The following is a 72,089-nucleotide window of genomic DNA, read 5'->3' on the forward strand; positions in this document are numbered from 1 at the left end:
CACGAGAGTTATCCTTAATATTTATCCCTTAAAAATAAAAAATGAAAGAGCTGGCCACTTTAACTTTGGTATCTCAGGTAGTTTGCGATAGAGAAATATGGTAATATGGTTCCCATATTACAGCAATGATGACTCCTCAAAGCTGTTAAGTGCCTCAATACATCCTCAAGATATCCTCAGGTTATCATTTTCAAGGTGTCTTCAAGATGTCCTGAGGTTATCATCTTCAAGGTGTCCTCAAAATGTTCTCAAGACATCCTGAGGTTATTATCTTCAAGGTGTCCTCAAGGTGTTCTGAGGTTAGGTGTCCTCAAGATGTTCTCAAGACGTCCTGAGGTTATTATCTTCAAAGTATCCTAAAGGAGTCTGAAGTTATCATCTTCAAGGAATCCGCAAGATGTCCTGAGGTTATCATCTTCAAGGTGTCCTCAAGGTGTCCTGAGGTTATCATATTCAAAATGTCCTGAGGTTATTATCCCCAAGATGTCCTCAAGACATCCTGAGGTTATCATCTTCAAGGTGTCCTCAAAATGTTCTCAAGACATCCTGAGGTTATTATCTTCAAGGTGTCCTCAAGGTGTTCTGAGGTTAGGTGTCCTCAAGATGTTCTCAAGACGTCCTGAGGTTATTATCTTCAAAGTATCCTAAAGGAGTCTGAAGTTATCATCTTCAAGGAATCCGCAAGATGTCCTGAGGTTATCATCTTCAAGGTGTCCTCAAGGTGTCCTGAGGTTATCATATTCAAGATGTCCTGAGGTTATTATCCCCAAGATGTCCTCAAGACATCCTGAGGTTATCATCTTCAAGGTGTCCTCAAAATGTTCTCAAGACATCCTGAGGTTATTATCTTCAAGGTGTCCTCAAGGTGTTCTGAGGTTAGGTGTCCTCAAGATGTTCTCAAGACGTCCTGAGGTTATTATCTTCAAGGTGTCCTAAAGGAGTTCTGAAGTTATCATCTTCAAGGAGTCCGCAAGATGTCCTGAGGTTATCATCTTCAAGGTGTCCTCAAGGTGTCCTGAGGTTATCATATTCAAGATGTCCTCAAGACATCCTGAGGTTATCATCTTCAAGGTGTCCTCAAAATGTTCTCAAGACATCCTGAGGTTATTATCTTCAAGATGTCCTCAAGGTGTTCTGAGGTTAGGTGTCCTCAAGACGTCCCGAGGTTATTATCTTCAAGGTGTCCTAAAGGAGTTCTGAAGTTATCATCTTCAAGGAGTCCGCAAGATGTCCTGAGGTTATCATCTTCAAGGTGTCCTCGAGGTGTCCTGAGGTTATCATATTCAAGATGTCCTGAGGTTATTATCCCCAAGATGTCCTCAAGACATCCTGAGGTTATCATCTTCAAGGTGTCCTCAAAATGTTCTCAAGACATCCTTTGGTTATTATCTTCAAGGTGTCCTCAAGGTGTTCTGAGGTTAGGTGTCCTCAAGATGTTCTCAAGACGTCCTGAGGTTATTATCTTCAAGATGTCCTAAAGGAGTTCTGAAGTTATCATCTTCAAGGAGTCCGCAAGATGTCCTGAGGTTATCATCTTCAAGGTGTCCTCAAGGTGTCCTGAGGTTATCATATTCAAGATGCCCTGAGGTTATCATTTTCAAGGTGTCCTCAAGATGTTCTCAAGACATTCTGAGGTTATCATCTTCAAGATGTCCTGAGGTTATCATCTTCAAGATGTCCTGAGGTTGTCATAGACATGCAATTTTTTAAAAAGCCTTTTTTTTTTGTAATGCCTCTTATGATCTAATTTTGCAGAGAATATATTGAGAAATAATATGGGATCAAACTGATTTGAAGACACCGTTGATTGAACTTGGCTCCAAAAGTTGAAGATGCGTGCTTGACAAGTTTACCAGAAATGCGTCTCTAATTTTAAATGCAGTGACAAAAATATAGCCTTAGTCAACGATAATTCTCCTCCCATTTTAGACCAGCTTCAGACTTTTGCAGACTAAATAAACCTGAGGTTTTGGGAGGAGCAAATGTAAACGAAGTTTGTACCAGAGCAAGGAATTTGGACCTCTTCTAAATCAGTGGTCAGGGCTCAGCTAGAACATTGCCACTAATTCTGGGTTTCTTCATTTTCCACAAGGGCCTTGCTAAGGTGTTGGAGGTTGTCCAAGCAATCTCAGGGCATTCAGCTCAGCAAAGAGACCGTCGAGGCTCCTTGCAGCCGAGGCCATCTTACAAAGACCCTCAAAATGATAACCTCCAAGGGGTTTGATTGGAGATTGGTTCCAACCACAGGAGGTATCCAGAGAAAACAATTTTAAAGTGATTGGCAGTGCCAGGGTTCAAATCCTGTGCTGTCTGTAAGGAGTTTGCATGGAATTTCCCCAAGCGTTCCAGCTTTCTCCCACCATTCAAAACATACCAGGGGCATAGGTTAATGGGGTGTAAATTTGGCAGTATGGACTCAAGGGCCAAATTGGCCTGTTACCATGCTGTATGTTTGTCTAAATTCAAATTTTTAAATTAAAATAAACACCATCATTTTGTGATCTGGAGAAATAAAAGCAAATTCAGTGGTTAGTTTGAAGAGGAAACTAGATAAACGGTAGAGAGGAGGGATACTTGATAGTTCTTCTGGATTAAAGGTATTGCCAGAGTGGGAACGATAAAAGAAATGGCAACCAAGATCGAATGAATGGAGTTGTTTCCTCTAGGCTTGAGATTTTAAAGCATTTAGAAAAGCAAACTTCATATTAGCACAAGGAGTCTGGAATAAGCAAGTTTTACAGGATTGTTGAAGATTACATCTGAGTTGTCACATGAGACTGACTGCTCAATACTCAATGGTCAGGAAGAAGGAACCATCTCCTGGAGATCTACCCAGCTCTGAAGGGAATTGCTTTGGGGAGGCCATGTCCTACGATTGAACACTAATGGTCAGAATCTCATCTTGTGGAATGTCTTTCCTCAAAGAATAGTGTTTGCAATTCTCCACCCCAGACACCGTCGACGAATAATAAATATTTTATTCAAAATTGGGCTTTGAAAGATATTTGGACATTTGGTAATCAAAGGATATGTGTATAAGGCAGGAAAATGGACAAGGAATAGGGTATGCCAGTAAATGGGATTGATGTTGGTTCAGTGGGTAGTAATGACACGGCGGGCTGAAGAACCTGTTTCGTTGTTGTATGACTGTACAATAGCAGCGATTATTTTGTTTTGCTTATCAGCCTGGTGTTCATCATCTACTCGAGCCACCTATTGCCTTTCCTTGTCCAAAGCTATTGCCGTAATACTCTTTTGTCTTTGCTTGAACAGGTTCGAAGCTGAGCTGACAGGGAATCAGAGGATCTGGAGCAGGAAAGTGAAGGTGAGGCTATAGTGGTATCCATGATCACAGGGCGTAGCGGTTCGCGCAACACTGTTACAGCGCCAGTGATCGGGACCGGGGTTCGAATCCTGTACTCTCTGTAAGGAGTTTGTACATTCTCCCCGTGTCCGCATGGGTTTCCCCTGGGGGCTCCGGTTTCCACCCACCGTTCAAACCATGCGGGGGTTTGTAGATTAATTGGCGACACGGGCTCAAGGCCTGAAAAGGCCGGTAACTGCACTGGGTGTCTTAATTAAAAATGAAATGATGATTCTACATATTCAAGTAAGGTCAGACAAATGGGACTCTGCAAAATAATAGCTTGTTCATCTTTACACATTTATTTTTTTTGAAAGCACAGTTACAACATAATAAACCTAGTAACAAGAAAAACAAGCTATTGTACTCACAACGTAAATATTCTATAATACAATTTCAGACCTGCACAACAGGGTATAAATACTCCAGTTTACATCATTATCTCAAGGAAGGATTTGGACTGGCCATTGTTCTCCCAGGAGTGGTGTCCTGTGACACACCACGGTCTTGGTGAGGGCATGCCCTTCCCTCAGCCTAACAAGGCTGGGGTTCATAAATAACACCTCCCAGCACTTCACCATCCCATCCAGATAACGCACCGCTGGGAAAACCAAAGGATGGTGTCTGTTTCCAGTTATTCCAGGAATACGGAAAACGAGAACTCCCCCACCCCCCCCCAAGGGAAACCTGCAAACATTTGCACACCTTTCCGTGAAGTGAACTGAGTGGGGGGGGGGGGGGGGGGTTGGGTTGGGGGAGGGAGCTTGGAGTTATCCCCTAAATGATTCAGGCCGCGCACACCATTATTAACAAATCTCCCTCTGGCCTGTGGAGTGGGGGGGGGGGGGGGGTCCTTCACCAACTCCCCTGGGCCTGACACCATGGTTGCAGAAACAATAAATAATGTTAGAAATCCCGTGACATTGTGGTCCTCCTTCCCCTCACCCCACCCCCCCACCCCTTCAAGGATCCGCTTGCAGATCCCCCACCCCTCCCATGGCCAGAATCCCAGACAGGAGAAAAGCTCCCCTTTCAATCAGTATCTTTGGAAAAGCAAATGGGGCAAAAGACAGAACAAATTCCTTTTCTTCCCCAAAAATCAAATTAGGGTCTGAGAAATAAAAGTTAACACACATGCAGACACCAACACAAGATCTCGCCATCTACTTGCTTGAATAAAGATTTCAGTTTGCCTGCATCAAAGTTCCACACATTGGATAAAGCAATATGTACACCGATCCCAAAATCTTCCCTGCTCTTTCTTTTTTTTTCCTGAAGTCTTTCTTGGTAAGCCATAGAAATTGCTCTTCTTTCCACACCAGCTGAGGTCATGGGCACCAGCAAATCATTTGTTCTGGAGCAACTGCCAAACCCAGTTCTGCAGGTGAGAGGATCCAGGTTTTCCCAGCCCCTCTGTGCAATGGCAGGCTTTGGTTAGAAGAGGAGCCTGGAAAAGGGTGGGGTTATTCACCGCAGAGCAGAAGAGCAGGAGGAAATTTGAGATAAGCGCTCAGATTTGTGGGTCTTTTTCCAGGGGCAGGAATGAGCTGGGAGCAAAAGAACACACTCATGATGACAGGTCGAAGCGCTGGAGAAAAGCAGGAGATCGTTGTCTTGAGCCCACTCCCAAACTGGGACGCACCGTCTGCAGAGGCAACTGAACCAGTTTCAACCGGACCTTTCAAAAGGGTAATTGCAAAAGGACTCACTTCCATGACTGTGAAAAAGGTGGGTCCGATTGAAGAGCTTTAGACACTAAATAGGCTTCTCCTGTACTACAAGGACCTCCATCCTTCCATATATCAGCCCGAGGGGCTTGGACGTGTCCATTTGAGTTCATATCACGGGGTGGTTTTCAACCTTTTTCTTTCCACTCACATTCGACCTAAGTAATCCCTATGCCATGTGCTCTGTGATTAGTAAGGGATTACTTAAGGTGGGATGTAGGTGGAAAGAAAAAGGTTGAAAGCCACTGTTTTAATCGTCCCTCATTGACTCGTTATGTGCGCGGTTTCATAACTCCAAAGGAAATGGGCCAATGACAATTTTTCACAAGCAAAATATTTCAGTAACAATCAGGTCTAGAGCAGTGATTCTCAACCTTCTCTTCCCACTCACATCCCCCCATAAGCAATCCCTTACTAATCACAGAGCACCGATGGTGTAGGGATTACATAAGGTGGAATGTAAATTGGGGGGAGGGGCCGTTTGAAAACTACTGATCGAACTGAATATCAGACAAAAGGCTGGAACTTGGAAGTGCTCGAGGCTGACTCAACATGGGTGAGGCATCAAAGCGGTAAAGCTTCACTATCTGTCTCTGCCGCAGGGTTCAAAAGGCTGCCAAAGATCCAGGATTCGGGCAAGGAGAATCCTGCCGTTAAAATTAGGATTATTAAATAAAATATATTCAAAACAAGCGACGGTGTTCCTTAAATGCTACAAAAATATATAAATATATATCATACCCTTACCACAACTGCCAAGTGTTCCAAAGATTGGGCTGTAGGACAACCAATGCACCCTCCATAGCAAATGGTGATCTGGTCTCACCCTTGGGAGACACGGAGTCTGATTTGGCCCATCTCTTGGAAAAGAGGCCATTCATTTTGAAGGTGGAAGTTTCTCCTCAAGACTTATCGCCGAGTGATACAGAGCCTATCTAATTATCCCCAAGAGGATTTAGGGCAGGAGGCCAACCAATAATTCTCATTCCTTTTCGAATTCCAAAAGTGGCTTTTCTGGGAGAATGAGCAATAACATTATGGGGGCATCATCTGAGTCTAATGTCAGCAACCTTCCTGAGCAGCGCACCAGTGATCGAGATTCGAATCCGGCACTGTCCGTAAGGCGTTTGTGCTGCATCTGCGTGGGGTTTCCCTGGGGGCTCTGGTTTCCTCCCACCATTCGTACTGGGTGGGGGGAGGGGGTCGTGGGTCAATTGGCTGCAATTGGGCCAGAAGGGCCTGTTACCGTGCTATACGCCTACATTTGAAATGAAATAAAAAATCTAAAATTCTGTTCATTTCGTGGGACGCACATACCTCTGCCAAGTTCACCCCAATGAAGGCTACAACTTCAGGGCTGGAATCACCAATTATCCAAATCAGGGAAACAGAGCAGAATGCCTGACCTAATGGACAGAGAGCGATTTAAAAAAAAAATGACCATTTGGTTATTTCACAAGCTCTATCCTTGAGACAAACTTTGACGAAACTGCCAGTGGTAGGGTTTGAATTCTCAGTCTTTGGACCATGAATCCCCCAAAAAATAAATTAAGCAGTACTTTGTTCAACTTTTAAACATCCTATAAAGCTCCCTCCACCTATATGCTCAAGGAGATCTGTGATGTGGCATTTGTACCTGGATTAAGCCCTTCTCAGGCCGAACCCAAAAGGCGTGACCCAAGCCCGCCAGAAAATCCCCTCGGCCCAGAATCGGTGACTCCTGTATGCTCGGAGGAGGCTTCTTCCCCTTCCATTCTGCGCCCCATCGCGTGACCGTCAAGGCAAGAAATAAACCCAAGAGAAATATCTGCGTTGCTGTCAAAAGATCCCCTGCATCGTTTCTCGCAGATCTGTCGAGAGCTCCTGGGAGATTCATCTTTCGTCCCTGGGTAGTTTCTATTTAAACCAGGAAGGGCTGCCAAATGGACGATTACGCCTCCTGAAAAGTCTTGAGACCATTGTTTGGTCCTGCAGAAGGGGAAACTAAACCACCTGCTCATCCTCCATTAAAAATGGACCAAATTAAAGCACGCCTCCCCAACAAACTGTCCAGATCAGAAGTAAAAATACAATGCTGGAGAAACTCAGCAGGTCAAACAGGGTCCTTTATAGAGCAAAGATAAAGATACATCACCAACGTTTCAGGCTTGAGCCCTTTAAGGCTTTTGACCTGTTGAGGTTACTCCAGCATAGTGTTTTAACAGAGAGGAGGAATCTTGCCTCTGTACATTTTACACTGAAACCTTCCCTATTCTTTCTGTCCCCAAGTGTGTACAAGGTTGTCCACCCCACCAGGCCACCGTGGCAGTCACACACACACACACACACACACACACACACACACACACACACACACACACACACACACACACACACACACACACACACACACACACACACACACACACACACACACACAATGTTAGCAATGGTGAGGAGTGGGCCCTGGTTCACACAGATTTGAAAGCAGCTTCAAACAAAACTAACAAGGGCACTACTTGCTGGTTGAAGCAAAACAGGCCATTCTGAAGGTGGGAAGCCCTCACTTGGGCAGTGTGACATCTTGGGTAAGTGATGGGTGTCACCTCACCCTGCGGGTAGTGAGCAGGGAGGGGGTGGGGAGGTCCTATCTTCAACGCTTTGAGGGCTTTTTTTTCATCTTATTGAGGGGGTTTTCTGGAAGATTGCTTTATGTTTCATTTTCCAAGAGGGTGGGGAAGAGCCCTCGGGCGGGAGTAGCAAGGCAGCGGGAGGCAAACGGCGCTCGCTGGGGCTTTGCCCTGCTTGCTGAGGCTTTGCCCCCCGCTTTCCTTCAGTTGCACTGCGGGAGGTCCTGGCAAGGCAGCCCATCCACAGGCTCCATCTCCTGAACCACACATATGGAGTTTTATCGCATCATCTGTCATTATTTTTTTCATTTAAGTTGTGTCTTGTGGTGATTTCAGTTCCCCCTCTTGTGCAGAAGGTGGACGGCCCGTGGTTGGCGGCATGGAGGGGGTAGGGGGGAAGTTACGGGCGGGTGAGCGTCGTGTAGACAGGCTGCTCCCAATGTGTGGGGCTGCGGGACTGTGGCACTGACTGCGGCTCACCGATGGATGTGTAGAGCGGGCGCTGTGAGGCGCCCATGTAGGAGAAGGCGGTGTAGAGTCCCGAGGCCTGGGAGGATGGGCTGTAGTAAGGACCGGCGGCCTGGTGCTCGGGGTAGTCGAACTGCGAGCGGCTGATGCCGGGGAAGGCCGCGCCGTAGTGAGGGAGGCTGAGGGAGGTGTAGGCGATGGGCGCCGAGGAGGAGTGCTGCGGCTGCTGCTGCTCTGTGTAATGAGCCGGGTGGGGCTGCTCCGTCTTGATCTGGGCCTTGGCCGACTCGGCCGGGCCTGAGGTCGCCGAGCCACCGGTGTGCTGCTTGGAAATCCAGGCCGAGTGGCCAGCCGCCAGCGCCCCGCTGAGCCCGTAGCTGCCGCCGTAGGCCGTGGCCCCTAAGCCTTGACCGTGGCCCGGGTGCCCGTTAGGTGGCAGGTACTGGTCGAACTCGTGCACATCGAAGGACTCCATGTTTGACATCACATCGTGGCTCAGGTCACCGATGTCCATGCTGCCGAAATCCAGGTGTGGCTTTCCCCCCTCCACTAGTGGCCGGCCCTCGCGCTTCCCCTCTGCCTTGCCTGGCTGCATCTCAGTCTTTGGGGTGGTGGGGGGAGTTGGGGGGCCATGGTTCTGACCTGTGGGTTAAACAACACCAAATCAACAAAAGTAAAATCCTTCAGGAATAGAGAGGACAGAAATCAAGGAGTGAAACACCAAAGTCCGCAGACACTGGGATTGAAGTAAAAATACGACGTTGGAGAAACTCAGCAGGTCAAAGTGTCCTTTATGTACCCAAGGTAAAGATACAGAACCAATATTTTGGGCTTGAGCCCTGTATCCAGGTACGAGTAAAATGAAAGCAGGCACCGATACATAATCAACGTTCAAAACGTACTGGGAATTATAGGTCATTTTGGTGAATTAGGTGGCACGGGCTTGTGGGGCCTATCGTACTGTATGTCTAAATTTAAAAATGAAAAATTGGGCATGAGCCCTTTATGTCAAGATATCAGCAAAATGTTGACAGTCAGCCGAACTCCAGCAAAGATGTAAAACTCGTGTTTCGGGCTTGAGCCCTTCGTCAAAGTATCAGCAAAATGGAAGGAAACCAAGTAGGTTTGGGAGAATTCATGCCACGTCTGTGCAAAATCCCAATTGCATATGGAGACTGTTGTTGGGAAGAATGGGGGGCAATGGTAAAAGTTTCTTGGATCCCTGAAGTAACACAGGACAGCGAAGATTTTGCTTCCTGAACACTTTTGGGTATATTTTATGGATTTAGGGTTTCTGATCATGAACACCACATTAAAATTTTCCTTTCATGTACTGTTTTTTTAGATCTAACCTCTTTCCATTCAAATTTCTAACATGCAAAACCATGAAGTTCAACATGTCATTGAAAATTCATTTTCTGCATTCGCACTTGGGCTTCTTCCCTGCTGATCTTGGTGCCATTAGTGACGAACACAGTAAAAGGACACTGCAACCATGGAAAAACAGTATCAGGACAACTGGAATCCATCAATGTAGGCCGACTATTGTCGGACACTGACATGAGTTCTGTTTTTACAAGAGAGGATACAAATAACCTCCCAAGGATGTTGGGAAACATAGAGACTAATGCAAGGGAGGAACTGAAAGAAATCAGTATCTCTAAGGACATGGTCTTGGGGAAATTGATGGGATTGAAGGCAGATAAATCCCAAGGGCCTGATAATCTACATCCTAGGGTACTCAAGGAAGTGGCCATTCAGATTGCAGATGCTTTAAGAATTATTTTCCAGAACTCGATAGACTCAGGATCAGTACCCATGGATTGGAGGGTAGCTAATGTTACCCTACTATTTAAAAAGGGGGGTAGAGAAAAAGTGGGGAATTATCAGCCTGTGAGCCTTACATCAGTAGTGGGCAAAATGATGGAATCCATTATTAAGGATGTAATAGCGGAGCATATGACTAGCAGAGAAGGGATCGGACGGAGTCAACATGGATTTACAAAAGGTAAATCGTGCTTGACAAATCTATTGGAATTCTTTGAGATGGTGACAGGTAAAATAGATGGGGGAGAGCCAGTGGATGCGGTGTACCTGGACTTCCAAAAGGCCTTCGATAAGGTCCCGCATACACGACTGGCTTCCAAAATCAAGGCTCATGGGATTGGGGGCAAAGTATTGATGTGGATTGAGAACTGGCTGGCAGGTAGAAGACAGAGAGTTAGGATAAATGGCTCGTTTTCTGAGTGGCAGGCGGTGACCAGTAGGGTACCACAGGGATCTGTACTGGGACCCCAGCTGTTCACAATTTACATTAATGATCTGGATGAGGGGATTGGATGTAATATCTCCAAATTTGCAGATGACACCAAGCTAGGAGGGGTTGTGTGCACGGAAGAGGGGGGTCAGGAAGCTCCAGTGTGATTTGGATAAATTGAGGGACTGGGCAGATACATGGCAAATGCACTACAATGTGGATAAATGTGAGGTTATCCATTTTGGTAATACAAACCGGAGGGCAGATTACTATTTGAATGGCAATAGATTAAGAGATGGGGAAGTGCAGAGAGACCTAAGGGTACTTGTACATCAGTCTCTGAAGGCGAGCATGCAGGTACAGCAGGTGGTTAAAAAGGCAAATGGTATGTTGGCCTTCATATCAAGAGGGTTTGAGTCTAGGAACAAGGATACCTTACTGCAGCTGTACAGGGCCTTGGTGAGACCCCACCTGGAGTATTGTGTGCAGTTTTGGTCACCTTATCTAAGGAAGGATGTTCTTGCAATGGAGGGAGTGCAGAGGCGATTCACCAGGCTGATACCTGGAATGGCAGGAATGACTTATGAGGAAAGATTGCGCAAATTGGGATTGTACTCACTGGAGTTTAGAAGATTGAGAGGGGATCTCATAGAGACATATAAAATTCTGGCAGGACTGGACAGAATGGATGCAGATGGGATGTTTCCAAAGGTGGGAAAATCCAGAACCCGGGGCCATGGTTTGAGGATAATAGGCAAACCATTTAGGACCGAGATGAGGAGGAATTTCTTTACCCAGAGGGTGGTGAATCTGTGGAATTCATTACCACAGAGGGCAGTAGAGGCAGGTTCATTAAATATATTTAAGAGGGAATTAGATCTATTTCTTCAGTATAAGGGTATTAAAGGTTACGGAGAGAAGGCGGGGACGGGGTACTGAACTTTATGATCAGCCATGATCTCGTTGAATGGCGGAGCAGGCTCGAAGGGTCAAATGACCTACTCCTGCTCCTATCTTCTATGTTTCTATGAGAGGCATCAGATGCGGAGTACAAACGAAAATCAGCGGCAAACCATTAGTCAGTTGAACTAACGCTATGCGTCAGCATCATTATGCGATTAAACGTGCTCAATTCAATAAAAGTTAATATTTCTCCAAATTCCTACATGATGCAGCAAATCTGAAATGAACTTTGTGTACAGCTTGAAGTTGTCTCTCATGATCCCCAATTTTTTTCCAGGAAGCAAACCTTTTGGGGGAAAAAAAAATTGTTGTCCAGTGTTATAAAGCGAGATTAGGAAACATAGAATTTGTCACCCGTGGAATTTTGAAGGTCAATGGATGGTTTGATTGAAGAGCTGATTGGAGACCCTGCTAGCTGTGGAATCTGAACATTGGAGCCTGACTTTATAGGAGTGAAGTTTAAAAACAACTTTTTCAATCACAATGGACTTTTGAACCTCTTCCTTAAATGACAATTTTTGTTTGATTCATTGTAAATTTTAATTCTGAGATAGATAGCTTCATACTAATGGAACAAGGAAAATGTGTTTCAAGAAACTCAGCCACATATCAGCCATGATCTTATTGAATGACACGACAAGTGACATGTGACAAATGGAAAAGTGCACGATAAACGCAGTTCAACACCACCTACACAAGTTACCTTATTTCTCATAAGACAGCAATAAGAGGCCATGAATGTTCCTTCCAAGCAAAGAAGTGGTGCTTCATAACTGGGGGCAAGAAAGACTCTAGTCCTTGCTTTGGCACATACGTGCATCCAAACCATAAGATTGAAGGGTGTCCGCTTCGAACTGAAACGTGGAGGAATTTCTTCAGAGTGGCGAACCTGTGGAATTTGTTGCCATAATTGGAGGCCGGATCACTGGGTGTATTTAAGGCAGAGATTGATAGGTTCTTGATTAGCCAGGGCATGTTCGGTTATGGGGAGAAGGCTGGGCAGTGGGGCTAAAAATGGATCAGCGCACGATTAAATGGTTCGGCTGAGTTGATGGGCTGAATGGCCTATATGGTCATCCCATATGGGAACAATATTAAAGCAATGAGGGATTACGCCATGGATCGAAAGATCCCTTTTGGAACAGCGACATTTTGGGGCCGTATTACAGGTCACCAATATGTTTTTCTGTAATAAGCAACCATTCCTATCTTCTCAAATTCTTTTTATAGTCAAGAGCGGTGTGGAATACTCTCCACATGCTTCAACAGTGCACAAGCTTAATGCTATTCAAACTAGTCCTTTGACTGGTATCTTACCCATACCCTAAACATTATTTCCCTCCAGTGCCAGCACACAGAGGGTGTAGTGTGCTTTTACCTGCCATTACTCACCAAGGCAACACCAACAATGGCCCCCAAAACCAGTAACCTGGACGGCCAAGCAGCGGGCACAGAAGGTCTCCCATCTAGGCCACGCTGTCTTGGAACTTCCTTCCATGTTTTGTGTCTGAAGGAGCGCCCAATCCTACAGCACTGGGGAGCACCTTCATAACGTGCCCTGCTGCCATACAGTGTTGCTACACTTTTTCCAAATGTCCTACCCAGGAATGCTACATTCTATAATAACAAAAATTGGCAGCAAAAGGAATTCCAACCATAAAAACATACGAAGCAGAAATAAATTAATGTTTAGATACAAAGTGTTAGTTGCAAGTGGGTTTTATCAGCATGTACAGGGCTTCTGCAGGGTCATAGTCAAAGAGGGAATTTAATAAATGGCAGTGGGTACAGGATAAAGATTTTTTATTGTGGGGTGGAAGAGAAGTTTAAGAGCTCCAACGTGGATAATTTGCCTCCTGCTCGCTTCATATAAATGACTAATTTCATAAAGGAACTCATTTGACTAATTGGTAGTTCTTAATGTGTCACCTATCTTCAAGACCTGAGTGCTAAATGGTCAGATTAAAAAAACATACCGAAATGCTGGGTGAACTCAGCTGGTCTTTTCAGCGTCCTTAGGAGACAAAGATATATTGCCGACGTTTTGGGCACGATCCCTTCCTCAAGGAATGAGCAGATAAACTTTCATGGTTGGGAAGGCAATGGGAGGAAATTAGATGTCAGATGAGCATTTTTTGGGGGAGGAACCGAACAAGGGTTTGATGGGAAGTTTATTTATTAATGTTGTACAGGTTGACTTGCCTGGATAGCGTGCAAAATAAAATTTAAATTTGCATCTCAGTATGCAGGACAATTCAATGCTCCTATCCTCAAGACTTCCTGCTGGTAATCGCTCTGGGAGAGTTCAAGGCCACTGCACACATTGAAAGTCAGGTGCGGGAATTTGCCTAGAGCCACGGCAATGCCAAAAGACGATGCATCACCTGTGTGCTCACCATGGCCCTCTGCAAGCGGAGAGCTCCCAGCTGTGCGTCCACGGTCCTGAGGCACAGCCTTGTAGTGGGGTTGGACAGAGGAGATGTGGCTGTCCTCCGGGTGGGCGTCAGCATCGCCCTGGCCGGGTTTCATGTTCTTCCGTCGGCGAGGTTGGTACTTGTAGTCTGGGTGGTCTTTCTTGTGTTGGGACCGCAATCGCTCTGCCTCTTCCACAAAGGGCTTTTTATCATTCTCATTTAGTAACCTGCAGAATATGGGGGAGAAAAATAGTTCTGAAACCCTTCAATTTTCATCCATACAATTGAAGAATAATGAAACCCTTGGTGCACGTTGCAAAATTATCCTATCGATCCCAGTTCTTCTCTTTCCCATCATCACAGAGCTTGAATCGCCTTCATAACTTTTTTTAATTAGAAATTTAATACAATTAAGAAATGTAAATTTTATAAATTTAACACGGTTATGGCCCTTTTGGCCCACGAGCCTGTGCCACCCAATTATACCTAAGTGACCTGAAGGGTGGGAGGAAACCTGGATGAAACCCACACTGACACGGGGAGAAGGTACTAAATAGCGCGGGATTCAAACCCCGGTCTCAATCGCTGGCGCTGTAACACCGCTGTGCTTACTGTGCTGCCCAGGGGTATGAGGAACATGGATTGGACTTCTACAAGACAGAAGATTGTGGGCTTGAGTCCCACTCCCATGTCTTAAGCACTTCCACCCAGGCCAATACTTCTAGCCTAATGTTGAGGCTACTCTTTGCAGATGATGCCGCTTTAGTTGCCCATTCAGAGCCAGCTCTTCAGCGCTTGACGTCCTGCTTTGCGGAAACTGCCAAAATGTTTGGCCTGGAAGTCAGCCTGAAGAAAACTGAGGTCCTCCATCAGCCAGCTCCCCACCATGACTACCAGCCCCCCCACATCTCCATCGGGCACACAAAACTCAAAACGGTCAACCAGTTTACCTATCTCGGCTGCACCATTTCATCAGATGCAAGGTTCGACAATGAGATAGACAACAGACTCGCCAAGGCAAATAGCGCCTTTGGAAGACTACACAAAAGAGTCTGGAAAAACAACCAACTGAAAAACCTCACAAAGATAAGCGTATACAGAGCCGTTGTCATACCCACACTCCTGTTCGGCTCCGAATCATGGGTCCTCTACCGGCACCACCTACGGCTCCTAGAACGCTTCCACCAGCGTTGTCTCCGCTCCATCCTCAACATCCATTGGAGCGCTCACACCCCTAACGTCAAGGTACTCGAGATGGCAGAGGTCGACAGCATCGAGTCCACGCTGCTGAAGATCCAGCTGCGCTGGATGGGTCACGTCTCCAGAATGGAGGACCATCGCCTTCCCAAGATCGTATTATATGGCGAGCTCTCCACTGGCCACCGTGACAGAGGTGCACCAAAGAAAAGGTACAAGGACTGCCTAAAGAAATCTCTTGGTGCCTGCCACATTGACCACCGCCAGTGGGCTGATAACGCCTCAAACCGTGCATCTTGGCGCCTCACAGTTTGGCGGGCAGCAGCCTCCTTTGAAGAAGACCGCAGAGCCCACCTCACTGACAAAAGGCAAAGGAGGAAAAACCCAACACCCAACCCCAACCAACCAATTTTCCCTTGCAACCGCTGCAATCGTGTCTGCCTGTCCCGCATCGGACTGGTCAGCCACAAACGAGCCTGCAGCTGACGTGGACTTTTTTACCCCCTCCATAAATCTTCGTCCGCGAAGCCAAGCCAAAGAAGAAGAATGTTGAGGCATTCCTGCTTTTTTGGAGGGGTGGAATCACTGCCTCCTCTTTCAGATGGAGGTTAAGAATTCTATTGCTGATCCTTCAACAGTTTGTTTCCAACCTGAATCTGAACCAATATTCATCCTGCAGCCTTTGATCACTATATTCAAAGTGCCTCGTTGACTACAAAGTGATTTGGGATGCATTGAAAGAGACAGGTCTCTTGTACCATTTTCTTTTCCTAGCTCTCAGGTAGTAGACTTTAGTGATATCTTCCACCACCCCCACCCCCACCCCCACCCCCCGCCAAATTCTCAAACATCCATCTCAGTGGCAACAGAACAGATTAAAGACAGGGCTCCCTAGTTTTTAAGCAAAGTGCAAATTTTAGGACACTTTTCCACACAGCAGAGTAGGTCGTGAAAGATTATGATGTTCCCAGTGGGCAGGATGACCCACCCGTGTGGGGATTTGGGGCAGAACCAGAAAATGAATACGAGAAGAAATGTTTCCATGCCCAAATTGTCCTGATTTGCAATCCATTGGCTGAAGGAACCAGCTTGAATTGTGGGCCTAAGTTCTGCATCGACACCTGAAGGAAATGGTTGGTGTTTTAAGTGCATTCAATAAATGAGAGGCGGCAGGACACTCATTTCATACAACAGTCGTCGGAATTCAGCAACCAACTTTTCTGGTTCTCATTGGTATCAAAGAATTTGTTTGCAACCAGTCTACAAGGTAGGGGCAGCTTTAATCTGAGTGGTGGCACAGTGGGTACTGATTTCTTTCAAGCCAGAAGGTTGAGTGTTTAATTGTCACATCAGAGACTTCTGCACATGAGACCAGCTGACATTCTGGCACAGCCTGAGGAATGGTTGCATGCATGACCTACCCTGCAGGAGATACTAAACAAAGGCTATGTTCGGTTGGATGTTCTCAAACATCAAGGCAGTTCTCCCCGTTCTGGCCCATTTTTATCGCTTAGCTAACATCTCTGAAAAAAGTTATCCAGTCGTTATCTTATTGAGCATCAACCAACAGCAATGTTTCCAACTGTAAAACAGTGACGACATTTCAGGAAATACTTCTGAGAATAAGCAATGCAAGCTATTCAAACTATGACCTTCAACCTCCCCTCTGATCAAGCTTAGGACCCCCTCATTCAGACCGGAAACACACCCATTGAGTTGCTCACATTGATCTCATGCATATTGGAATCCAGTGTTACAAAAGTTATGACATATCTAAACTTCCTGAACCAGGGTGGATCAGGTCAACCCAGTGTTGCCTGGTAGATGGTATAAACTGTGAGCTACACAGGTACACAGCCACTCAGGTAATTTCACTGAATATATATAAAGTAAACACCGCCACGCTCAATGGAACCTCTCAGATCCTCCCCCCGAGGGACAGTCCTGTATATCTAGAATAGCTCAGTCCTCATCTCCTCAGACATTCACTGGTGCCTCCACTTCTTTGAGGAGCCGCATTCGTTTATAGACTGGTGTCTCTCTCTAACTGTATATTAATTGGTGTCACCTCCTCTTCCTCCCCTTCTGGGAGGTACCTGGATGCTGGTATATCTCCCTTTGCCTTCTCCCTCAAACAAACCTGTACTTACTGGATTCTTAAGGCAATATCAGAACGCTAATGGCCATTTCTCAGATTCTTCTTTCCCAGAAGCTACTTCCACTTTGCTCGCGTAGAAGAGGAATATTGTCTGGGTCACTTTACGCCAATTTATCAGCGAGATAAAGATCCAGAGGTTATTCACAAGGAGCAGGGACAATGTTAAATGGGTGTGACCATAACAGAGGCAAGGTTGTTGTGCAAATGTTTTTAAGTGTTCAAGGAGCGTGGATTTGAAGAGGTGCAGAGTTCACGGGACTGAAGCATCTGAATATTCAGAGTAGAGAGGATATTCGGGAGAGCAAGAATGGCACAGCATGGTAAACAGACCGACTCTTGTAAACGTACTCAGAATGTAGTTGAAAGAAAAGTTTCCAAGAGTATCTTTCAGAATCTGTCTCAAGTCACTTTACAAAGTATATCAGGGTGGGGGGGGATATTCAGACGCACAACACGATCCCATAAACAACATAGGGGATCATCTGTGGCAATTATTGTGTCCAAATGATAACTATTGGCCAAAGAGGGGAAACTACTCTAAGAAATATTCTGCTGAGAGAGTAGACAGGGTCTTGGTTTAATATTGCACGTGACCGTGCAGAATTGACTGTACAGGATGAGCTGGAAACACAAACAAAAATATTCGGAGGATCCCAGCGATGCCCCTGGGAGGAGGGGGGTTGGGTGGGATAACGACTGGGCAGGTGTCTTACTCAGTGCTCAAGATCCCAAACAAGATCCCACAGTTGGCCTGCTTTGGAGACACACGTGACCGGTTTATCCTCCTGTTAACTCTTCAATCGGCTGTACCTTTGCGGCTAGATTCAGTAAAGGGACCAACATATCACATTCGATCATCTGTCCCCCTTCTCGGAATTTAGTTCTCCTCTCCCACACCAACTGCTCTTTGAAGTGGCTCCATCAGGAATATCCTTCAACCTGGGAGCCCTGCATCAAAACATAATACCTTGTTTACAACTGTCCAACACAGTAAACCATCTCAAAGGGAAGTTCCAGCTAAGCTTTCAGGGTGGAATCATAAAGCGACCAATCACCTATTTGCAGTGCTACAGTGCTAATTTTTTTTAAAGTGCCGGAGCTCACCAAAAATAGTAACAAGGAGGTGCTGGAGTGGCGCCCTGAGGTGCTGGGGCGGTGTCCCCGTGAGCCCTGGCAGCAGTGCACCCCCGCCTATTTGAGAGACAGCTTTTAAGGCCGTCTTGGGGAGGAGAGAGAGCAGGACAGGATGAGATCTCAGTACAATAAAAAAAACTCCAGCGGGTTCTTAACTCGGCCTGTGACATCACAGGCACTGGACTTCACTCCATTGAGGACGTCTGCACAAGTCAGTGTCTTAAAAAAGCAACCTCTATCCTCAAAGATCCCCCTACCACTAGGCCATGCCCTCTTCACTCTGCTATCATCAGGGAAAAAGGCACAGGAGCCTAAAGACGAGCACTCAGTAGCACAAGAACAGCTTCTTTCCAGCTGCCATCAGGTTCCTGAATAATCAATGAATCAAAGACACTGCGTTTCTTTTCGTCCACTATTATTGTTTATATCTATCGTTGAAAGATGGTTATAATACGAATGTTTTGCACTGTGACACCAAATTTCATGACTTGTTCGTGACAATAAATCCTGATTCTGAGATGGAGAATTCCAGAGATCAGACCCAGTCCGCTGTCGCCAGTGGTTTTCAATCAAGGCTTGCTAAGAGACCAGAATCAAAGGGACCAGTGTAAGCCATGAGGGCGCTGGCAAATTGGGCAATAAAAAAAATGTTGAATGTCGAACATTTTTATTCTCCTAAGCACCATTCTATTTGGTGCTGTAAATGCTAACCTCAACCCATAATGCTAAATTTAATTTAAATGAAATTTTTTAAATTCAGGCATACAGCCCCCATCCGGCCCATGAGCCTGTGCCACCCAGTTACACCCAATTGACCTAGAATCTCCAGTACATTTTGAATGGTGGGAGGAAACCGGAGCACCCTTACAGACAGCGCGGGATTTGAACCTCAGTCCTGGCCGCTGGCGCCGTGACAGCGTTGCTCTAACCACTATGCCAACCATGTCGCCCTAAAGAAAATTCTTTCAAGGGAGTAGCAGTCCATCAGGTCAGAGTTAATGGAAGTACTGCAATTGGGGTATGTGAGAGAGCACGCGTGCAGGAGTGTGCCCAGGGGTGAACAAGCTAGACCATATCCATGGGTGCGCATGGGTGTAATTTTATCACAAGTGATGCTTCACTGTGACTGGGTGATTCCACTGATGATGTCTGAGGGAGAAAAAGAGAAAGTTTTTATTTGAATGATGTACACACAGAGATCTGTGACCCTGAACGGACGCCAGCTGAGAATTCTTGTCCCATACTCCTCCACTCTTCTGCCAATTAATCTTAGCAAAAGTAGCCAGTTTCTGACATATCCAAAATTTACAACCACACATCAACCTTTAACCCTTACCTCTCACCTGGAAGTCGAAGCCAGACTGTCCCAATATCCCACTCAGATTCTAGCCTCAAATGAAATGACCTTCGGTTACATGGCCTTTACAGCGCCAGCGATCGTGACCTGGATGTCTATAAGGAGTTTGGACGTTCTCCCTGTGTCTGCGTGGGTTTCATCCGGGGGCTCCAGTTTTAACCCACCACTTGAAAGGCAAGTTAATTGGGTATAAATTAGGCCACACGGACCTGTCGGCCAAAATCGCCTGTTATCGTGCTGTATAAAAATTTAACTTTTTTACTGCAACAGCACACAATGTCGTGATGGGTTGGTGGAAGCATAGGACCGAACAGCACTGTGGACCATAACAGTTCAAGGCCGCTCATCGTAACCTCCTACGAGCGGGTAGCAAATGCTGGCCTTGCCAGAGAAGTTCACATCCTCAACAATAAAGAAAAAAATACACATGTCATTTCTGTGGGCTACAAACACTCCTGTGACGTCCTCACAAGGCAGGGTGTTCTGAAAGCCCTTTCCCACATCATGCCAACACCACAACTTTCTCACGTCAAACTTCTCCTCCGATGCCTTATCCACCGGTCCTCCCACCACTACCCCTTGCCCTTTCCTGTCGCCCACACCTTTCATTGCTCATCCCCTATTTGCTCCTTTGAGCGCCCGCTTTCTTCCCAGCCCCCAGCTCCACCTCTCCTTTCTGATGTCCCCAGCCGTCTCAACCCCCCGCCCAAATTCAGTTGCCCCCTCTGATCTCCTCAGCCCTCTCCACACTCCTCTCTGACCTCCCTAATTCTCCCACTCCCCAACCACTCAGCTCCCCAGCCCTCCCACTCCCCATGCTGAATTTTCCAACCCTCCCACACCCACTCTGAGCTCTGCAACCCTCCACCTTCCCTCTCAGATCTCCCCACCCACCCTCCCTCCAGGAACCCCTAGCCTTCCACATCTTGATCCACCCCATCCTGCCCCCTGCTGACACTATCCAACCCACTGGCTCCCATTCGAACGCTGGCCTGGTCTTAACCATCCCCTCAGACTCTCCACTTTCAGAAAGTTCTGCCCTCCTTAGAGGTATCCCCTTCACCCACACCTCAACAAGTTTCTCACATGCCAAGATGGCGAACTATTCTTCGGACCCCTCCATGCCCACTGCTTCCACCAGGGTTCTCCACAACCCTCCTCCCTACACACCCCTTCTCCTTAAAACCTTCTCCTCTCATCCCGGCCTTCTGCCTGCTCTTGATCTTCATATTTCCAACTGCCATCAACTGACTTGAATTCACTCCCCTCGCGCTCCACCCTGCCCCTCGCGCTCCACCCTGCCCCTCGCGCTCCACCCTGCCCCTCGCGCTCCACCCTGCCCCTCGCGCTCCACCCTGCCCCTCGCGCTCCACCCTGCCCCTCGCGCTCCACCCTGCCCCTCGCGCTCCACCCTGCCCCTCGCGCTCCACCCTGCCCCTCGCGCTCCACCCTGCCCCTCGCGCTCCACCCTGCCCCTCGCGCTCCACCCTGCCCCTCGCGCTCCACCCTGCCCCTCGCGCTCCACCCTGCCCCTCGCGCTCCACCCTGCCCCTCGCGCTCCACCCTGCCCCTCGCGCTCCACCCTGCCCCTCGCGCTCCACCCTGCCCCTCGCGCTCCACCCTGCCCCTCGCGCTCCACCCTGCCCCTCGCGCTCCACCCTGCCCCTCGCGCTCCACCCTGCCCCTCGCGCTCCACCCTGCCCCTCGCGCTCCACCCTGCCCCTCGCGCTCCACCCTGCCCCTCGCGCTCCACCCTGCCCCTCGCGCTCCACCCTGCCCCTCGCGCTCCACCCTGCCCCTCGCGCTCCACCCTGCCCCTCGCGCTCCACCCTGCCCCTCGCGCTCCACCCTGCCCCTCGCGCTCCACCCTGCCCCTCGCGCTCCACCCTGCCCCTCGCGCTCCACCCTGCCCCTCGCGCTCCACCCTGCCCCTCGCGCTCCACCCTGCCCCTCGCGCTCCACCCTGCCCCTCGCGCTCCACCCTGCCCCTCGCGCTCCACCCTGCCCCTCGCGCTCCACCCTGCCCCTCGCGCTCCACCCTGCCCCTCGCGCTCCACCCTGCCCCTCGCGCTCCACCCTGCCCCTCGCGCTCCACCCTGCCCCTCGCGCTCCACCCTGCCCCTCGCGCTCCACCCTGCCCCTCGCGCTCCACCCTGCCCCTCGCGCTCCACCCTGCCCCTCGCGCTCCACCCTGCCCCTCGCGCTCCACCCTGCCCCTCGCGCTCCACCCTGCCCCTCGCGCTCCACCCTGCCCCTCGCGCTCCACCCTGCCCCTCGCGCTCCACCCTGCCCCTCGCGCTCCACCCTGCCCCTCGCGCTCCACCCTGCCCCTCGCGCTCCACCCTGCCCCTCGCGCTCCACCCTGCCCCTCGCGCTCCACCCTGCCCCTCGCGCTCCACCCTGCCCCTCGCGCTCCACCCTGCCCCTCGCGCTCCACCCTGCCCCTCGCGCTCCACCCTGCCCCTCGCGCTCCACCCTGCCCCTCGCGCTCCACCCTGCCCCTCGCGCTCCACCCTGCCCCTCGCGCTCCACCCTGCCCCTCGCGCTCCACCCTGCCCCTCGCGCTCCACCCTGCCCCTCGCGCTCCACCCTGCCCCTCGCGCTCCACCCTGCCCCTCGCGCTCCACCCTGCCCCTCGCGCTCCACCCTGCCCCTCCACGGAACACCCTGCCCCTCCACGGAACACCCTGCCCCTCCACGGAACACCCTGCCCCTCCACGGAACACCCTGCCCCTCCACGGAACACCCTGCCCCTCCACGGAACACCCTGCCCCTCCACGGAACACCCTGCCCCTCCACGGAACACCCTGCCCCTCCACGGAACACCCTGCCCCTCCACGGAACACCCTGCCCCTCCACGGAACACCCTGCCCCTCCACGGAACACCCTGCCCCTCCACGGAACACCCTGCCCCTCCACGGAACACCCTGCCCCTCCACGGAACACCCTGCCCCTCCACGGAACACCCTGCCCCTCCACGGAACACCCTGCCCCTCCACGGAACACCCTGCCCCTCCACGGAACACCCTGCCCCTCCACGGAACACCCTGCCCCTCCACGGAACACCCTGCCCCTCCACGGAACACCCTGCCCCTCCACGGAACACCCTGCCCCTCCACGGAACACCCTGCCCCTCCACGGAACACCCTGCCCCTCCACGGAACACCCTGCCCCTCCACGGAACACCCTGCCCCTCCACGGAACACCCTGCCCCTCCACGGAACACCCTGCCCCTCCACGGAACACCCTGCCCCTCCACGGAACACCCTGCCCCTCCACGGAACACCCTGCCCCTCCACGGAACACCCTGCCCCTCCACGGAACACCCTGCCCCTCCACGGAACACCCTGCCCCTCCACGGAACACCCTGCCCCTCCACGGAACACCCTGCCCCTCCACGGAACACCCTGCCCCTCCACTCCACGGAACACCCTGCCCCTCCACGGAACACCCTGCCCCTCCACGGAACACCCTGCCCCTCCACGGAACACCCTGCCCCTCCACGGAACACCCTGCCCCTCCACGGAACACCCTGCCCCTCCACGGAACACCCTGCCCCTCCACGGAACACCCTGCCCCTCCACGGAACACCCTGCCCCTCCACGGAACACCCTGCCCCTCCACGGAACACCCTGCCCCTCCACGGAACACCCTGCCCCTCCACGGAACACCCTGCCCCTCCACGGAACACCCTGCCCCTCCACGGAACACCCTGCCCCTCCACGGAACACCCTGCCCCTCCACGGAACACCCTGCCCCTCCACGGAACACCCTGCCCCTCCACGGAACACCCTGCCCTCCACGGAACACCCTGCCCTCCACGGAACACCCTGCCCTCCACGGAACACCCTGCCCTCCACGGAACACCCTGCCCTCCACGGAACACCCTGCCCTCCACGGAACACCCTGCCCTCCACACCAAACCCAACCTATATCACATCCGCAGATCAGGGAGGCACTCTAGAGGTCTGGCGCACTGAGCCGCACTTTGCCGAAGCCAGCACTCAGACACCTCCTCTTATTTACCTCTTGAAGAAGACCCAACCCAAAAAAGATCAAGCCACCATCCCACGCACTCTGAACTCATCACATCTAGTCATATCCCTTCCACGGCCTGTCTGTTAACCCAAGACTGCCCACTTTCACCTCCCTTCCCAAGATCCAACTATCCTGGTTGACCCATCGTTCTCCTGCCCCACCTGCCATCTGCTTACCTCGACTCCATTTCCCCCCCCAATCCCTCCTCACCTGCATCTGCGTTACTTACATGCCCTCCATCACCTCAACTTCCAGTTCCCTGAGCTCAACCATATCATCTTCACCATGGACATCCCATTGCCATGCACCTCCACTGAAGGTTGCAAAGCCCTTCAACTCTCAACAACACAATCAATACCCCTCCTCCCCACTGCTGGCAGAACTTTTTCTCACCCTCATAGTTTTCTCTTTTGACTCATCCCACTTTCTCTGTCAAAAGGTAACCCCGTGGGTCCCAGCTATGCCTGCCTTTTTTTGTTGGCAATGTTACGTGCCTACACAGGCAAGGCCCCTCAACTCTTCCTCTGCTATGTTGATGAGCTGCCTCATGTGCCCATGATGAGCTCATCGACTTTATCCACTTTGCTGCCAACTTCCACCCCGGCCTCAAATTCATTTGGTCCATCTCTCGTAACACTCCCTCCCCTTTCTTGATCCCTCTTTCTCCAACTCAGGTGACAAGCCCTTGAAAGATATTTTCTACAAATCCACTAACTCTCACAGTTACCTCAACTACACCTATTCACAGTTTGGCCACCTATAAAGATCCTATTCCTTTCTCACAATTCCTTCGTCTCCTCCCAGAACAAAGTCTTTCATGCAAGATCATCCAAGATGTCCTCCTGCTTTAAAAATCTTGGCTTCCCCGCTACGGCCATTACCTCGGCTCTCACCTGCATCTTCTCTATTTCTCGCACATCTGGCCTGCTTCCCTTTGCCCCCACTCATGGACAGGATATCCTTCCCCCTTAGTTACCAGCCTCCGCATCCAACGTAGCCTCCACAGTTTCCACCACCTACAACGCGATCCCACCACCGGAGACACCTCTTCCCCTCTCCTTCCCACTCTGCCTTCTGTCGGGGCAGCTCCTACTGTGACTCTCTTGACCACTCCACTTTCGCATCAATTGCTCCCTTGGGACCCACCCTGTGACTGCAGGAATTGCTACACTTTACAGTGACACCTCCACCCCCCTCCCTCCCCCCTGTTACTCAGGGCCCCAAATTGTCCTTCTGTGAACCTGCAGGAGTCATCGACTACATCTGGTACTCTTACTGTGGGCTCCTCAACATTGGAAAGACTGGACGGAGATCGCTTTGTGGAGTGCCCTCGCTTTGTCTGGCCCAGTGGCCGCCCATTTCAATTCCCTGCCCCATTCCCTTGATGGCATGTCTGTCCATGGTCTCATGCACTGCTGGACTGAGATCAACTACAGATTGGAGGCACAACGTCTCATGGCATTAACATCGATTTATTTCCTCGATCAATTCTCAGCCTTTTCTCACTAACCACGTCCAATTACAGCCATTTCTGTTGGCTTGTGCTCCTCCCTCAGTCCTTTCTTCCCTCTTCTCCTTTATTCAGGTCCCTGCCTACTTTTTGCTCATACTTTGATTAAACGTTGAAGACCTACCTATGGTCGCTGCAGGACCTGTTGAGTTTCTGCACCATTGTTGCATGTACCTGTATCTACAATCACAGTACCTGCAGACTTTTCTTGTTTTGAACAGTTAAACTGACCTGGTTGCCTGATCTAACCAGTACTAGGTGAGAGTTCCCCTGTTCTTCGGAAACAGTAGCAACCTCAACATTGATGCAAGGGGGGTCACCAACCACAGCTAGCGGAGAGTCCATGTTCATGCGTACATCTGGGCAGTGCGTTTGCAACACTTCAACAACAACATTCACCTACAGATTCAGGAACCTTCTCAAATAAGCACGGACACCCAGCCACTTAACATTGGCGTATAAATAACGAGTTAGGTTTTAAGGAGACAAAGTTGGAAATGGAGGGTCTCAGAAGCCACCATGGCCGGTGGAAGGATCAACAATTCAGTGTTCGAATCTCTCAGGAGCTGGAGTTTGGAATGCGGGATGGTAGCCAGGGGAGTTCTGCGATAGTCACAGCTGGAAGCCTTTTCCCTAACTCACGATGGACTGTGAGGGAATTTAAGGAGGTGATTAAAGGTACTCCTTGACTTGCCACTTATGTGACTTACATCCATCTGCACTTACAACCGAAAATTTGTTAAAAATAAAGAAAAAATATAACATTTACATGGATTATGTTGTATTTGACAAACTATAACAGAGATACAAGGCATGCAAGAGCCAAAATATACATACTTACTTTGTCAGTCAGCATCCTGGGTCCGTAAGCTGGGCACGGCCATCTTGATTCCCATGCGCATGGGGAATCAAGATGGCCATATCCAACCTACAGACGCCAACTAACAAGGTAAGCATGGACCAGAATGTGGAAAGATTTGCCAAGGATGATCGACAAACAAGTTGTTATAGTCATATCCACGATGAAAAAAAATGTATCTAAAAAGTCTTCCATACTCCATGCGCGTGGGCAAAATTCATTCATTTCGAGATATGACCGATTCTTTGGTCCTAATTATGGTCGAAAGTCAGGGAGTACCTGTGTATTTTAAAAAAAAAATTTGGATAGAATCCCATTGCCTATAGATGAAGTAAAGACCCCTTGTCAAAATTGACATGGGTGAGATCGTATCAGCCTTTTGCACATTCACATTTCCCTATTCAATTATGTTCTGCTTCGATCATCCCCGTCGTCTTCAATCCAGAATAAAATTCCAAGATAGAAAAGGACAGGGAAGATATGCGACAGCTGGATTCGTGCAACTGGACTCTTTATCCTAACATCCTCCCTTTTCCTGTATACCTTTCCTGGCCACGCCTATCTCACCATATGTACTTGGCCCATCCCCAGCCAGGACGCACAAGGCAGCAATTGAATCCCTGACGACATCACCAACCGCGAGAGGTTTCAGGAATTGTCAGCACGAGCCAGAGATTGGATTTCTGTCTCCAACTCAGTGCCAGACGCCAGTTACATTTTCCCGATTATAAATAGCTTCAGGTTTATTTATTTTTTTTTGGTGAGCAGTTCAGATCCCACCCCAAAATCTCCCCCTCTTACAACCCCCATGGTTTTTTCTTGCTAATCAGGAAGCTTGGGTGGTCATCCTGCTCTTAGCTCCAGAGTGTGGGCCAACTCTGTGCCTGAGCCCAGGTGGATAATTGGAGAGAGGAGGATAGAAAAGAAGGTGACCAGAGAAAATGAACACACTGGCACTCTTTTTCCTTTTACAGGGAGGAATTACTTTCCCTCTCTCTCCATCCCACCCATATCAGGAGTAAACATCTGCAGACACCGTGGTTGAAGACACCGTGGAGAAACTCAACGGGCCAAACAGCATCCTTTATATAGCAAAGATACATCACCAATGTTTTGGGCTTGAACCCTTCATCAAGTGGTGAGTTCCACCACACAGCACCTAATAGCCCAAATATGCCTGAGACTTGTCTGATCTGGGAAGCTAAGCCGACGCAGGACTGGTCAGTACTTGGAGGGGAGGCCAGCTTGGAACACCAGATGCTGTAGGTTTCGGTGAGGGGCGCTGGGCAAAGTGGCGATTCTCTGCCTGCCTTGTCGGCCAAAGTCAAAGAATCTCATGCACGTTACATTCTAAATGTAGAATTACAGGACAATAATGGAACCTTTATCAGCACTGTTTTCTATCCTCACCTGACTACCTCACTAGAACCATACGATGTGATAATACTGGCAGTTCGGCGACAGCAAGCAGTGCAGATGAGAAGAAACGACAGATGCTGGAATGTTGAGTGAACAGAGAAGCTGGAGGGGCTCAGCAGGTCAGGCAGTATTCACGGGCAGTCAACAACTCAGGATAAGACCACTTATTTTGGGTCGCGGCCCAAAGGATTGACCGACTATTATCCTCCATGGACATTGCTTGGGTCACCAAGACCCTTCTACTTCTCTCTGTTGAGTACAGAGGTGAGCACTCACCACGCATCAAGGGTGTCCTTAGGCAGCGCTGGGGAATGTGCGTGCCAAGTGAAACAAGTCTGCATTTATACACCTTCTTTACTGTTGCGAGGTGTTCCCAGGTACTTCAACAGTGTATTCAAAGCAAAATCCAAGGTCAACAGAAATTAGAAGACGCTTAGGCAGAAAATATAAAGTTTAATGTTAAGTGGTGTCTTAAAGGGAGAGACGGGGTTTTTGGGAATTCTGGGGCACGGCCATTAGGCATCGAGGGGAGCAAATACATCTTAAAGCGCTCAATTGAAGCGGAGATCTCAGAAGGGTGGAGGTTGTAGAGACAGGGAGGGGCAAGATAGTGATAAATGTGAAAAGAGGGATGATTTTTTTAAATCATTGCATTCATTAGCTTGGCATGGTGCACAGATGAGCAGCACTTGGTGTACGCCAGGACATGGGAAGCAATTTTGGACAAGGTCGACCTTGTGTGCAAAACAGGCGTTGGAACGGGTGGAGTGGGGGAGAGAGGGGGTGGGGGGGGTTGGAGACTACAGATCCATCAGGATCAGAAAGAACAAAACTTCAGATTTCACGTGGAGAATTGTGCCTTTATTTCTGAATTTTGTGATACAAGCTTTCACTCCACCCAAGTTGCATGGCCAACATAATCACGCGGAATGTAGGAAGCTCAGCAGACAATTTGTACACAGAAACTAGCAATATGCTTGCTTTTCAGAAAGGTTTCCTGCTGGTTAGACATTCACTTGAACAGCACTAATTCCTTTGCTTTGGTGAACAATGCAGTGAGGGATTTTTTTTTGAGTCTACAAAGGCGACCGATGGCACTTCTAAACCAAGATGAAGCATCACCAACAGCGCAGCCCTGCCTCAGCACTACACCGGGAAGGCCAACCTCACTGGGTTATGTGGTGAAGTGGAATCCAAATCGAACAAGGAAGAGAGCTGAACCCACCCCCCCCAAAAATCTACTGTTGTCATCCCGCAGCAGGTGTAATGAGGAGGGTATAAAGACCACGAACTATTTGAAGCAATCGCTTGGCTCTTCACCATCAGAATGGACAAAAGCGCCATGCAGCGAGCACCAGGAACTCAGCTGGAGTGGTGGGGTCCAGGAAGAAGACCCTTTCGCCAGCGCCTCCAAGGGTCGAGGCAGCAAGTCGCCGAGTTAGTGGCTTACACATGCACAGTTCCCCAGGAGACCAGCCCCACCACAACCTCCCACTGTCCAAACAACCTTTATCCACCCCCCAACCCGGAGCATCTCTTGCTGGATGACCATTCTCAAATCACTTGGCACCAGGATTACTTGCAAAAATCCAAGAGTAATGGCCACAAGGTGAAGGACACTCCTCCTCCCCCCCCCCCCCCCAAGGGATGATTTCCAGGTCTTGCAAAATTCTCTGCGACATCACCAAGACCATGTCATGGTCATGGGAGGCCCGTTTCTCTGACCACCCCCCCCCCCCATCTCTCCATCATCCACCTTGGGCATCTCGGACGAACGCCCTCCGCCCCTTTCACTTGTTCTCTGCTCCCCTCCTCCCGTGGTCTTCTGCTTCTCACTCTCTTGCCACCCCTCCCTTCCTGCTCTCTTCATCTCTTGACCCCCCCACCCCAAATCACCCTCCAAATCTTCCCGCCCCCATTCTAAATCCAGGCATCCGAACCTCATCACATCCCCCCGCCCCCCCCCCCACCCCATCATCAGAGGGGGATTTTCACAGAGGTGGATTCAACAGACAATCCTGTCCCAAATGCATCACCTCCCGATGATACAAATCAACTTTTTTGGACAAAAAAGTGAACAGCAAGAAACTTCTGGACCAGTTTATCAAAACTTTTCGCGCAGCAGCGCTCGGTTTAAATCAACGAGTAGGCAACATAAGGACACATTTCTTGGGCGTTCAGGTATCAGTTTTGCTGCTTTTATTATCTGGAGAATCGACAGGCAAAATGGTATTTTCGGCCACATACTTAACATCTGAAAATTTGACATTAAATCCAGGATTTAAAGCCCATCATGAAACAGGGTGACAAGTGCGCTCTGAGCTCCATTTCAGGGTTTGTTAGACAGGATGGTAAATTGAGGTTCTCGGGGGAGGAGGAGGGGGGGGGGTTGTTGGGAGGTGGTGGGGGGAGTTGTTGGGAGGGAAGGGGGTGTTGGGAGGGGGGGGGTTGTTGGGAGGGAGGACTGAGGGTTCTTTTAATTTAATTTGCTCCCAAGGACTCACCTCCAGAGTTTGCCTAGTGTTTTGCTGAGTTCTGCGTTGTGCAGATGTGGGTACTGGTCTGCCAACTTCCTCCGCGCCGCCTGAGCCCAGACCATGAAGGCATTCATCGGTCTTTTTACATGAGGTTTACTCTTGGACGATCCGTTGACCCGGACAGGCATGGGGACCAGGGTCCAGTCGTAGCCTTCCAGGACTTGGCTCACGGCCTCCCTGATGCACAGGGGGAACTTGTCCTCCTCGCTCTCTCGCTTCCCACTCCCTTCCTCGTTGCCGGCCGCATACTGCGACTTCTCTTCCCCGTCCGCAGCGAAGGGTGGGCTGGGGGACAGGACCGAGTCGCTCTCAGACCCCCGCGGGCTGGCCACGTCTGAGACACTGCGATCATCCGTCATATTTCGCTCTTCCAATGTGCCCCCAACGCTCCAGAACAACACCACCCTTCGGAATTATAGGGGGTTTTAATCCCCCCCCCCGGCCCCCCCAAAAAAACTTTCCAAAACTCACTCACAAAAGTCTGCAGGCGCAAAGAACGGGGGCGGGGAAGAAGAAAAATCGTCTTTAAAAAAGTTGTCAAACTTGTTTTTGCAAGTTAAAGTTTGATCGCAACGTATCCAGAGAAACTTGGATTAAAAAAAAGTTTTAACAAAACTTTTCAAAACTCCCCTGATTTACATCGAACCTTTTTTTCAAAAAAGGTTTTAATTAAAAAAAAATAGAATTGATCCTGCTGCTGTAAGTCTCCGCTCGGTTGTAGATCTGCAGTGTTTGCACGACCATAGAACAAGCAAAAAGGAGGGGGGGGGGTGGGTGGGTGGAAAGAGAGTGAAAAAAAATCAGCGCTGCTCTGAAACTCACGTGAAATCTGACCAAAAGAAACTTTGGAGCTCTCTGCGCCCTCCCTTTAAATACGATGCTCGACCCCAAGGCGCAATCTCTCATTTCCATTGGCCGAGTCTCTGATGGACCTCCACACCTATTGGTTTCTTTCCTTTCTCCCCACCCACCCCCAGAGTAGGTGGGGGCCATGCTGACTCCTCCCATGGGGTTAGGACGGAGGAATTGAGCAAAAAAAAAGTTTTAAAGAAGCTTTGAGATTTGGAGAGAGAGAGAGAAAGAATTCGTCAAATGCCCATAAGCATGCCCTGCAAATCTTGGGGATTCGTGGAATTTAGAAACATTTTTCTCTCTCTCTCGAAATTTGTGCTCAGAGTGACATCACATAGAGCCCTGAGATTCTTTCTCCTGTTGGCAAGGCAGTGGTGACCTGCTCGATGACCACCCTCAAATAGCTTGGCACCAGGATTGCTTGCAAAAATCCAGGAGCAATGGGCACAAGGTGAAGGACACCCGCTCCTTTCCCCCCCCCCACTAAGGAATGATCTCCAGGTCTTGCAACACCCCTTCATGGATCCCCTCCCGTACCCGACCATCCAGAATCCTTAGTAATGTTTTTTGTACCTAACGTTACTCGTAAATCGTAATTCCCGTAGATCGCTGAATGTAATGGCGACAGTAGAGAGATAAATGATGAGCAAAATTAAAATTACACCTTCAAATTACAATATCCTGTGCACGGCCTCAATGTGTTTACAAAGACTAAAGACCACAATATTGTAGCTAAAACATCAGAACAGCTTGACAGAGGCAGCGACGGTAAAACAACGAAAACAGCAGCGCTTGCTGATGGCGCACGCAGACGAAACCGCGCGTCATTGTCATTGGGGAATAATGACAGCTCTGACTGGAGCATGTTAGAAGGTTCAAAACGTAAATGAGTATTGAGTTTTAGCCTCATAGGTCTATTGATACGTGTGAGCCAGGCTTATGAGAAATGTTTTTCGTTGTTCTAATGGACTACAAGGATATTTTTATTAAAAAGAATAAATTTCTGCTGAAACACTGCACAAAAATTTTTATAGACGTCATTTTGGTGTCACTCTCTCTGATGGTGTTACCTGGTGCAGTCACAGAATGGTCTTCATTCTTGCTCACTTCTGGACTGCAAGATAATTTTGCAAGGATATCAGAGCTTTGTAGTATCCCACTAATGATAGGGCAAGGTTGGTAATCTTGTTACAGTCTCCGACATCATAGCACTGTAGAGTATGGAAACAGGTCATTGGGTTCAATCCTTGACTGCTTTCAAGCACTCAAGTAAACATATCTCATTTTATTTTCCCCACAATCCCCACGGTTAGCGCAAGCTGTTGCAGCGCCAGCGATCGGGACCAGGGTTCAAATCCTGTGCTGTCTGTAAAGCATTTGTACGTTCTCCCTGTGTCTGCGTGGGTTTTTACCCAGGGCTCCGGTTTCCTCCCACCCTACAAAATGGGTGTGTCATGCTGTGGTCGTAGGAAGCAGACTCAAAACACAAAAGACTGTACTACAGGCCTTATTCTGCTAAAAGTCTGTACACACCAGTTTCAGCTGAGGTGGCTCCAAGTGACTGGCTCAGGAGGGGCCGGCTCAGGCTTATATTCAGGTCGGTTGATTGACAGCAGGCCAGGTGGAGTCAGCCCCCAGTTGGTCCTTCTGCAGGTACAGAGATCGCCCCCTGCAGTACGCTAGTGGTCATATCACCACAATGGGGTTGTAGGTTAATTGGGTGTAATTGGGCAGCACAGATGTGTGGGCCGGAAGGGCACGTTGCCACGTAAATTTAAATTTTAAAAAATGTAAAAGATTCACCTGCTCTCCAGCGGACAATATGCAGTGGCCAGTTAGCCTATTAAGCCAGACTACTATGAGTTGTGGACAGAAAGTGGAGGAAACCACATAGTTCCTGGAAGAGCATGTGAACAACACACTGGAGGTCATGATTGAACTTGGGTCTTGCAAGTCATGACTCTGGTTCGTGAACTGTGAGGCTGCAGCTCTACTAACTCCAGCCCTGCGACCCTCCAAAACGCTGCTGCAGCTTGCTAATGCTTTCACCTTGCCTTTGTGAAAGTGCGGAAATTATGTCTTAACCACAGTTGAAATACTCTGCTGTTAAATCGATTGTGTCTCTTGAACCAGAATCCTGTGGGTTTGAACATCAGAAGTAGGAGCAGGAGTGGCCTTTCTGGCCCATCAAGACTGATCTGCCATTCATGCTGATCTCAGCTCCATCTACCTGCCTTTTCCCCATAGCCTTTAATTCCAGCTAAAACAGCTGTGTCTAAACTCCAATATCACGAGGCAGCCTCCACTACTTCATTGGGCAGAGAAATCCATTCCTCTCTGGGCGCAGCAGTTCCTCTTGATCTCTGACTTAAAACTACTCCCACGAATCTCAAGGCAATGTCCCCGATTCTAGTCTCACTTACCAATGCAAACAACTTTTCTGTTTCCATCTCCTCACGTAATTTGATATGTTGCTGTAAGATCTTCTTGTGGACCCACACAGAAGAAATAAGTACAAACACGTTGGCATGCTGCTGGAATGCTGCAATATTAGTAGAGCCATGTTTCTTCTTCAGGCCATCCATCCCATAGTATGATGACGGTCCCTTTCAGTGAGTTTGTGGGGTTTGATATGAGGATACCCCACCCCTCAGAAAGGAACAGTGTGCACGTGAATGGATTTAAGGTGAGCATGGCGTCCAGACCCACCCTCTTGACATCCCAGTCCCGGATCCAGCAGCCCGGCAAGGTCAGAGACGGCCGGGTGGGGGGGTGGTGGTGGGGGGGTAGGGGGGAGTTCCATTGCAGTGAATGGCTAGACCAAGTGCTGATGCGTGCATCACTGCACGGGGTTGCCAGACAGCCGTTGACTCTATGAGAGGGATCGTCCACCCTTTGAGGGGTCTTGTTTGTCATCCTGAAGGGTGTCTCACCACCCTCCGCACCGGGCGAGCCCCAGATGGATGAGCCAGTTTAGTTGTTGACCTCTCTACCTCGGTTACATGGTATCAGTAGTGCTCAGACAAGTGACCTGACCTGCCATGTTTAGATGATAAACCAAAGACTCTCGAGTGGATGTAAAAGATCCCCTGGCACACAGGTGCAGCAACTAGTGGTATAGCCTCACCAAATGACTATGCTGTACTGTTCTATGGTTCAGAGACCCAGGTTTGATCCTAACCTTGGGTGCTACCTCTGCAGAGTTTGCATGTTCTCCCCTTGACTGCATGGATCTTCCCTACGTGCTTTGGTGTATTCCAGAATGCCAAAGAATTGTGGGTTGCTAGATTAAATGACCACTGGAAATGTTTTCTAGTGTAGGCCAGATGAGGATGCTAAAGGATCCATTTGAATTAGTGTGGAAGGGTTCTTGACGATTGGCATAGATGCAATGAGTTGAAGCCCCTCTTTCTGTGATGTATGACTCTATTTTGAAGTATCATACCTAATGATTATTCTTTGACCAACTTCTCTTAAAAAAGTTATCATATTACTGTTTGAGGAATCCTGTAGTGTGACAATCAACTGTTCTGTGTCCCACAGCACAAAGGTCAATGCAGAAAAGTCAATGCCTGTGAACTGCTTCCTGAAACAGTGACAGTTTTAATTTAAAAAATCATTTAAACATACAGCACGATAACAGGCCATTTCAGCCCATGAGTCTGTGCTGCCAATATTGTCAGAGTGTCTATTCGTTCCTTTTCCACCACCTTTGCCATGTTCATGAGTGATATCTCAATCAAAGATTTTCATTATCATCCTCGATATTTTCACCAAAATGTTACATTTGAGATTAAATAGGTCCTTGAACCATCTGCTGGTGGGAACGTCTTCCTCCTATTTACCTTTGTTAAGCCAATCATGATGTTGTACAAGAATTGAAAAGCTTAAAACAAAACTCACTCCATTTTCTCTCTTCACAGATGCTCCCAATCTGGTGAGTATTTCCTGCATTTTCTGTTGTTTTGGTTCACTCCTGTGAAATCTCTGTCGACATTCTATGAGCCAAAGAGTACGACCCCAGCTTCTCCTGGTGTACCCATTTCATAGCTCACCCATGGAACAATTCATGTAAATCTGCATCCCCTTGGAACCTTGATGTTCTTCGTAAATTGTGGTGACCAGAATTGGATATTTCTGGCCAGTCCATTTTTTCTTATGTTACATCTCTATTCAGGAAGCCCTGGGGCCCATATGTTTTCTAAGTCAACATGTCCTAGTTTTAAGTATCTAGGCGCATATACATCCAGATTCCTCTGCTTTTCAAAACCTTCAGAACTGTGTTATTTGCTCCATGTTATATTTTTTCTTTATATTCTGACACAATAAGTCACTTTACAAAAACATCCACGTCAAACTGCATCCACCACTTCTCTGCCCACCCTGCCAGCTTACCTATAACCTCTCTCAGCCGATTACTCTTCTGTTTACCTTTAAGTTTGGAATCTTCTGCAGAATTTGAAATAGTACTCTCCATACCCATTACCAAGTCATTTATATCTAAGGAAAATAATCTCAGGACCCACCTCGATGGAACATCTATCAACCTCTAATCTGTAACACAAAAGCACAGCTTGATTCCACTTTCTGTTCTAAATTTAAATTTTTAACTTGATTTTTAAAAAATTTAAATTTAGGCGTATAGCACGGTAACAAGCCCTTCTGGCCCATTAGCCTGTGCCTCCCAATGACAACCAATTGACCTGCAACCCTTGGTACGCCAAACAGTGGGAGGAAACCGGAACACCCAGAGGAAACCCATGCAGGGAGAGCGTACAAACTCCTTACAGACAGCGTGAGATTTGAACCTCAGTCCCGATCGTTGGTGCTGTAACCATGTTGTGCTAACCGCTACACTAACACATGCGGGCCCAGTGAGACAAATTTCCTGAAATAAATATGCTGTCCCTTTCATTTCATGGGCCTCCATTTTGCTAAACAGTCTCTTTGTCAAAGGCCTTCTGAAAATTTACATGAATAATATTCCCATTCCCTTCACTAATCTTCTCTGCTGCTACATCAAAAAGTGACCGTCTTTCAAGCTTAATTTTCCTTTAGCAAATGTGTGCTGGATCTCCATCGAAAACTCAAGATATCCCCAAGGATGATTTACGTTTCCATCAGTTATTATCTCCTAATGAGACTTTTAGTCATCATAGATGGAACGGTTGGTGCAGCGGTTAGCGCAATGCCGATTCTGTGCCAGCGATCGGGACCAGGGTTCGAATCCCCTGCTGTCTGTAAAGAGTTTGTACGTTCTCCCCGTGCCTGCGTGGGAGCTCTGGTTTCCTCCTACCTTTCCAAATGTACTGGGGTTTGTAGGTTAATTGGGTGTAATTGGGCAGCATGGGATCTTGGGCTGAAATGGCCTGTGGCCCTGCTGTATGTCTAAATAAAAATCTACAGGATAAAGAGCAAGAATAGGTTTAAACTCTTTCTCAATTTACTAAGATCGTATTGATCTAGCTGTGCCCTTAACTCTTCATTCCTAACTACTTGTGGTAACCGCACATCCTTGTGGATCAAGAATCTATTCCCTCTGTCATAAAAAGTATTCAAAGACTTTATATCCACCACTCTTTGAGGAAGAAAGTGCCAGACTCACAGCCTCTGAGAGAAAATGTTTCTCCACATCCCATTAATTTATCTTTAAACAGTGGGGCTACCATCAGTTCTTGATAGGCCCAGAAGAGGAAACATCTTCCCCACAACCACTCTGTCAAGGTCCTCCAGGATTCTGATGTTCCAATGGTCTCACCTTGCTCTTCTGGACCCCACCACAAACCAATCCCTCCTCATTAGACCGCCAAGTTCCAAGTGAACGCCTTTCTCTCATGAGCACCCTGTCTCTCATTGTAAGTCCATGTTCCCCTTTATAGATCTCTGGACCTAGAAGAAATATTTTCTCTATCCAAAGTGTCACAACATTGCCACACAACATAATCAAAACATTATCAGATCACACTCCAATGTTTGTATCTCAGTGGGACTTGTGTTTTCATGGAATTGAAGGCAAACTTAAGGCCAGATTCATTATGGAACTTAAAATTGGCACAATTCAGTTCATTGATTTAAATTTCCTGTGTTACCTTTTCCAGAATATTCCCCTGCTAATGTACAATTAAGAGTAGATAGAAATTACAGTAATAGGTAAAAGAAATTTAACACCACTGAACTCTGATGTCATAGCTAACAGCCTGTGTGATAAAGTCATTATTTTCACTGAAGGCACTGCCCTTGTATTCAGTTGTTGTGGATGTTGTGTCCTATTAAAATCCAGGAGCAGATCCCCATAGGTTGGATATACATTAAAAGCCCTTCTACATTCGCCTATCAAATAGTCTCAGGGCAGGTGCAGCATGGCTGAGCTGCAGAGTAAAACTTCATGCAGACACCCCCATGCAGTTCGATTGGCACTTGCGCGAGAGTTAAGGGCGCAAATTCAATATCGTGAGGGCATTTAACTCTTGTGTGTGCACCAACCGAACTCCAATACTCAAACCCACTGCACATGAGCCAACCAGGGACTCACGCATGCGCACAAGAGTTGAGAGGGCCACCCCTAGCCCACGGTGCCCGGGATGCCGACTGACAAGGTAAGTAGGCACATTATGGCTCCCACATGCCCTGTATCCCTGTTATAGTTTGTCAAATACAACATGCGTCCATTCTGAGATACGTCCGACCCTTCGGTCCAAGTTATGGTTGTAACTCGGGGAGTATCTGAAATTAGGAACGTTATGTAGGTGAATTAAGATGGGCCCAAATGTTGTTCAATGTCCAATTACTTGATTATTTTACTCCCCTCCCAACTTGAAAATCACCCCCTCTTTCTCTCGCTGGTGACTAATCCCTAGGGTGGCCATTTCCAAATGTCCAAAAAGGAGGACGTGGTCATAGGTTGTGTTTAAAAAAAAAATTATATATTTAAAATAAAATTTAAACTGTATTGCAGACACAACAAATGCAAACACAATGTGTGTATATATGATCACGTCCTCCTTTGTGGACATTTGCAAAGGCCACCCTAGGAATAGTCACCAGTGAGAGAAAGAGGGGGCAATTTTTGGTAACCAATGACTATGCCCTCCTTTTGGAATGGCCACCTTACTGTTCCTCAACTCTGTGCTGCAATGTCAAATCAGCAAGGATAATCCCCCATTTATTGGAGTTATAATTTGGGCAGCAGGACTTTGCATTCCTCTGACACGAAACGTCCGCGAAACTCCTCTCCAACATTCTCAGTCAATTTTTGTTTCCAAAAATTATATTTGATTTGCAATAAATTGTTCACAGTTCAAGAAAATCGTTCAGGACTTTTTTTTTGCATTCGTAATGTCAATCATTCTCACCGTTGTCTATTTTACATTTTTCTCTTAATACGGACAAATATAATATGGACTTGCCATCAAATATCCCCGATCCTAGAAGGTGAACTTTCCCTTTAATAAGTAAGAGCAGTGTGACAATGCCAGCGGGTGCAGCTTGCTCCCAAGACAGTAAAGACAATTGTGTGCTGGGTCTGTTCCCCCCACCCCCTGCCACCCCTTGGAGTGTCGATGAAAAGGGATCATTAGACGGGCTGCCCCTGGAGTGGGCGGATCAGTGGGAAGGATACAATAAAGGGCTACAGTCTAGTCCTTTGTTCGCCCTCATTCCCACAACCATCAGGGTAATGTCCGAATTATGGCTGGAGCACTCACAGGCCGCAGTCTGTCAGAAGAAGGAGATGAATTGTGTGGCCACCCCATTTTCAGCATTAACCGCACCCCCCCCCACACCCGGACCCCCAGACCAAGAAAACTCCCCGGGTGCCTCATTTTTATTTCAACAGTAAAATCCAATATTTTCCTTCATTCGATCTCTGCAATTATTTGAAATTATTCACAATAAATATTGATTGAAATTATTTACAACTTGGCTGCACTGGAAGGTTACTTTATCAATGCATTTGTAGACCTGCCAATCCTTGCTTCATTGAATGAAATTTTATTTCCAATTTTTTTTTCAGGAAAAAGAAGGAACAGTTTCAAAGACCAAACAAAAATCCAAGCAGATCCACGGGAAAGCTGCCTCTCCACTTCACTACCGAGTGGGAATTAGTGAACTAGCATGTTTTTAATTTCTTTTACATTTTAAATTTAAATGTAAAAAACATTTAGACCTACAATGCGATAACAGGCCATTCTGGCCCACGAGTCTATGCTGCCCAATTAACCCACAACCACCCCCCCCCCCCACCCGGTACATCTTAAACGGTGGGAGGAAACCGGAGTCAATACGGACACAGGGAGAAAGCACAAACTCCTTACAGACAGCGCGGGATTCGAACCCCTGGCACTGTAAAGGTGTTGCGCTAACCACTACGTGCAGTTATTTCACAATATGTGGGAATCAGGCAGGGCAGTTGGCAAATTCCCCAATTTGCTTAATGGCCCAAAGTAAATTCCTCCCTCACAATGAATTTTGTAATCCTCATTGCTAAGAAATGAAGGTCAGAATACAATATGAGTGGCATGAAACTAACAGCTGAGAAAATGAGGGATCTGTGGATTAAGAGATTGTGGATATGACAGGTTTAAGGTATATGCTTCCCCTAATCCAAAGTTCCGTTAACCAAAATGATCCATTAACCGAACTTCTTTGCGGTTCCGACATGAACTGTACAAGTGCAAATGGCAAAAGCGGTCTGCAGAGAGTACGCTGGATACCAGTGACAAGAAAAGGAGGAGGCATTAATGTTTGTCTAGAGAACAGAACGTCAGGGATTCTAGTGCTCAGTGCAGCATTTATCTTACTTTGTAAGCAGAGATCAAGTTGTTTTTTGGTACGTATTAAACATTGCATGCTCAAAAAGCCTGCAGTTGTTTTTTTGTTGTTGTTTAACCACTGGTACAAATATTCTGCTGATGCTACTGGGATGTTTAAAGCCATCGTTCCGTTAACCGAAAAAAAAACCCAACAACCAAAAACCTTCTGGCCCTAAGCTTTTCGGATCTGAGGAAACGTACTAAAGGAATGTCAGGTCTTATCCCAGGGGAAGGAATGTGAAGATCCGAGAGTTATCCCTTTGGCATGGCTGGTAAAACCAAATTGGCCTTTTAAAAAAAAGCTGGTGTCGCCTTCATGAGCCACTGCAGCGGGTGGTGTAAGTGTTTCCGCAGTGAGCTGAGGAAACGCTGTGGAAGTGAAGGGGCTTCCACACAGGGGTTGCTGGTTCTTCTATGCCTCCGCTGACCCTGGCCTTCTTGGATGGTAGAATCGGTTGGCTTGGGGAGATGCCCTCAGAGAAGGAGGCACGACTCTACCTTGGATTTGCTTTGTATATTTTTGTTTATGGAAAGAAAAGTCAATTAATGAGTGTAGAGTGTACGTAGAGTCTGCAGACAACGTGGTTGAAGTATAAACATAGTGCTGGAGAAACTCAGCAGGTCAAACAGTGTCCTATATGTAGCAAAGATAAAGATACAGAACCGACATTTCGGGCTTGAGCCCTTCATCATGGTATGACAAAAATGTAGGGAGCTGGCCAAACAAAGTCTTGGGGGAGGGGAGGGAGAAGGGCAGGGGAGGAGCACAGGGCCAGAGGTAGAAGAGGTAAAAGATGGATAAGGGAGGGAGTGCACACCAGCAGACAGGGGGAAGGGTGGCTCTGCGCTTGGAGAGGGAAGGGGGTGTAGAGATGGAGGAAAGAAAACAGAGGGATGGGGAAGGGAGCGAGATAGTGAGTCGGCTAGCCACAACCGTTAAAGCACAAAGATCTGCAATGAGTATAGTTCTATTGTGTATTTATAAAATAACATTCCAGTATGGGCAAATGATGAATATTCTCTATCAAATTCGGGAAAAAAAGGATTATATGTTGTTCTTTCAAAAAATAAATGAGGCATGTGTGGAGTTTTCTTGGCCCAGTGGTATAGTGGGGAAGGGGGGTTGGAGGGGTTGTTGGTGCGTTTTAATGCACTCGTATGGATTCTCCATTAGCATCTTTTGCAGTCGTGGTGGTGCAATGGTTCAGCTGTCAGACGCGTATCCTAGTGGGTCTAGACGAATAATCCAGAGATGTGAGTTCATACCCTACCATGGCATTTGTGGTGTTTTGATTCAGTTCAGAATCAGAATCAGGATTTATTGCCATGAACAAGTTATGAAATTCAGTGCTTTGTGGCAGCGTCACAGTGCAAACATATTAACCATCTGTAAGATAGTTAATATAAAAAAGTAATATTAAAAAAAATATAAAAGTAATAATATAACATTAATATAAAAAAGTACAAATAATAATGGATGAAAAATAAAGCAGGGCCTTTGGTTCATTGATCATTCAGGGATCTGATGGCAGGGGGGGAAGAAGCTGTCCTTTGGCCACTAGGTGTTCATATTTAGGCTCCTGGACCTTTACCCTGGTGGTCGCAGACTGAAGAGGACATGGCCTGGGTGGTGGTGGGGTCTTTGAGGATAGAGGTTGGTTTTTTTAAGGCTCCGCCTCATATAGACGTCCTCGATGGAGTGGAGTCTGGCGCCTGTGATGTCGCAGGCTGAGTTAACAACCTGCAGGAGTTTATTCTTATCCTGAGTGTTGGCGCCTCCATACCAGGCAGTGATGCAATCAGCCAGAATGCTCTCCACGGTCCACCAGAATCTTCGGTGGCGTGTCGAATGTCCTCAGACACCTCACAGAGTATAGCCTCTGGTGAGCCTTCTCTGCAATTGCAGCAGTGTGGACAGATCTTCGGAGATGTTGACGCCAAGGAATTTGAAGTTCTTGACCCTCTCCACTACTGAGCCCTCGATGAGGACTGGGTTAATCTGGTTATACCATGGCGTAAGAATTTTTTTTCTCTGACATTGTGCTTGTCTGATCTATCACCGTTTATATTAGTTTTATACATCATTCCTTTATGTACTGTTATATAAAATTCAATACAAATATTGAAAAAGAAAAGAATAAATCAGCCAGTGTGGGCAATAAATATCCGCAAAGCTGGCAGATTGTAAAATTCCATCTAATTCACTATTGTCCTATAGGGAGGGCAATCATTGCTCCAACCTTTTATGGGTCTATATGTGACTGCAAACCTGCGGTAATGTGCTTAACACTTAGCAGCCGTCCGACATAGCTCAACCAAGCCACTCAGTTCAAGAATCCAACGCATTAATAGTTTGCTTTTGGGAATGAACAAATTGCTGGCAAAGCGTGTCTTAAATGCCCTTGAGTGCAAGATGGCGATGAGCACCTTGGGCAACCCAGCCCATTGAGTGGCGATCAAATTTAAGATGATGAAGTAGTTGGTAGGGCAGAGTGAGAGGAGGTTTCCTCCGATGAGGAGGGAGAGGCCAGTGTAAAGGGGAGATCATCTGAAAATTAGAGCCAGGAATTCAGGAGGGATGTTGGTATGTGTATCTTAGAAAGAAAAGACTGTGGGTATCTGGAACTCTTTCTCCCTTATAAAGATGTGATTATTAAGAGTTATTTGGAACTTTTGAAACTGACTTTTTTTTAGAAAATAACAATATTGTGGGATATGGAGTAAAGAATTGCCCATGGGGTTGTGATTTTGCAGACTAGACTGACCAAGATGAATGGGCTTTTGTTCCCAGTGACCCTGCGTCATTGTACCATACTTTCACATATTGGGTGACACTGAAACATGAATGCTTGTGGTTGTGTGTATGGAAACTTCCCATAGGGAAGGAAAGTTGCTCCTGTTTCTTTGTTTTACGTTGAGGGACTCGTCGTACTAATCACTCCACAAAATCCTGCCTAAATCACTCCAGGAATATTGTGAGGAGCTTTAAAATCACGGAGTCACAGAGCTTGGAAGCAGGCCCTTTGGGCCAACTTGCCCACGCTCACCAAAATGTCCCACCCACACTAGTCCCACCTACCTGCGTTTGGCCCATCTCTAAACCCTTCCTGTCCATGTATCCAACCGAATGTTCCTTAAACATTGCAATAGTACCTGCCTCAACCACCTCCTCTGGCAGCCTGTTCCACACAAACACCATCCTCATTGTAAAAGGATTATCCCTCAGGTTTCTATTAAATCTCTTCTAATCACCCCCACCTCGCCTTAAACCGACGTCCTCTGGTTACCGGCGTCCCTACTCTTAGCAAAAGGGCCAGTGTGATTAGTTCTGGGTGCCACTATCTCAGGGGTGGGGTGATGGAAGGCACGAAGATTCAGATTTAAGATTGTTGTCAGAGGACACACATCACATACAACCCTGAGATTCTTTTTCCTGAAGGCTAGACAGCATTGCCACTGAATGGTAGTCGGGGTTGGAGCTACCACTAGGCCAATTAGGCAGCCGCCTTAGGGCACAGATCTCAGGAGCGCTGATGAAGAGCGCAACTTGTGCCCCACCGTTTAGGTAGGCCAAAGGGAGAGTTCGGATTCAGTGTCAGGAGCTCTTGTGTGCACCGGTAGGCCGAAGGGAGGGTTCAGAGTCTGAGTCGGGAGCTCCGGTGTGCACCGATAGGCCGAGGGGAGGGTTCAGTCTTTGGAGTTGGGCATCGGGAGCTCAGGACAGGTACTAGCTTGTTTCTAATAGCAGAATAACTATCAGTATTCAGAGATAAGAAATAAAAATATATAAATTCTTACAATAAATCAATTCAGAAATTACTCTATATTATTTTTGTCATTATATTAATGATTTTGTTTATCCTAGTTGTCAAAGTTTCATAAAACATGAGAACTTCAAAAGGCCGACTAACAAAAAGGCGTTCTTGAATTTCCGTGTGTAAAGCAATGGTGAAATTATCTAGTTACATTTTCCTCAGTGTTCTCTATCAATGAATTGCAAGTTCTCACAGTTGTTGTGTAATGTGGAGATTCTATCCTTCCTGGCAGCTCTTAAAGAGACGTGTCATCAACTTGATTATTGCTCTAGTTGATGCTGTCTCACAGGGGTGCAATGAATAGAGCTTCTACCTCCCAGCTCCAGCCATCTGGCTTCTGCCCTGAACTCTGGCCCTGTCTGTGTGCAGTTTGCACCTTCTCCCAGTGACCACGTGAGCTTCCTCCAGAGGCTTCAATTTCCTCTCGAATCTCAAAGATGTGGGCAGGTAGATTATTGGCCGTTGCCATAGTGTGTACGTGAGTTGTAGAATCTGGGGGGGGATGGGGGGGTGAAATGACAGAAACGCGGGAAAATTTTAAAAAAAGGGAATAACATAGATTTGTAAAAATGATTATGGGAAAGTCAGAGCAAACTTGATGGGCCAAAGGGGCATTTTCATACTGCATCATTCTTTTGGAATAAAATGGACATTGGAAGGTTAAGTCTAGTGTGTGAAGTAACAGCTTTTAATGTTGGCGGAGGGATGCATTTTACCGAGCGCACTTTAGTTCAAAATGATTCGTGTGCCAAAATATTTTCTTTTGCATTTGAAAAATATAATCAAAGATCAATGTATAACTTAGTCTTGCAATTTAAAGTAAATTTAGCAGTTTCAAGTTTTGTGTTTTTCATTTTTTCTACAAAACATCTGGTTTTGAAAATCGAAGTTGGGAATTTTTTTGTGGGGGGGGGTGGTGCAAGTAGTTGGCCTTTCCTAGGGTGCAAAATAGTCTGGCACCGGCCCTGTTGGTAGCGCAGAAAATCTGTGCTCAGCATGCACATGTAAACAAATAAAGAAATGTAAACAAACTGCAACTCAGTGAGAAAGAAAGGTAGGGTCCTTAAACGAGTTCCTGATTGAGTTTGTCATTGAGGAGTCTGATGGTGGAGGGGGCAGCAGCTGTTCCTAAACCTGGCACCGATACTTCTTACATATTTATACAATCCACAGTTATACTTTTTGGAATCCGAAATTAATTTAATCAAGACGGCACGGTCGGCATAGCAATGTTGTTACAGCGCCAGCGTTTTGGACCAGGGTTCGAATCCCAGGCTCTCTGTAAGGTGTTTGTATGTTCACCCCGCGTCTGCGTGGGTTTTCCTCCCACCGTTCAAAACATACCAGGGGTTATGGGTCAATTGGGTGTCATTGGGGAAGATGGACTTGTGGGCTGAAATGGCCTGTTACCGTGCTGTATGTCTAAAAAATTAAATATATAGAGAGAAAATGATAGAATATACAGGGTGAGGCAAGTTGGGGAATCCAGAATTTAAAGCTTTTTGTAAGTGAAGTTAGGAAACTGTTGTACATGGATATTTGGAAAACCAATGCAAATGGTGTGAGTCGATTGTTAACTTTAAGTCGATTTTTGATCACCAAACACATTAAGGAATATAAGAGGGAGACTTTATATGGAATTTGGTGAGACAACAGCCATCATTTCATTGAACAGGTAAGGGTTTGAATGCCTCCTCCTGTGTTCTGTTATAACTAATCATTAATTTTTTTTCAAGCTGCCAGTGAATTTTCATCATTGCTAAACAGACTTGGCCTTCAGCCCAGCCCCCTTCACTAGTAAGTCCCTTGACTGTTTTGGTTAATGAGAAGGTAGCAGTAATTTGGATTAATGTTATATATAAACAGGAAAGAAAAAGTATTTACAACATGGCATGTCTCTGTTGTAGAAACCTTTTCTTGATGCAGAAGAGGTTTGGCATTCTATCAGGAACCGTCTGTCAAGGATTCAGATCTACCTGGGGAAGCAGTGAAATGGCCTCAGTGACAAAACAGCCTACGAGTACCTGGGGCAGTCCCAGCACACCAATTCCTCACACAGGGTGGCCTTTATCCATGGCCTGTGGTCCGATATAAAACTGGTATTGTGCTGGTCTGGCTTGGTTTTCAACCCAAGGCTGCAACAATGAATTTAATTTACAGTGAGGTCTTTTAGAAGCGACAGAGGCCTAGAACAATCCGACTTGTGTTTCCAATTTTGCAGTATGAATGGTAAGTTAGATAAGACATTGGGGCCTGGTTGTGTGTCCCCTTTGTTCAGGCCCAGGTGAACTGGCATCATGTGATCAAATGTTAAAAACTTGTGAAACTGAAAAGCCACTGGGACAGAGTCACAGAGCGACAACATGTTTCCAGTCTTGTTGCTGCCCGTCTCTCTCTTTGATTGCCATGATCGTGCCAGAAGAGAATAAATTTGCTTCATGTAGTAGTTGGAATTTGCGGCCTAAGCAACATGCAGTCAGGTGGAAGCCACTGCTGGGGTGGGAACAGAGATGATTCATCATTTCTGGATCTGAAAGGTACGTGGAAATGCCTTGGCAATGGGGAAAATGGATTTTCATTAAAACACAGTTGGAAATGGGATGGCGTTTGGTTGATGATCTTTGTTTCTCACAATGTGGGGCCTACTTTGTAGCTCAGTGCTTGGGTTGACTGAAACAAAAGTGAGAGAGGATCGATTCCCAGGTAAACCTGAGAGGGGAAGGAGTCAGGATCGGGGGAGGTGATATCATATTTTGGAGGAAACTCTGAACTTGTCATCGTCTGCTGAATGCCCTTTTCCCAGCGTTGATTGAGGGAACTTTCTGCACCCTTCACCCCCTCCCCTGGCTGCTGATGTTTTCAGAGAATATTTTGTGATATTTAGAATCCAGTCGTGGCCGTGGATGTCAATGTGATGTTGGACGTTAAAGTTCTTGCTGGAGGAGCTCTTAATACGATTGAGAGGGGAAGAGAGTGCGTCTTAATCCTTACTCAAAGACCAGCCCCTTCACCTCTGGGTCATGAGGTCATCATCCAGAAACAAATGCATAATCCAGGTCGAGAACTTTCGGTGCAGAAATGTGGGAGGACAGTAACTGTCTTTTATCAGCTTTTGTGTGAATGAGTAAGGACGTTTTCTCAGGTGTCAGGGCCGGTATTGGTTATTAAAAACCAGCAACATTCTTAAAATAAGGCAGTTTGTGGCCACTAATATTTTCTAGTTGCTGGGTCTTGCTTAACACAATTTGGCAGCTGCATTTCATGCAATTATTAGTTTGCTTCTCAATTCTTTCATTATCTGCACAGTATTTTAGGATATGCAAAGGTGGTTTAAGGTGAACATTTTGGGACTTACAGACCACTTGATTGGTTGGCCCTAATTTTTGATCAGTAGTAGTTTGGTTGGGGGGTGGGAGGGTGTGGTGGGATGTAGGTTGTCCCCAAAGTAAAGCAATCAAGTATGTGAGGGGAAAAGGAGAGAGGCTGCAAATCACAGACACCTCACTTGTCCTCTGGAAGAACCTGAGGGATTGAAGTTGTGAGCTAACTTTTAAAACGCCTGCATTTTGCTGAAGAGCGACACGCTCCAAATTCTGAATGTCGCGCTCTAATTGGAGGTGTTAGCAGAAGGCATTGACAATGTGCCTCACAGCGACATTTCCAGGTAATCAGCGGCCTTCTGTTACTTGCTCACTGCAGAGTTATCACTGTTGCCACACATCACGGGTTCAGAGCTCTCAAGCTTTCTTGCTATGGCAGATTGACAGAAGGTTTCATGAGAAAGGTCAGAACCACTGAAGTAATGAAAAAAAACTGTTCAAAATCTTACTTACAATCCCAGGCTGTACCTTATTCCCAGCCACCAGTTATTCCATGAAAACACAGCAGCCAAAAGCCTTGATATCATCCTGGACAAACTCTGATGGATTCCATTCTGTAACTTATTCTCCAGCATTTGCAGAACACTCCTTGATTATATCTCAGACTAACTCACTCCTGAGTATCTGAAATTTTGTATAAACCCCACAAAACTCTCAATTCAATTCCAGTGCAACTCACTCCCAGACCCATGTTATTTAATATAAAAACCCCCCACCCCTCAACACCTACACACACAGACAGACAGACAGACAGACAGACAGACAGACACACACACACACACACACACACACACACGCGCGCACACACACGTGCACACACACGCGCGCACACACACACACACACACACACACACACACACACACACACACACACACACACGCGCGCGCGGGCACGTGTGTGCACTTCTCGGTTATCCCAATGTGAAACTCATTCCTGGGTATCTATTATTTTGAATATAACCCCCCCATCACTGCCAAACTCTTGATTAGATTCAACTCTGTAATTAATTCCCTTCTGGATGTCTAATATTAATATAAATACACCTAACATTTAGATTTCAGTTTTGGGGATGCAATATATTCACACGGTGTGTTATCTATTAACTGTTTGCCACATGGAATAGCACCTATATATATAATTAAAGGTTTTCAATTTCATTTAGACATACTACATGATAACGGGCCACCAATTACACCCAATTGACCTACCACCCTCGGTATATTTTTGAAGGGTGGGTAGAATCCGGAGCCCCTGGAGGAAATGTACTCAGAAATGGGTGAGAACATGCAAACTCCTTACAGACAGCGCTGGATTCAAACCCCAATTGCTGGTGCTGTAACAGCGTTACACTAACTGAGCATTACAGAATATAACACTTCGGCTTATATATTGCAGATTAACACAAGTGTTTATGGGTGTAATATTCCTGCATGTATTGCATTTAACATACTGAATTATAGAGTACAGCACTTTGATACACATTACATAATGCTACACATTTGGGAACTGAGAACTGAATATACTACATAATAACATGCAACTGGGCTAAAATTCTTGTATATAAATTGCATAAATGCTGTTTATTACTGAGTATAACAGTTCTATACGACATACTGCAAGTTAATAAGTACTACATCCCTGTTTACGTGCCTGGGGTGGCAACGCTAAGCATTGTGGCAACGCTTGGCATTGTGCCCAGTGATCGGGACTTGGGTTCGAATCCCGCGCTGTCTATAAGGAGTTAGACATGGGATCTTCCCGGGGGCTCCAGTTTCCTCCCACCGTTCGAAACATACCGGGTGGGGGGTGGGGTTGTAGGTTCATGGAGTGTAAATTGGGCGGCACGGACTCATGGTCTGCAGTGGCCTGTTACTGCACTGTATGTCTAAATTTAAAATTTAAGAAATATATATATGAGATAATTACACACTCCTGATTATTGAATAAATTACATAATAATGTGCATTACTGGACAAAACATTCTGTGCATATTAAATAATAATCTTTCATTACTAAGCAGTTTTGAATATAATTTGCCTGTATATATTTAAAGTAATAGAATCGACACAAAGCCCATGAACCCATGAGTGTTATTGGATATAACACTACAATACATATCCTATAATGACACCCTGTGTCTTACTGGCTACGACACTATTAACCATGCATTATTTGGCACTGTCTATGTAGCTCAGTGCTTGGGTTGATACCTAGGCTACAAGGTGTAGCCCTTCTGTATATATCTCGTAACTTCTGAAGATGTGCTTCTGGGTAGAACACTCCTGTCTATATCATTTTGTTATTTGGTATAAAATTGTTCTACTGGTTACAAAGTCTTACAGTGAATATATTTTTCATATCATCAGTCACATAATGTGATGAAACTAATCATAGAAAAACTCAACACTTAATGACGATAAATTACAATGAGCCCAACGAGTAACCAGGGTGGCATAAACCTGTGAGAACTGGTATGTGGGCCGTTGGGTACCTGTTATTTTGACCAGTGGTTCAGGCAGTGGATATGTGTGGAATCAGCAACTCTGTCGTTGCCAAAGCCTGCATCCTCTGTGTTTGGCTCAGTTGTGATGTGATAATGGGACTGTCATTTATGTAATTCCATAACTGGCTTTCTTCGAGTAGGAGGTAGCACACAAGGCGGCTTTATTCAGAAAGTGTCTCACTATTCATGGGCAATAAGACAGGGCTGACTGTGGTGGCTGTCCTCTTGTACTGCTTTGTACGTTCCTTTCTTCATTTTGTAAGGAAATAACCTTTTAAACATGCTGACCTCTGACCCTTCTGAATTGCAGAGGGTTTGAGTGTGGTTCAGCAGCTGCGCGACCTTGACAGCCTTCCCAGTGTTGAGTCGAATGAATCCCATCTTTGTGTTCCCACTTGTTTTGGTTCCTGCGTCAGGATGGCAGGTTGCTGGCATAGACTGGGATGTGTTCGAGGTGCCCGAAAAGGAATTCCTTGTTCAACAAGTGTTAAAAGGGAAATAAAATTGGTAGGGAAGGCAGATTTTAAAATATATATATACAACCTTGATGGGGATTGTTGAAATCCCACAATTAGCCTTGACTTTGGAGTGCAAGTATCAGGCGAACAAAACTTGGCCAAATTTTTCCATTTCTTTCCGATTAACGGGCCAGTGATTCAGGAGAAGGCATCTTGTTCCTCCAAGGGTGTACATCTGTACATCTTTGCAATTTAGAACTGAGTTGACACAAGATGAGGACGGACAGATTCTTGGACACAAAGGAATCCACTGAACATGGGGATTGGTGGAAAGATTTAGAAGATTGAATTTCAAAGATCTTACTAATGGGTTGAGGAGCCTTAAGGGGACAAAAAACTTCTTTAGATCCTGTTCCTCAAGTCCATCTGTCTACCTGGAACTTAATGTGATGCAAATCTCCATCCAGCCATATTTAGTCCTCCAGCTGTTAAAGACCCAAAAACTGATGTGCAAGATGATGGGCTCTCTCCAAATATCTCCAAACCTCAAACCTGTCATCCACAGCATCAATAATCACGAAAGGCTGAAGGTGTGAAGCTGTCAGGCTTTTATTAACTACAGACTGGAACAGCTGTCAACCTCATTGACTGATCAAGGCAGAGAGGAATGGAGAGCATACAAAGGGCTCTGGGTAGAATTGGTCTCGGGAGGCGTGTCCAGCTGGCAGCAGCCAATCATAGCATAACATTGGTTTACCACAGCTATTATACAGCCATGCATCGACTTGCGCCTGGAAGTGGGGACACAAGTCGATTTGTGCGTAAGTCAATCATTATAGGTGAAATATTCTGTACAACATAAGATACACACATCTAATATTTATCTAAACCTCTATATTGTACATACATATATCATAGATTTCAATTACATATTTGCATTGTTTCATACGTTAGGTGTGTACTGTGTACTATTGGCGGGCAGCAACCTCCTTTGAAGAAGACCGCAGAGCCCACCTCACTGACAAAAGGCAAAGGAGGAAAGACCCAACACCCAACCCCAACCAACCAATTTTCCCCTGCAACCGCTGCAACCGTGTCTGCCTGTCCCGCATCGGACTTGTCAGCCACAAACGAGCCTGCAGCTGACGTGGACTTTTTACCCCCTCCATAAATCTTCGTCCGCGAAGCCAAGCCAAAGAAGAAGTACTGTGTACTATTTATATGGCTGGCAGTGCAATTGCTTTGTTATGGCTTTTGAGCCCACGTGTCGAATGCATAATGCGTGACTCAACGTTTGCTAATGCCCAACGTCATTCCTGGTGTAAATTTAAATTTTTTTATTAAGCTCTTATGGTGTCCTCAGACGTAGCTACGATTGGACATTACTCGATCGGGCGTAAGTCAAGGTATGGCTGTATTCACAAATCTTAGTGGCAGGCTATTTAAGTCGTCACCTTTATTTATCCTTCATAGCATGCTCATACGGTAAAGACGCGATAGGACCATGGAGCAGATTTATATAAATATGAATAGAAGCTAAAGACATAAAAATATTGAACTATTAAGACATACAGTAAAAGCCTATTATTCCCAAATGTTCTGGGAATTCAGGAGTCTGATGGCTTGGGGAAGAAAACTGTTTCCCACTCTGGACGTAAGGGCCCGAGTGCTACGGCCCCTCCTACCAGATGGCAGAAGGGAGAACAGTTTACATGAGGGGTGTGCGGAGTCCTTCACAATGTTTATTACCTTTCGCCTGCATCGAGTGTTGTCGATGTCAGTCACGGTAGGAAGAGAACCCCCTCTGCAGGGTCTTGCGGTCTGAGGAGGTACAGCTTCCAAACCAGGTGGTGATGCAGTTGCACAGAATGATCTCAGTACATCCTCTGTAGAATGTAGTGAGTTACCGACATTTTCTGTGCCAGATCTTTGTATCCCACAGGAACCTCTCAACTCTCCTTGCACTATTGTTCTCTCTTTCCATTCCTTTTCTCTCTGTGTTAATCCAGCATCTCCTGCTCTTCACTCAACCACTTTGTCCACAGTGGCTCAGCTATTAAAGTTGCTGCTCTATGGGTCCAGTGACCCAGGTTTGATGCTGACCTGGGTGAAGTTTGCACGCTCCCCATCCCCCCCCCTTCAGACTGCGTGCGATTTGCCCAGTTGGCCCAGTTTCCGCTCACATCCTAAATAGACATGAGGACTTGTTGGTTAATTGGTTGCTGTAAAATTACCCGAGGCTGTAGCTGAGTGGTAGAATTTGGGAGAATTTGTGGGGAATGTGGTGAGAATTTGTTATGGGCAATGGGATTGTTGGCATGGACTCATTGGGCCTAAAAGAAATTCCTGCCATGTTATAAGGAGATAGGGAAGATAAACAATTCCTGTGGAGTAACTTTTATTTGCATGGTCCCTATTGGAATCATTAGTGATGATTGGGTACTTATACCTTCTATTCTGACATTGACCATGTGAAAGCATCCTCTCTTAATTCATATTGAAGACTTTGTCTGGCCACAAGCAAAAACCTTGAAATGTTATCACAGTATATTCTTATGTTCCACATAGGTGTAATCCCTCAGTTTTGGTCCAAGTCATTTCCCCACCTTCAGGTCTTGTGTGAGGTTAAATAACATCTCAAATTTTAGATTTCCAATTTATTGTCAGGCTACATACATGACATCACATACAAGCCTGAGTTTCCTTTTTCTTGAAGGCGTGGCAGAATGACCACTAATTGGTAGTGCAAAAAATAAATTCTACACAGCATTAAACATTTAAACTAACAAAGAACTAAACAGATAATGAATGTAAACAAACTGACTGCGCAATACAGAGAGAACAGGAAGAAAATCAATAAAGTGCAATACTCGATGGAGGGGAGGGTTTTGCTTGCGATGTCCTGTGTCCACTACCTTTGCCAGGGCTTTACGCTCGGGGTGTATTGGTGTCCTATTTTCTGGTTTAGAAATGACCTACTGTGTTTAGGCCGGCGATACCGTAAACTGACATGTGTCCCTACTTTGAACGTTTCATGTTTCTATATCATTACGTTCCTTTGCATAACCTCGAAGTTCAAGTTTATTTATCATCCGATAGTAAATGCACAACCCAATGAAGCAGCGTTCTCCACTCCACACACATATAGACAAGCAATGCATCTACACAGAACCTATATACATTTGTGAGATAAATATATTGAAAAAATATTATTAATAAATAGTTAAGTCACAGGGAGTTGTGTTAGCAGTTCAACAACCATTCGGCGTTCTCACTGCCCATGGGAAGAGATTGTTCTTCACCCTGCTGGTGCTGGCCCTGGTACTCCTGCATCTCTTCCCCGACAGGAGCAGCTGGAAGATGCTGAGTGCAGGGTAGTTGGTAGGGGTCCTCCCAGATTTTGGAAGCCCTCGTTAAGCAATGATCCTGGCTCATCAACTCCATTAACAATCTGATGGTCTCCATGAGAGTTTTCATGCTGAATCACCTTGAGGTCTAATTGATGTTTGTGCGCAAAGAGTTCCCTCAAGCCAGAACTCCACTGCTGCCCAAATAACTTGTTTTAGAAATGTGGATTGAAGGATAATTATTTACCGGGAGAACCTCCTCCCCATTCACTGAAATGGAAACCATCTTTAGCATCCATCTGGAGACAAGGTCTCTCTCGAATATCACAGCTGATAGGTAAGTCTAAAGAGTTTTTTTTAAAAAAGGCAATGATTTGTTTGGATCTAGAATACTAAGTTCAAGTTTCTATCATGTTATATCTGGTAGAGTGACAACCAACTCAAGCAAGACAACTCAAACGTGCATGCAATTGTACGAAGTAAGAGAGCAAGGCCATAATTACGGAGTATAATGATACAGATCAATTGATATATGGCAAGGGCACCATGGGAGCTCTGTGGAGGGGTTCATTCAGGAGCCTGATGGCTGTAGGGAAGAAACTGCCTTTAAGTCTGCTGACGTGTGATTTCCCACTCTTGAAGCTTCTCCCCAATGGGAGAAGGCAGAAGATAGTGTGTCCAGGGTGGGATGGGTCCTTCAGTGTGTTGGCTGCCTTTCCTAGGCAGTGGGAGGTGTAGATGGGGTTGGTAGAGGGGAGGGAGGCTGGCCACATGTTCTGAGCTGCATCCACCGCTTTCTGCCTCTGGAAAGCTCCCAAACCATGACGCGGAGTCTGAAAGTGCAATGGTTGCAGTAAGATCTTCTTAAAAGGAATAGGTAAATGGGGGTGGGGGGCTGGTGGCTTCAGGGAATCATTTCTCAAAGAACCATTTGAAATGCAATGGGCTGAATGGCTTCTCCATTGTAAGATACAATGCAGTTCCCCCTTCGGCAATCAAATTGGTTGTGGATAATAACACAAAATTGACAATAGTGAATTGTCAGCCGGAGTAAGTTCTCAGCCAGATTGACACCTGTCCTGAATACTAACGTGGAATTTGAAGACATCACTAAGATTTTTTTCAAGGTTATTTATCTGCCACTGGGAACTTGTTTTCCTGGCATTCACACATTTCCCTCTGGATTCAATATTTCAAATTCATGCTTGTTGTCACATGACCCAGAATGCAGTGAGAAAATTTGTTTTGCAAGCAGTCCGGCTGGACATCCCACACACAATACAGCAAGTGAAACAATACAGAATTGCAGAGCTGGGGGGAGAGAGAAGGAGAGGGAGGGAGGGAGAGAGAGAGAGAGAGAGAGAGAGAGAGAGAGAGAGAGAGAGAGAGAGAGAGAGAGAGAGGAGAGAGAGATGAACTAGTACAGAGCAAAGGCACTATACTGTAGTTTTAAGTAAAGCGTAAACATCTGTGGTTGAAGTAAAAACACGATGCTGGAGAATCTCAGCTGGTCAAACAGTGTCCTTTATATAGCAGGCATTAAGGCATCAAGGTATGGAAAAATGTCAGCAGGTGTCTGAACAAAAAAAGGTAAGGGGGGAGGGGTGGGGGGAGGAGCACGATCCCAAAGGCAGGAGGTAATAGGTGGAGAAGGGAGGGAGGGCACAGCAGCGAGCAGCGGGGGGAAGGGGACGGCTCTGTGAAGGGGGCAGAGAGCTGGAGGAAAGAAGACAGGGTTGGGAAAGGTGGGGGAGACTGGAGAGTAGGGTGGCAGAAACCGGAAAAGTTGATGTTAATGCCAATGGTCTGGAGAGGAACCGGACGGAAAATCAGGGGCTGTTCCTCCAATTTACGGGCGATCTTGGAGGGATAGTACACGAGGGCGGGAGTATGGGAGTGGAATGCAAAAATGAAATGGTTGGTCACTGGGAAGATCCCCTGGCACTGATGCTGACAGAGCGAAGGGGCCCAGTGAAGCGATCTCCCAGTCTGAGCCTAGTTCGGCCTACGTAGAGAAGGCCACAAAGGGAGTACTGGATGCAGTAAATCACTCCTTCCGATGAAAGAGCCTGCTTGGGGGCCCTGAATTGTGGTGAGGGAGGAGGGATTGCATTTCTAATAGAGATTTACTCTTGTGTGATCATTCAGGAGTCTATAACTGGGAAAGAATCTGTCCTTGAGTCTGATGGTGTGAGATCTCACACTTATGAATCTTTTTCCCGACAGAAAAAATGAGTGTGGTTGGGGAAGGATGGGTCTTTGAACATATTGGCTGCTTTTTTTTCAGAAGAAGGGGATCGTGTGATGGTCTGAGTGTAGCGTGAATAAAAGCCCTCAGGACTGGAAGGAGAACAAATGCTTTTATTAGCTTATAGCAGTGGGTTGGGTCTTCGGAAGGGTTCTGGGTTTAGGTGGGAAACCAGGGTGAGCAGAGGAGGGCGGAGCCGAGACGTGGGGCCTGCCATCAGCACCACAGCCCTACCAGTGAATCCCAGTTCGCTGCACTGAGCTGTGTTCACATCTCTGCTGGTTTCTTGCCATCCTGGGGTGAAGCAATTCCCCAAGCATGCAGTGACGGACGGACTCCTGTAGAAATCATTACAGGCTTCTGAGGAAGTAAAGGTGCCTGTGTGTTTTCCTGGCCATCTTGTGGATGGGTTTGGACCAGGACAGGTCACTCGAGACATTTGCTCCTAAATGCCACCGAGACCAAGTCAAATTTATTGTCACACAAGATCACAAGATAAAGGAACAGAAGTCGGCCATTCAGCCCATCGAGTCTGCTGCGCAAATCCACCCTGAGCTAAACTGTTCTCACATCTAGTTCCAGTTTCTGGGCTTTTCCCCATATCCCTTGATACCCTGACTAATTAGATACCTGTCAATCTCCCCTTTAAACTCCCCCACTCCATAGCTGTATGTGCCAATGAATCCACAAATCCATGACCCTCTGGCTAAAGATTTTTCTCCTTATCTCTGTTTTACATGGGTACCTTCTAATTCTTGTCCAAGACTCACCCACCAAGGGAAACATCTTATTCACATCTACTCGGTCCAATCCATTCAGCATTCAAAATATTTCTATGAGATCCCCTCTCATTCTTCTACACTCCACTGAATACAGCCCAAGTGCCATTCCTCGTATGTTAGCCCTTGCATTCCAGGTATCATCCTGGTAAATCTTCTCTGTACTCTCTCCAACATCATTACCTCCCTTCTAAGATAAGGGGCCCAAAACTGCACACAGTTACTCCAAATGAGGTTTATGGTCATCTGATTGTGCAAGTACAACCTGACGAAACAACGTTCTCCTGTCCTCGGTGCAAATCACACAGACACACATCCAGGCAGAGCACACATACAGCGTGTATGGAGGGCACCTATACAAAAAAATATTGTTTCATGAATACGAAAGTCTTGGATGGTTCGTGTGAGTAGTTCCTTTTGTCAACCAAATAAATTCCAAAGATTAAGATAAACATTGCAAAGGCATCCTTAAAATATGTCTGGAACAATATGGGATTTGTATTTACAGAAGGAGGACCATTCAACCTCTCTTCCCACCCTTAGTTTCTATCCCTACATTTCTACCACTCTACATCGCCACATTCAGCTCTCTTCACACCATTTGCCCCACTGCGGCACTTTGTTGTTACTCCCCCCCCACCCCTTGGGCTTCTCCTTGGTCTCAGCTCCTTAATGCCCAGTAATGGAAGGACTCCAGACCCACCATACTCAACCTTTTTTTTTGGACTATGACCCCTTCAGGGCTCAGGTCAAAATTTATAGGCCCCCTTTCCTTCCCTGTGAAGCAGTCAAGATTAGTTGGCTTCTTCCTACATAAAAAATATTTTATGATTTCAGCCGTGCCCCCCCGCCTTAAATGTGTTCTTCCTCCCAAGGACGGCCGTATGACCTCCGTTGTGAATGGCTGTGGTCCATTGGCGCAGAGCCCTCGGGTTGGCTTCTCCAAGTCCCGGAGCTTCCCTCAGCTTAGTGTGTCCCTACGTTCCTGTGCGAGCAAGAATTTTGGTGCATTTGCTCATTGTATTTCTGTATATGACAATAAACTCTTACAGTCATGGGAAGATCATTCACTATCTCTGAGGACTCAGCCAGAACGAGCACTTTGAAAGGAGATAATTAGCTGTAAAGTGCTTTGGGACATTTGGGGGACATGAAAGCCAACAGCTTCTTTCTTTCAAGGGCTTCTTTCTTTCTTTCTTGCTCATGTTTAACCCTTTGCTGTGGTGACTGACCTCATTTGGTTGCTTGGCATCATTTATAATCCTGAAAATATGATCAGCCTGCAGTCATATCGCTGACAGGAACTGTAAAAATGCAGCTCATCAACTGTGTACTTTATGTAGCAATGGTAAAGATACATAACCAACGTTTCAGGGTTGAACTCTTCATGCAGGGTTGTGACAGAGTATATAGATATGTTTTTGGGGCAAGGTTTGTTACAGTAGGACACATGGAAACACTTTAAAACAGATCTTATTTGAAATACTGGAACTCTGCTCATGCTAGACATATTGGCTTCTCACAGCTTTTTCAAGAGCTTTGAAGAGTGCTCAAGAGACTTCACTAATAGATTGTTGTTAACCAAAGGTAACGGATGAAAGAGCTTGCTGGAGCCGCTGCTGTCTGGAAAGAGAACTTGCTGTTGTAAGAGGGTCATGTGGTTTTGCAAGCAGAGAGAGTCAAACAGGCTTTCTTCTCTCAGAGAGAGAGAGAGAGAGACACACACACACACACACACACACACACACACACACACACACACACACACACACACAGAGATCACTTGACAATGTTACAGCCATCAGAAGTAGCTAGGGACTGGAACACGACAAGCTGACAAGCCTATTTGAAGATGGCCTAGTCAAAGCCCTTGTGGTTCATGTAAGAGGAGAGGACTTGGAATAAGAGAAACAATAAATGAACTCTGTGGTGACCTGCATGGAATAGGTTATCATCTGGAGAACCCTGAAGGGGCAAGTTTCATCAGAAAGACACAGGAGTAGCTGATTAAAAAAACAGGAATCAGTTGCGGATGTCTTGGAACAACAAATCTCTCTCTGAAACCGAGAAGAACCTTCCTGACCAGTAACCATTTACCTTTCAAACACCAAAGCCTGGTGAACTTTATAAATATTAAATTCTTTGCACAATATAAGAATTGCCTGCAACCAGTGAACTTGGAGGAATGAGAAGTGAGATTGGATTGTGAACCAAACAACTTTCCTGCACTTACACGCACATTAGATACATGTGTGCTTAGAATTAGAAAGGGGTTAAGTTAGGTTAAGTAAGTAAAGTAGTTAAAATATTTTCATGTTTAAAGACAATTAAAAGTAACTTGATTAAGTAACCATTTGTCTTGGTGAATATCTATTGCTGCTGGGCTTTGGGGTCCTCTGGGCTCGTAACAGGTACCTGAGAAAGTGCTCAAGCCTGAGACATTGGTTATGTATTTTTATCTTTGCTGCGTAAAGTACAGTTTGACCTGCTGAATTTCTCCAGCATTGAGTTGTTACTTCAACCATGAGGTGGGCAGATTTTCGTGCTTTATTCCTGACAGCAACAGGCTTGCTTCCTTTAACCTTCCCTTCCACCTGAATTCTAGGTACCCCTCGGCACAGAAGGCGTTAATTTGGCATGCCATTCTTGCCCTGGCTCTTTGAAAAAAAAGTCTCCAATTCATCCACTTCCATGAAGCTTTTAACTTCGAGTATTTCTTGAATTCCATTTAAACTATTCAGTCTGCTCATCCAGACATTGTGATCCATGTACAGCAAATCACTGTGCAAAAATCAACATTGCCTTCATATCCTCTTTGCTTCTTTTGGGAATAATTGGTATATTAAATTATCTAATTATGCTCTTTATTTATGCTCCCAAATCTTTTGTGACCTTGAACTTCTCTACTCCCAAACAAACAATTCTACATTTTCTAGTCATGTCTTGGTGAGTAGTGTGGGATGGTGTGAATTCTAATTCATGTTAAGTCAGATTTATCGACATCTGATTGCACAAGTACAACCCGACGAAACAGCATTCCCTGGTCCACGGTGCAAAGCATGCAGATGCACAACCAGACATAACGCGCACACCGACATATGCAGGACAAATATTTCATTTATACAAATAAGTAAATAAATATTGTTCCATGAATATGACGGTCTCAGATGGTTAGTTTGGGCAGATCCTTTGGTTGTTCCGAATTCTCACCGCTGGTGGTGCTGGCTCTGATCTTCCTCTATCTCTTCTCTGATAGATGCTGTCTGCAGGGTGGAAGGGGTCCTCGATGATTTTGCGCGCCCTCTTCAGACAAACATCTTGGCAGATCTCGTTGATGGGGGGTGGGGGTGGGAGAGACTCCAGTGATGCCCTCTGCTTCTCATGATTCTATGGATTGACCTCTGATCCATTTATCTACACCATCGGCCAGGATAGAAGGTTGACTTGATGGTTGCCAGTAGCCTTGCCCACATCAATCTTCTCAGGAAATGCAGTCACTGTTGTACCTTCCTGCCAAGTGATGAAATGTTGAGTGTCCACGATAGGGGGCTCGTGAATGAACTCTAAGGAACTTGGTGCTTTCTGCACTGTCCTCTACAGAGTTGTTGAGGGTGGTTATTCCTGGTCCTCCTGAAGTCCACAATCATCTCATTCGTCTTGCTCGTTTTGAGATTCAGGTCGTTACTCTCGCATCATTTCACAAGGTTTTCCACCTCTCCTCCGCAGTGCGACTCATCATTGTTGCTGACGAGGCCAATGACTGTCGTGTCGTCTGCAGCCTTGAGCATTAGCCAGTGAAAGTCATGGCACTGTGAGCAATATCCGAGCCACTCCAAGCTCCTTCATTAAGAGATCAAGTGGTGTCTCCTGCCCTCATCTTAGCAGTGGTATAAGAGGCGCAAAAATAAAATAAAAGAGATGGTGAAAATCTCTGCTGGAAATAAGGTCACATCTTTGAGGGCTATAATTCCTTTTCATTCCTTGGTACTGATGAAAGGTCCTCAACCTGAAATGTTGACTCTCTTTCTTGTCCCATGGGTTCAGTATGATCTGTTGATTATTTGCACTATTTTCTGGTTTTGTTTTCGATTTCCAGCATTTGCAGTTTTTCTTCTCTTTTAGAGATGTTCAAAATCATGAATTGTTTGCAGTGTCTCCACAGTGGAACACAGAGCACTGCAGCAAAGTAACAGGCCCTTCAGCCAACAATGCTGTGATGACCCATATGCACCCACTCAGCCATCTAAACCATCCTTCCCTGACACCATAACCCTCTATTTTTCTTGCATCCACGGGCCTATCCAAGAGTTTTATAAAATGTCGCTGTTGCACCAGCCTCCACCACCATCCCTAGAAATTCATTCCAGGCTCACCCTTCTCTCAGTGTGAAAAACATACCCCTGACATCTTCGTTATACTTTCCTCCCCTCACTTTATACAGATATCCTCTGGTATTTGCTGCTGTCGCCCTTGGAGAAAGGCGCTGGCTGTCCATCCTATCTATGCCTCCTAATAATCTTGCAGACCTCCATTCAATCACCTCTCATCCTTCTTTGCTTCATAAGACACATTCTCCAATCCAGGCAACATCCTGATAAATCTCCTCTGCAACCTAGAATACGGAGAAAGATTGAGTAGATTGGGTCTTTATTCATTGGAGCGTAGACGGTTGACGGGAGAGGGATCTGAAAGAGGTACCTGTATATAAAATTATGAGGGGAATAGATATAGATATGAATAGGCCTTTGAGGGATTGGAACGAGGGGTCATCAGTTAAGGGTTGGGGGAAAAACTTTAGAAGTAACATGAGAGGAACCTTCTTCACTTAGAGAGTGGTGGCTGAGTGGAATGACCTTCCGGAAGAGGTAGTTGCGGCAGGCTCAATTCTGTCATTTAAGGGGAGGTTGGATGAGTACATGGATGTGAGTGGGTTGGAGGGTTATGGGCAAGGAGCAGGTAGCTGGGACTAGTGGAGTTCACTTAAATCGGTGCGGACTAGAGGGGTTGAAATGGCCTGTTTCCATACCGTAATTGTTATACGGTTATATGGTTATATCCTCTTCAAGGATTCCCCATCCTTGCGACCAGAACTGAACACCATACCGTAATTGTTATACGGTTATATGGTTATATCCGGGGCCTCCGCCTGCCTCACTCGACCGAGGCCGGGGCCGCCGTCTCCCCCTTGCTCCTGCCCGTATCGGGGCCGCCGCCGTCTACCCTTCGCCCGGACCAGGGCCGGGGCCGCTGCTACTCTCCCTGTGCCTGGACTGGGGCCGCCGCCTCCCACTCCCTGCCCGGACCGGGCAGAGCACAGGGAGAGCAGCAGCGGCCCCGGCCCCGGTCCGGGCGAAGGGTAGACGGCGGCGGCCCCGATACGGGCAGGTGCAAGGGGGAGACGGCGGCCCCGGCCTCGGTCGAGTGGGGCAGGCGAAGGCCCCGATCCGGGCAGAGAGTGGGAGGCGGCGGCCCCAATCCAGGCACAGGGTGAACTGCGGCGGCCTCGGCCCCGGTCCGGGCAGTATGGACCGACCTAGGAGGGGAGGCAGGCCCCTCCAGCCCGGGTAAGAAACCTGCATAGGAGAAGGCCACTCCGATATAAAACCTACGACCCAAGGACCTCGCTGCCACGTCCCAGCTTGCTCGGCCACGGCACACGAACCATGGGTGTAAAGGGTGGGGCCAGTACTGCGCGCACTGCACTCCACCTAAAAGCTCCTTTGCGCAGGCCCGAGGACAGGTCCACGTCCTCCCCCTCCACGTCCTCCCCCTCAAAAGATGCTCACAAACTCAAGCTAGCATGCTGGAACATCAGAACCATGCTAGACAAGGCTGACAGCCACCGACCTGAACGTCGGTCTGCCCTCATTGCACATGAACTCCTCAGACTTGACATCGACATAGCCGCTCTCAGTGAAGTCCGCCTGGCAGATGTAGGCAGCCTCCAAGAACGCGGCGCGGGCTACACACTCTACTGGTCTGGCAAGCCTTCGGATGAACGACGCCTATCTGGTGTAGGCTTCATGGTCAAGAGCTTCATTGCCTCCAAACTCGAAAACCTTCCGACAGGCCTCTCAGACCGAATCATGTCCATGCGACTCCCACTTCAAAACAAGCGTCACATCACCCTCATCAGTGTCTATGCTCCAACCCTCCAGGCGGAACCAGCAGAAAAGAACAAGTTCTACACCGACCTGCGCAACCTCATCCAACGTACCCCTACAGCCGACAAGGTTGTCATCCTGGGCGACTTCAACGCTCATGTCGGCAAAGACTCAGAAACCTGGCCAGGAATCCTGGGCAAGCATGGCGTCGGCAAGTGCAACGACAATGGGCGCCTCCTGTTGGAGCTCTGCGCAGAACAGCGACTTGTCATTACAAACACCCTTTTTCAGCAGAGGGACAGCCTTAAGACCACCTGGATGCATCCCCGATCCAAACACTGGCACCTCCTGGACTACATCCTGGTGCGAGAAAGTGACAAACAAGATGTGCTCCACACCAGGGTCATGCCTAGCGCGGAATGCCACACTGACCACCGGCTGGTTCGCTGCAAGCTCAACCTTCACTTCAAGCCAAAGCCCAGGAACAATAAAGCCCCCAGAAAGAGGTTCAATGTTGGAAAACTGCAGTCAGACGAAGCGAGAGGAAACTTCCAGGCAAACCTCAAAGCAAAGCTCGACGTTGCAACCCGCCTCACGGACCCGTCCCCTGAAACCCTCTGGGTTGAAGACTACCATACTGCAATCCACTGAAGAGGTACTGGGCTTCTCCTCCAGGAAAAACAAGGACTGGTTTGACGAAAACAGCCAGGAAATCCAGGAGCTGCTGGCAAAGAAGCGAGCTGCCCACCAGGCTCACCTTACAAAGCCGTCCTGTCCAGAGAAGAAACAAGCCTTCCGTCGCGCATGCAGCCATCTTCAGCGCAAACTCCGGGAGATCCAAAATGAGTGGTGGACTAGCCTCGCCAAACGAACACAGCTCAGCGCGGACATTGGCGACTTCAGGCGTTTCTACGAGGCTCTAAAGGCTGTGTACGGCCCCTCACCCCAAGTCCAAAGCCCGCTGCGCAGCTCAGACGGCAAAGTCCTCCTCAGCGACAAGATCTCCATCCTCAACCGATGGTCAGAACACTTCCAATCTCTTTTCAGTGCCAACCGCTCAGTCCAAGATTCCGCCCTGCTCCAGCTCCCTCAACAGCCCCTAAGGCTAGAGCTGGATGAGGTTCCCACCCTGGATGAGACATATAAGGCAATCGAACAACTGAAAAGTGGCAAAGCAGCAGGTATGGATGGAATCCCCCCAGAAGTCTGGAAGGCTGGCGGCAAAACTCTGCATGCCAAACTGCATGAGTTTTTCAAGCTTTGTTGGGACCAAGGTAAACTGCCTCAGGATCTTCGTGATGCCACCATCATCACCCTGTACAAAAACAAAGGCGAGAAATCAGACTGCTCAAACTACAGGGGCATCACGTTGCTCTCCATTGCAGGCAAAATCTTCGCTAGGATTCTACTAAATAGAATAATACCTAGTGTCGCCGAGAATATTCTCCCAGAATCACAGTGCGGCTTTCGCGCAAACAGAGGAACCACTGACATGGTCTTTGCCCTCAGACAGCTCCAAGAAAAGTGCAGAGAACAAAACAAAGGACTCTACATCACCTTTGTTGACCTCACCAAAGCCTTCGACACCGTGAGCAGGAAAGGGCTTTGGCAAATACTAGAGCGCATCGGATGTCCCCCAAAGTTCCTCAACATGATTATCCAACTGCACAAAAACCAACAAGGTCGGGTCAGATACAGCAATGAGCTCTCTGAACCCTTCTCCATTAACAATGGCGTGAAGCAAGGCTGTGTTCTGGCACCAACCCTCTTTTCAATCTTCTTCAGCGTGATGCTGAACCAAGCCATGAAAGACTCCAACAATGAAGACGCTGTTTACATCCGGTACCGCACGGATGGCAGTCTCTTCAATCTGAGGCGCCTGCAAGCTCACACCAAGACACAAGAGAAACTTGTCCGTGAACTACTCTTTGCAGATGATGCCGCTTTAGTTGCCCATTCAGAGCCAGCTCTTCAGCGCTTGACGTCCTGCTTTGCGGAAACTGCCAAAATGTTTGGCCTGGAAGTCAGCCTGAAGAAAACTGAGGTCCTCCATCAGCCAGCTCCCCACCATGACTACCAGCCCCCCCACATCTCCATCGGGCACACAAAACTCAAAACGGTCAACCAGTTTACCTATCTCGGCTGCACCATTTCATCAGATGCAAGGATCGACAATGAGATAGACAACAGACTCGCCAAGGCAAATAGCGCCTTTGGAAGACTACACAAAAGAGTCTGGAAAAACAACCAACTGAAAAACCTCACAAAGATAAGCGTATACAGAGCCGTTGTCATACCCACACTCCTGTTCGGCTCCGAATCATGGGTCCTCTACCGGCACCACCTACGGCTCCTAGAACGCTTCCACCAGCGTTGTCTCCGCTCCATCCTCAACATCCATTGGAGCGCTTACACCCCTAACGTCGAAGTACTCGAGATGGCAGAGGTCGACAGCATCGAGTCCACGCTTATGAAGATCCAGCTGCGCTGGATGGGTCACGTCTCCAGAATGGAGGACCATCGCCTTCCCAAGATCGTATTATATGGCGAGCTCTCCACTGGCCACCGTGACAGAGGTGCACCAAAGAAAAGGTACAAGGACTGCCTAAAGAAATCTCTTGGTGCCTGCCACATTGACCACCGTCAGTGGGCTGATATCGCCTCAAACCGTGCATCTTGGCGCCTCACAGTTTGGCGGGCAGCAACCTCCTTTGAAGAAGACCGCAGAGCCCACCTCACTGACAAAAGGCAAAGGAGGAAAAACCCGACACCCAACCCCAACCAACCAATTTTCCCTTGCAACCGCTGCAATCGTGTCTGCCTGTCCCGCATCGGACTTGTCAGCCACAAACGAGCCTGCAGCTGACGTGGACTTTTTACCCCCTCCATAAATCTTCGTCCGCGAAGCCAAGCCAAAGAAAGAAGAAATATGGTTATATCCTCTCCAAGGATTCCCCATCCTTGCGACCAGAACTGAACACAATATTCTGGACCAACCAGATATTTATAGAGCTGCAACATGACCTCACGGCTCTTGAACTCAATCCTCCGACTAATGAAGGACAGCATCCCATAGGCTTTCTTAACTACCCTATCAACCTGTGCTGTCACTTTGAGAGATCAATGGATTTGGACCCCAAGATCTCACACTATTAAGAATCCTGCCATTAACCGTATACTCTGCCTTTTTCCAAACTTCCAAGAGCATCATCTTACATGTATCCGGATTGAAATCCATCTGCCACTTCTCTGCACATCTCCGCATTCCTGCCTAAATCCTGTTTCAACCTTCTACATGATCCGTAACACCTCTGACCTTCGTGCCGTCTGCAAACTTACTGACCCACCCACCCTTCCAGTTCTTTGTCCAAGTCGTTTCTAAAAATCACAAAGAGTACAGATCCCTGCAGATCGCTGGCATCCAGGCAGAATACATTCCATCTACTATGACCCTCTGCTTTCTTCAGGTCAGCCAATCCTGAACCTGCAAAGCCAAGGTTCCGTAGATCCCATGCCTCATGACTTTCTGAGTGGGTCTTCCATTGGGGATATGCCTCACTAAAATCCATTAATGCCACATCTATCACCCTACCGTCATCAATCTCTTTCGTTACTTCCTGAAAAAACTCAATTAGGCTCATGAGGCTCGACCTGTCCTTCACAAAGCTGACTATTCTTGAGCAGGCTATGCTTCTCTAAATCCTGTCCCTAAGAATCTTCTGATGTAAGACTCACTGGTCTATAATTAAAGTATAACATGAAAGTCAGCAGACCCCGTGGTTGAAGTAAAACCACAATGTTGCAGTAACTCAGCAGGTCCAACAGTGTGCTTTTGTCACAGAGATAAAGATCCATAATCAATCTTTCAGGCTTGAGTCCAAATCACCACCCCAGCACCTTCCACTGTGGCCACGAGAAGTGATTTCATATCCCCTCCCACCACCCCACCACCCCACCTTCCCCTTTTGTCACAGGAAGTTCCGCGCTTGCGCCCACACCTCCTCCCTCACCACCATTTGGCCCCCAAACATTCCTTCCAAGTAAAGCAACGTTTCACTTGTCTATCTGCGGGAGTGACCGACCGCATCCTGGTGCTCCCGTTGTGGCCTCCTCTACATCGGAGAGACTGGGCGCAGACTGGGAGATCGCTTCGCTGAGCACCTTCTCTCTGTCTGCGTCGGTGACAGGGATTTCCCAGTAGCCGACCACTTCAATTCCGTGCCACACTCTCATACCCACACGTCTGTCCATGGCCTCATGTACTAAGTCCATCCATAAATTGGAGCAACAGCACTTGATTTTCTGTCTGGGCACTGTCCAACCAGACGGCATTAACATCGACTTCTCCAGTTTCTGCTAGACCACTCCCACTCTTCCCCTTCTCTTTTCCTTCTTTCCTCCACCCCCTTCCCTCTCTATTCACAGAGCCATTCCTCCTACCCCTTCTTGCTGGTGTGCCTTAACGCTGATCTTAACCCCCCCCACCATTTTGTTTCGGTGCCTGCCTACAATTTGTCCACACCTTGATGAAGGGCTCAAGCCCAGAACATTGGTGATGTATCTTTACCTTTGCTACATAAAGGGCACGGTTTGATCTGCAGGGTTTCTCCAGCATTGGGTTTTTACTGGTCTATAATTCCCAATTCAAGGTGATTCACTAAAGAAACAATGGTCTAAGGCTACAGTGAGATGACCTGATCTGAACAGACTGCCTGAAAGAGCAGTGGCGGTAGATTTTAAAGGCAGTGGGATGAGGGGGAGATTTGAAGGTAAAATGGTGCAGGGTGCTGTTGGCAAGAACATGTCAGTAGAGCTAAATAAAACCAAACTGCTCGAAGAACTCAGTGGGCCAAGTGAATCTGTTGAGGCAAAGTTGACATTTTGCATTGAGACCCTGTGATGGGATTAACATAGTAGTGAGAGTAGCAAATACTACAGGCCCTGTAATTTAAAGCCCCCCTCCCCCACCCCATGTTTATGATCATGAATCATGAGATACATTTTTGTTTTCATTTTTGTGCAGTGGCTATGAGATAGTCCATGTTAATAACCCCATTTAAAGGTGATAATTGGCTGAAATTGTTATCCTTAAATTGAATCAGGGTTATTAACCTAGACTATCCCCGGCAGCTTGCACGGCAGCTCACTGTGTGAGCAATGGCCGCCTTGGTTACCCATAATCCCCTAAGCAGCTGGAACTGCTCTGCCAGAGTCAGCGCCAGGGATTATGGATAACGAATACAGCCTTTGATCGTGCATGGTGCCAGCCCTGCCACAAGTTTAGTTTTAACAAAATGTGTGAGTAGGTTTTGAAAGGGGAGGGAGGGGAGGGGAAACAATTTCAGAGTGTGAGTGATTTCAGTAGTGGGTGATTTCAGAGTGGGAGTGATTTCAGTAGGGGGTGATTTCAGTGTGGGAGTGATTTCAGAGTGGGAGTGATATCATTAGGGGGTGATTTCAGAGTGGGAGTGATTTCAGTAGTGGGTGATTTCAGAGTGGGAGTGATTTCAGGAGGGGGTGATTTCAGAGTGGGAGTGATTTCAGGAGGGGGTGATTTCAGTGTGGGAATGATTTCAGTAGGGGGTGATTTCAGAGTGGGAGTGATTTCAGGAGGGGGTGATTTCAGTGTGGGAGTGATATCATTAGGGGGTGATTTCAGTGTGGGAATGATTTCAGTAGGGGGTGATTTCAGTGTGGGAGTGATTTCAGTGGGGGTGATTTCAGTGTGGGAGTGATTTCAGAGTGGGAGTGATTTCAGAAGGGGGTGATTTCAGTGTGGGAGTGATTTCAGTAGGGGGTGATTTCAGTGTGGGAGTGATTTCAGAAGGGGGTGATTTCAGTGTGGGAGTGATTTCAGTAGGGGGTGATTTCAGAGTGGGAGTGATTTCAGATTGGGGTGATTTCAGAGTGGGAGTGATTTCAGAATGGGGTGATTTCAGAGTGGGAGTGATTTCAGTAGGGGGTGATTTTGGAGTGGGAATGATTTCAGTAGGGGGTGATTTCAGTGTGGGAGTGATTTCAGTAGGTGGTGATTTCAGTGTGGGAGTGATTTCAGAAGGGGGTGATTTCAGTGTGGGAGTGATTTCAGTAGGGGGTGATTTTGGAGTGGGAATGATTTCAGTAGGGTGTGATTTCAGTGTGGGAGTGATTTCAGAATGGGGTAATTTCAGTGTGGGAGTGATTTCAGTAGGGGGTGATTTTGGAGTGGGAATGATTTCAGTAGGGGGTGATTTCAGTGTGGGAGTGATTTCAGTAGGGTGTGATTTCAGAGTGGGAGTGATTTCAGAATGGGGTAATTTCAGTGTGGGTGTGATTTCAGTGTGGGAGTGATTTCAGTGGGGATGATTTCACAGAGGGAATGATTTCAGTGGGCGTGATTTCAGTGTGGGAGTGATTTCAGTGTGCGGTGATTTCAGAGAGGGAATGATTTCAGTAGGAGGTGATTTCAGAGTGTGAGTGATTTCAGTGGGCGTGATTTCAGTGTGGGAATGATTTCAATAGGATGTGGTTTCAGCGTGGGTGTGATTTCAGTAGGGGTGATTTTGGAGTGGGAATGATTTCAGTAGGGGGTGATTTCAGAATGGGGTAATTTCAGTGTGGGTGTGATTTCAGTGTGGGAGTGATTTCAGTGGGGATGATTTCACAGAGGGAATGATTTCAGTGGGCGTGATTTCAGTGTGGGAGTGATTTCAGTGTGCGGTGATTTCAGAGAGGGAATGATTTCAGTAGGAGGTGATTTCAGAGTGTGAGTGATTTCAGTAGGGGGTGATTTCAATGTAGGAGGTGAATTCTGTATGGGGGCATCGGACTGGCCATGTGACATCAGTGCGTGATGACGTCAGCACGTGTTGGGCTCGTGATTCGGAGTTTAAGTGGTTGCATGGATGATTCATTCGAGAAACACCCTGTGTGGTTATTTTGTCATGTTCATTGCAATTCCAGTGGCCACAATTGGTGACCCTGTTGAGTCCAACTCATATTTTTGCACAAATATGGACTCTGCAAGGTAAAGATACATCACCAATGTTCTGGGCTTGAGCCCTTCATCAAGGTGTGGATGAATTGTAGGCAGGCGCCCAAACAAAATGGTGGGGCGGTTAGGATCAGGGTTAAGGCACACCAGCAAGAAGGGGTAGGAGGAATGGCTCTGTGACTAGAGAGGGAAGGGGGTGGAGGAAAGAAGGAAAAGGGAAGGTGAAGAGAGGGAGTGGTCTCGCAGAAACTGGAGAAGTCGATGTTAATGCCGTCCGGTTGGACAGTGCCCAGACCTTTTTGGACAGCTGAGCCTGAATCATGGTTCCAACAGGCTGAAATACAACTTCACCTTTGCAAAGTCGAGTTGGACGCCACTCATTACTACCATCTCACCAGTGCCCTGGAGCAGGCCGTCTCTAAGAGTTCCTACGGGATCCACCACGAATCAGCAAGTGCAATGCTTTAAAAGCACTTTTATAATGTGTATATGGTATGTCCCGTAGGGAAGGGGCAGCCAAACTACTACATTTCAATGGGTTGGGAGATGCCGCCCTTTCAAAACTAATGGATGAAATGCTCTTCCTGGCAGCTGGAGAAAGGCCCAATATGTTATTCGAGCAGCTCTTTTTAGAGCAAATGCCAGATGATATGAGACTCTTGTTATCCAAGTGTCCATTTGAAGACCCAAGGGGTGTAGCGACAGAGGCAGACATTCTATGGCTGGCTAAAAGGCGCAGTGAGGAAAGGCAAGTCTGCACAACCAATCCCTGCAATATTGGCCCCGTGTCACAATCTAGTGCTCTTAGCACATCATTCCTGTCACGGAGTCCAGAGGACCCCAAAAACTAGCAGCATTAGATATGCACCACAACACAGGGTCACTTAAACAAAAGTAGTTTTTAAGTATAATTGAACAAGAAAGCAGAATTGAACTTTAACTTATTACTTAACCTACCTAACTACTTAATTCCCCCACCTACCCCCCCCCAACACTAAGTGCAGGTGTGTGTAATGCATATTTAAGATTAGAAAAATTCTTTGGATCACAGTCCAATTTCACGGATTGCAGGCATTTCTTGTACTGTGCACAGAAGTTAGCATTAACAAACTTCACCAGTCTTTAGTGTTTAACAGGGAAATGGTTACCATTCAGGAGGGTTCTTGCTGGTGCTGGTTTTCAGAGAGATTCCTTTTTCAGGACATCTGCAACTGATTGCTTCTCAATGCCCCCTTCAGGGTTCTCCAGATGATCCTCTTTCTTTCAGGCCACCTTTCAGACGCCAGTCTTCTCCGTTGACCAGGCAGCCTTCCAAAGTTTGCCAGCTTCTCCTTCAAGAACTGATTTCTGTGTCTCTCCTCTCTGTTTCACTCCTTCCCTCTCTGAGACCAAAACTGTTCTCCTCTGCCTGCAAAAATCACATGCTCTCCTGCGAAAAGCATTCTGCAAAAGTCCTGCAAATATTCTGTGTTTTAAAATGTGTGTGTGCAAGCTGCTCTAACAATTCCTCCCAAACCACCTCTAAATACTCTGCCACACTCCTGACAAGCAGGCAACGCCCAAGAAAGGCAAACAGCCTGTGGAAACCTCGCTTTTGTGTAATTACTTTAGGCATTGGGGAGTGAATGCCTGCAAGTGCCTTCCACCTGGCCCATTTGCGGGAAATGCCCAGGCCAAGCACCAGTATGGGCTGTGGTGGTTGACAAGAAGCCTGCAAGCCTACTGTATGTATGGGACCAGTTGTCCCAGCGAAAATTTCTGGTGGACGTGGGTTCAGAAGTTAGTGTATTTCCACCTGCTGATTTTGACACACACCATCCTATTCTGGATCTGGAGGTACAAGCAGTTAACAGTTCCAACATTCCGACCTCCGGCACCAGGAGGATGAATATCAAGTTCGAGAATTATCTCTTCACTTGGCCATTTATTAAAGCAGCAGTGTCCAACCTTTGCTTGGTGCAGATTTTCTTAAAAGGGTGTCAGCTAATAGATGGAACTACTTTTCAGACCGTTCCTCTGGCAGATGCCTATACCCCTGCTCTGCACCTCCAGACATTACGTAGACCAGTGGATGAATTCTCCAATCTGTTTGGAAGATTTCCCTGAGATTACAATTTTCTGCCTCCACCGCATGTGTAATAGGGGCCCTCCTATCCATGCTAAAGCGTGTCACTTGCCTCCAGAGAAGCTGCATTTAGCTGAGGAAGAGTTTTCCAAAATGGAGGAACTAGGCATAATTCGTAGGTCCGATAGCCCGTGGGCATCCCCAGTACATGTGGTCCCAAAACACAGTGGAAGTTGGCGACTATGTGGAGATTACAGGCGGATCAACGATGCCACCATCCCAGATCATTATCTGATACTTCATATTCAGGATTTCTTGGCTAATCTGCAAGGAGTGAAGATCTTCTCCAATATAGATGGTGTGTGCTTATCACTAAGTACCAGTAGAGCCAGAAGACATTCTAAAAACAGCAATAATTACCCCGTTTGGGTTGATCGAATTTTTATGTATGCCATTTGGATTAAAGAATGCTACTCAATCATTTCAACGGGTGATGGATGCTTTACAGCGTGGTATGACCAATGTCTTCATTTACCTTGATGACATTTTAATGGCCAGTGCGATCAAGGAGAAACATTTGGAACATCTTCGTACACTTTTTATTCATCTTCAAGTATTTAGATTGACCATCAATCCAGATAAATGTGTTTTTGGACAAGAAAAGATTTATTTCTTCGGGCATAGGATTACTCAGGAAGGCGTAACCCCGCTACTATTCAAAGTTGAGGCCATTACCAAATACT

General features: G+C 47.1%; 1 protein-coding gene across 2 annotated transcripts; it reads right to left on the reverse strand.

Moving 5' to 3' along the window:
* Window positions 1-4,094: 4,094 nt before the first annotated feature.
* Window positions 4,095-30,810, reverse strand: sox10 (SRY-box transcription factor 10). Of its 2 annotated transcripts, none has more exons than XM_069909397.1 (3): window positions 29,979-30,810; window positions 13,785-14,029; window positions 4,095-8,810 (listed from the first exon to the last, which is right to left on the reverse strand). In XM_069909397.1, exons 1-3 carry the CDS (start codon window positions 30,368-30,370, stop codon window positions 8,101-8,103), a joined length of 1,347 nt encoding a protein of 448 aa, XP_069765498.1. In that variant the 5' UTR covers window positions 30,371-30,810; the 3' UTR covers window positions 4,095-8,100. The 2 variants fall into 2 exon arrangements, with proteins under 2 accessions (XP_069765498.1, XP_069765497.1); XM_069909396.1 differs by having other exon boundaries at window positions 13,773-14,029.
* Window positions 30,811-72,089: the final 41,279 nt, after the last annotated feature.

This window comes from Narcine bancroftii, chromosome 13 (genome assembly GCF_036971445.1).
Source record: "Narcine bancroftii isolate sNarBan1 chromosome 13, sNarBan1.hap1, whole genome shotgun sequence".
Lineage (NCBI taxonomy): Eukaryota > Metazoa > Chordata > Chondrichthyes > Torpediniformes > Narcinidae > Narcine > Narcine bancroftii.

What these genes read in the sequence shown, in the direction of transcription:
- sox10 (XM_069909396.1), bottom strand. Translation starts at nt 30,370, where the DNA reads ATGACGGATGATCGCAGTGTCTCAGACGTGGCCAGCCCGCGGGGGTCT. An exon ending in ACACTAGGCAAACTCTGGAG is followed by an intron (nt 14,030 to 29,978) that starts GTGAGTCCTTGG and finishes CATATTCTGCAG; the next exon opens with GTTACTAAATGAGAATGATA. An exon ending in GGGCCATGGTGAGCACACAG is followed by an intron (nt 8,811 to 13,772) that starts GTGATGCATCGT and finishes TTTAACCCACAG; the next exon opens with GTCAGAACCATGGCCCCCCA.